The sequence below is a fragment of the Ixodes scapularis genome, unplaced genomic scaffold (assembly GCF_016920785.2).
Source record: "Ixodes scapularis isolate PalLabHiFi unplaced genomic scaffold, ASM1692078v2 PGA_scaffold2__306_contigs__length_199485367, whole genome shotgun sequence".
NCBI lineage: Eukaryota > Metazoa > Arthropoda > Arachnida > Ixodida > Ixodidae > Ixodes > Ixodes scapularis.
The window spans coordinates 99,512,169-99,584,257 of NW_024609857.1; the positions used below are offsets into that span (position 1 = coordinate 99,512,169).

Below are 72,089 nucleotides of genomic sequence, written 5' to 3' on the forward strand. Positions count from 1 at the left end.
CTCAATGTGCTAAACAAACAGCAAGGTTTGCAAAAAGAATTACACAAATATGTATACATAAAAAATTAAAGGTACCTCTGGATGAACTCGAGCGTAGATGAGACTTCTTGGGCGTAGCAAATGTGGAATGAAAAGTAGCTGGCAAACAGCATGCAGAAAGCGACCTCGATCTCTGGTGCAGTTGCCAAAACGTGCCCATCAAGGAGCAGCATATATTCTTCTGGAGCCCAGATGTCATCTTCTGGATGTATTAAAGATGAAAAAAAAGACTTCTTCAGACTTACTAGTACATATTTTTCTATGTGCATCTAGACTGATAAACTTTATATTTATGAGCTTACTTGGAACACACAAATGAACAATAAATGGGAAACTGACTGCATAAGTAGCCTTTGGTAAAATATTAATAAGAAAACACAATTAAACAAAAATGGGGAAATGCCTCAATAAGCAGCCTTTAACAAATTGATATTAAAATCAGGAGTAACTTGCCAACAAAATTTGAGAGTTCTGAACGATTTTTCAATAAGTACATCACTGCATGTATGCATGTGATTAGATCTGCAAAATGTGACATAACATACATTAAGTATCAAAGCACAGTTACCTTGTAGTAACTGTTAGTGCAATGTCTGTAAGGATCACTATATGTGTAAACCTTTTTCGTTCAGCCTCGTACCCAGCCACGTTGTCCCCATATCCGGCATGCGTTCCGAAAAAAGCAAAAAATTTTAACCCCGAGAAAGAAAAAAATATAGAAAGAACATAATAAGAAGGAATGACGGTTGCACTTAAAACGTTGACATGTTCTACCGGCGAGGTGAGAGGAAAGCGATGTTTTCACGCACACCGGAAGTTCCAGAATTGGAGATGGCGGCGCCCACGTAGAAAAGGTGTATAGCACACTGAATGACGGTTGTACATCAAGCATTGCCAGGTGCACAAGCACATAAAGCAATACATAATGCATGCACATAAATACTATTAGTTCAAACTTTTTCAGGGTCAAATCACTGTCAATTACATCAACTACTGAATATATTCCTCCATGGTAATGACTGTTGGTCTTCTTCAATGAAACGAGACAGGCCAAAATACCTTCATTAACCATTGACTTCCTAAAATAAGTCTTAAGTTGGGTTGGGTGGTTTGTTTCATTAAAGATATTGATGCAATCTTTCTGGCGAAGGGTCATTTTGTAAGAAAATTGTTTTTTCATACATAGATATTTACACACCGTGAGAAGTTTACTGTGAGTAACCGATAATTTGGGAAATAATTTGTTGCGATTGACTTAGGGATTAAAATATATATTCAGCTCCACGCTAAGTACCTGACTGGTACAGGTAATTATGTAATTAAAATACTTATAAAAATTAAATGAGCGAAATGTCACACGTCTGACCAGATCCTTCGCCACCAGCATCTCCTATGACAAAGTAATTCACGTTTTTCTGTGATGAGTACTAGTGAACAATTTTGAATTAATAAAGGAAAACTTTAACATTGTAATGATTCAATACAGTGGCTAATCCTGCCTCACAATCATGGGCTGTACCAACCGGGGGGGCAAGGGGGGCACTTGCCCCCCCCAGTTCTCAGAGTGGGGGGGCAAGGCATGCGTTTTGCCCCCCCTGAAACGGCCGCCACTGGGCAGAGCAGACACAGGCCGGCGGCGCCCAAGGAATACCAAGGGCACTGCCCCCCGACCCGCGCGGGCATATTTTTAACGCGCAGGCGATACAAACCCTAGCAACGGTGCTCACGCACGCCGGATTGGCTGGTTCGTAAAGCCTTGCTCCACGAACAAGGCTACACGATAACCTTACGGAATCCATCCGCGAGACATGGGCCGGACGGGCCGTCCAGACCAGGACGTAGGCCCTTACGCAAAATAAAGTTTTGCTTGCTTGCTTGGAGATAGGCGCTGCCGCCGTCAACATAGCCAGCGGATGCAATGCGAGTTTCCGAAGAGGTAGCGTAACTTAGTGGTGAGATGCCTGCCTCATACGTGTCAGACCCGGGTTCTATTTATGGTGTGGGCCGGCTTACTTCTTTTTATTTTTTTCTCGAACATTTTGTTTTGTCGAGGCATTTGGCGATATTTACATTTCTTTTTTACCATTAACACTAAAAAAACGAATGTTGTTGACGAAACATCGCTAAACTAAATCGTATCGACTCTATTTACGGAAGTGCATGGGGGGCAGCGGGGCTTGGGTTGCCGACCGGACGCCGCAAAGCGGCGTGTACGGGGGGTGGGGGGGGGGGGGGGCTAGGTGGGTTAATAGATTTGTAATTAGCAGCCGCACACCGTCACCGCGAAGCGGCGTGAACGCAGGCGCGGGGGTGGGTTAACGCGCTTCGAGTGATACACGAGCAGCCCATCCGGCGTGAGCGTCGTTGTTAGGGGTTCTATCGCCTGCACCGTAAAAGGAGCAGTGTGTGCACCTCCTGTAGTGGGAAAGAATTCCTACATTGGAGAGAAGCGGGGACAAGCCCTTTCTTCAAATGCGTCAAGTCTCCTTGAGCTTCGGAATACAAAGAAACGCCACTATTCGGAGCTAATCCCACAGTTACTCGACCTCTCTTGCGTCGTGTCTGTTCGCTCCCCGCGCCTCGTAGCAGTGTTGTTGCAGTGGGGGGGCTCGTTAAAATTTTGGGGTTTTTTGGACTATCTAAATCACTTTCTTCCTTCCCATCCCCCCCTTTTCTACTCCGCATGCTTCCCCCTCTGCAAATATCAGCTGACCTTCCGACCTCTGTTCTCTGTTGATAGGCAAAACAGCCACTAAAATTAGAAAGTAATTTGTAATTTGAGTGGAAGTCACTCGGAAAAGTAGGTAAAGTAAACTACTGATTACTAGAATAGAGATGTAATTAAAAGTTACTAAACTTCCCAGAAAAGTAGTTAAACTACAGTAACTTGAGTAAAGTAGTTGAACTACTTGCAAGTCTGGCCTGGCAAGCGCTCTGCGTAAGTGTTTTCACTGATCTGCTTAGCCCCGCACACCATCACATGGGCCAAGAAAGGTGTAGTTTTACTGCAGAGGAGAAATCAGCAGGGTCCAAGATGGTGACAATGGAGGATGGGGGACTGTTCCAGTGGCTGATGGCTTGAGAAAGGAATGACCAATTGAAAGCGTTCGTAGAGCCAGAAGTGTGTTTGATGGTGCAGACGTTGTTGAGGCGAGAAGATGTTCGGTCGAGGGGTAATAACAAAGTGGTTTTGAGGTCGGGAATGTGGTAGTAGATTTTGTGAATAAGGCACAGCTGAGAGACTTTCCTGCGAAGCTGCAAAGGGGACATGGTTAGTTCAGTTTTTAGCGCCGAGACACTGAAAGAAAAGTCATAAGTGGATGAAATGAAGCGAGCAGCTCTGTTCTGAACTGCCTCTACAGCGTATTGATGAGGTACAGTCGATGGGTATTGCAGATGGTTGAAGCATATTCTATTTTTGGTCTGACGTACGTGTTAAAGGTTAGCTTAGGGACAAAGGGTGGAGCGATTTTTTAAGTTACGTCTGCTTAGTTCAAGAGTTCCAGATGAATTGGCGGTAATGACTTCAATGTGGTTATTCCAGGGAAGGTTAGATGTTAGTCTTACACCAAGGTATTTATACACAGTAGCGGTCTCAATCAGATCGGAGTCCAAGAAGTAATTAAATTACAGAGTGTTTTTTTTCTTGGTGAAGTGGATTAGTTTGCGTTTATACTTGTTTGGTGACATAATCCACTCTTTGCACCAATTGTTAATTTTATCTAGATCTTCCTGAAGCTGGTTATTATTTTGCACACAAGTTACTTTGTTATGGATGACGCAGTCGTCGGCGAAAAAGCGTTTTTTTTGAAGAAATCCCAATGGGAATGTCATTAATAAATATTAAAAAGAGTAAGGGCCCAAGTACGAACCCCAGGGGAACACCAGGAGATACATTTATTAAGGAAGATTCATGATCATCATGGACGTGACCTGTACACGGGAAAAAAGAAAGTCACGAATCCATGCAAACGGTTATTGGTCGAGGCAAAAAGATGATACCTTGGAAAGGAGGCGTTAATGGAGGACACGGCCAAACGCTTTGGAAAAAAAAAAAAAAACTGCGTCAGTTTGGACGTGACATTTAAGGTTAGTGTGCAAGTCATGGATGAAGTCGCAGAGTTGCGTTTCGCAGGAAAGTACCTTTTGAAAACCGTGCTGCTGTTTAAAGAAAAGAAATGGGATGATAGGTGCCTCATGATATTGGAGTAGAGGATATGCTCAAGTAGTTTGCAAGAAATTGAAGTCAATGAATTAGGGCGATAATTAGATGCGGAAAAGCGGCTGCCCTGTTTAAAGACTGGGAATTACCCTTCCCACCTTTTGGTCAGATGGAAGGCAGCTTTGAGATGAGGACTGAATGAAGATGAGTTTCAAATACTCACTAGAAATAACACGGGTGTTTCTTTTAAATTTTAGGGTTGATGTTATCGGTTCCAGCGGACGAAGTAAGTTTTAGTTTATCAATCAATGTTTTAATACCAGCGGAGTTAACGTTAATAGGATGCATGCGCTCGTAAAGCTCTTCAGGGAGAGTGGGGACGAAGTCCAAGCACTCGTTAGTAAACACTGATGAAAAGTATTCGTTAAACACAGAACTGTCATGCTCGACGTTGCACATCCGACATTCCTAACTCTCCCCATCTTCCTAAACGTCCGTGTGTGTCCTAACACCAGAAACCGGAATTTTAAAGGTTAAAAACGGCACGTTGCGAATATGGAACGCGCACTTTCATGCAAAGCTGACGTCAAGTGACTCAAATCGAAAAACATGCATATTTACAGTATTGTTATCTCTTCTGGTGAAGGCTAAACAACCGTTGCATCCGTTTTTGCGCACGAAACGGTGACTCCCAGAGAAAGTAAGAACGCAGCGATTGTCTTTATTTTAACAATGTAAACACACTTGCAGGCGTGCGCTGATGAAGCCTCAAAATCAAAACTCTCGTAGTGTGATTCGTGACTGCTCCGGCTACTACCCAACCTCGTTGTCACGCCACTTTCTGCAAGCAAACACTATAATTGCCAGTAAACACACAAAAGCGACATCGATACAATTATCTTGTAGAATATCACCTTATTTAATCATAACTGTTTCAATAGGCACTACAAGTTGTATTTATTTTAAGAAGAAGCAAAATTTTTTTCGTGAGAAAAAACAAAATATTAATGTAAGTCTGGCAACGTTGTAATTTTGCCGAATCATTGCCACATCTTTAGAAAAGTTCGACAAAAGTTGCGCCGAATTTTCGATTAAGGGGGGGGGGGGAAGAGGGTCGGGTTTGCCCCCCCACTCAAAAACAAGTTGCTACGCCACTGCTCACAATACTTAAGGCGTAAAAAATCTGCAATAACAAGTGTTTCTTACAAGATATTGCTTTAAAAAAGAGGCACATAATGCAGTACATGTGTATAAACAATTTCACCAAACTTGCCAGCCGCAACGATGCAAGGGGAGAGTGGAGCATCTGGCCGTCTTTCTATCTCGCCTGACGTTAGGCAGGCCTAGAAAAAGGGGGGAGAACACTGCTCAGTTGCAGGACATTTTATTGTTCACTATGAATTACCTCTCTTGTATGAAGTAGTCCATGTGGGTGCTCTCCAAACCAGGCTGCGACCGGCAGGACAATTTCAAGCAGCTCAGAATGTGGAGATGCTGCATTTTTCATTGCTTTCCAAGCCGTCATGACATTTTCCTTGTCAAATCTTTCCTTTTCAAAAAACTGCAGAATTGCTCTTTTGTTGTCCTTGAGTGAGCTTTGCAGCGTTTCAGCTAGATCTATTCCAAGGAGAATCTTGAAGTGACCTTAAAGGCCATCAGCTGTGAACAAGAAGGGCCAATCATCCTTCAGCTCCAGAATGGACGAGCCTACCTTTATTTCTTTTTGTTGCAGTGTGTGCGTCGAGGACATGAGCAGATGCACATCTTCTTCGTACGTGGTACCAACTTTGAACATCGCCTGCAGGGATGCTTTCTCCCTTTCCTTTGTTGATTCATCATTTACTGGAGTACTCTATGTTGCGTATGCGATACAGCTTGATCTCTTTTTAGCACATTGGGCCGCAGGCTCCTGTGGCATTCGTGAGTCATCCCTTTTTATGTTGTCGAGTCGACAAATCAACTGGTTCAATAGAGAGTCGTACCCACTACCGATTAAGGTGTCATCAAAAACGTCTTTGAAAGATGGGTGTGCTTCGATTACTTTTTTAGCAGTGACGGCAAGATGCTTCCGAAGAGGCCTTGCGCACACCTTCTGCACACACTCGATAAGTATTCTGACCATCTTTCGGCGGTCTTTAGGCAGTGGGCGCCTGCCTTCCTCGATAGCTGTGAGAAGGGTCCTTGGCATCATACTCCACGGAACCATAAAAAAATCGGCCCAATTCAGGTTTACCAAAGAGCTTGACTGGCTATGTTGCTGATCAACTTTTCCTTTTTGTGCCTCTTGCAATGTTGAAGGTGCGGTTACTGAAGCAGTTTTGTTAGAATCTGTAAGAAAGAAAAAAAACAGACTGAGAGTTCATCATGCGAATAAATGAATCACCAATGTGGTTAGAAAATTCTCGATTCAGAGAAAACAAATTTGGCACAAAATGTTCTTTATCTATTTCTGTTACCCTACAAAAAAATATTATCGAAGTAGGTGGCGCCACGAGGACGCAGCGACTGGAGCGCGCATGTCATTGGCACGTTCGTCACAAGGGCGCCGCCATTTGAGCGCACGAAGCGAGAGCGCTAGTGAAACTGTGGGTTTCACGCTATTTTCAAATATCCAAGGTTTCGTTAAGCGCCTTTAATATTTCTAAACGATAAATGATTCGTTTGACAATGGTTTGGAACTGTTTCCTCAATTTCCTGTTCGGTTTTCGCAGATGTGTTCCTTAAACACAATATGTTACAAATAATATGTTAAGTTTCACTCTTTCTATGCTTAGAAGAAAAACAGCCATGTTATCGAAAATTATATCTTGTTAGAATAATCAAGGTTTCACTCCTGACTGCGTCCTCGGCCATACAAATGGCATCAAGTGAAGCTGTCCAAGCAGATTCTCACTCAAAAAGACCCTTCGCAAAATAACCCCAAAAAACAAACGAGCGTGCTCAAGTGCCCTAGTTGCACATGCTGCACGCAAACGCCTTGTCTGTGAGATCTAAATTTCTTAAATAAAGCGAAAACAAACGCGTGCGCGACGTTTCATTTAATATAGATTTAAACAAAAAAGTATACAACTGTAGACGCCAGCAGATTGTGGGATGTGCCTAGAAAGTCATCACCGTCCTTGGTGCTTGGAAAAACATTTCATTGCCCACATGTGCTCTTGTGATGCGCGCTCGCCTGTCGTGCGCTCTAACGTCGGCGCTCTTGTATTATATAGTCAAAGATGTTAACCAAGCAGAATACAAATACTCGACACTCTTGCGCATACAATATTAGCTACTGCTGTATAAAAACCTGGTGACAAGTAGTAATCGGCCAAATCAGGGTGGTTTTTGTAACCAACCAAGACAGAGAAAAAAGATTCAACCATAATTTCAAAGGACTTTGCACTCACTTGATGCGATCGCTGAGTGCAAGATGAAATTACTCATCAAAATTTAGGTTCATGCTGTAGTGAATATCACTGTTCAGAACTTATTCAATGAATGAAAGAAAACTGCTGCCATGAAAAGGGCCATTTGCTAATATTATGTACTCTGTTCAATATACCTGATGGAAAGCTTGAAATCAAGATCACTAGCTTTGTCCTTCTTGCTATTCTAAAAAGCACGCTAAAGGGGTTCTTACTGTTCTCCTTGACGTATGTGAGTAGCTTCCGTGCTTGTACAATCCTGATGACGCCACACAAGTCTTGCTCAGTGAGGAAAACAAGGTCGGCACAAGATTTCACACCCACGTCCGAGAGTTTAGTCATGACCTTCATAAGTGTCTCAGGAGGCAGGTTGGGGAGCGCTTCCATCACTTGCAGCCGTACGTTTTCCATTCCGATACAGGAATTTTGTGCTTAAGCGCGATGATCTTCTCTGTGCGAACTTCATAAACAGGTAGTGGAACAAAGTCAATGAGGTCAATGGCGCTCAATGCACAGTAGTTATTTGTCTCCTGCACACTGTAGCAGTGCAGATGCGACAGAAAGCTGTCGCATCTGCGTCACAGCAAATATAACGGTGGCTTTGTTCTTGACAACAATTACAGCAATTTCCCCAAAGCCAAGTTTGCCTGCCGAGAACAGTGGTAAGAAGTCTCGGACAGCGTATTCAGTGCCCTTGTACAAGACTGACTCGGTTGCAACTGAATTAGTCGGCTGCAAATCAAGGTGTGCGAGGCAGATCTCGACACTTCCTTCGTAGTCCTGTGGACAATATGGAATGAAGTATTCGAAGGTGACATCCGGATCAAAATATAATTCAGCATGCAAGTATGCCTGCAGCAACTGATGCTTTCCGGCAAGTGTTTTCACAACAGCTTTAAAGTTCTGTACTGCCCGCAAACAGTTTTTGAAGTATGAGTGTTTACTCTCAAACCGCAGCGTCCACGCATTAATCAAAGGGCCAAAATGAAGCAACATGCTTGCATAGTGAATCACATAGTGGTGCTTCGGTTTTAGCGGCACTGTGAAAAAAAGCTCCTGCCTATCTGCCAAGTATTCTTCAACGAGTATTGCCAAATATGCCACATCTTCTTCGCTGATAAGTGGTGCACACACTATGTCTACAATTTTTCTCAGAATCAGATACAGCACCCACACAGCATCTTCGTAATGAACCTTGAGGCCAACCATCACAGGAAGGAGACGCAGTAAAACCCAAGTTTTCACGGCTTCACAAACCAACTTCTTGGCGTGGGGGTTCAAATCACATGGCTTGCTCTGGGCATCGGCTCCTTTGAACCGAAAGTTAATTATGGCGTAGTTAAGCTACTGAAAGCTGAACCAGCATCTTTCCTCAGTGAAATATATAAGGAACAACATCAAATCGTATGACACCACGCCCTCAAAAAGATCGTGGGCGATGCACGGTGGCAGCCCTGGGTTGCAGACGTGGAAGCTTTTAAGCTTGTTGAAAATGCTGCTAAACTTTATACCTTCAAGGGGAATTCCGCTCTGTTCAGCCTGGCAGGCAGCATTATCATACCTCGCAGGACTTCTTTTTAGAGCGCAGCTCTTAGGGGCCCGTTCCCGGCTTGAGCGGCGTCGGCGTCGACGTAACCAAGGTCATTCCAAGGTCACGCGACCCTCAAGGTCATCCCAAGGTCACGTGACCCCCAAGGCCACCCCAAGGTCACCTGACCCCAGAGGTCACGTGACCCCTCCCCCAGGGTCACGTAACACCCAAAGTCACGTGACCCCCGAGGTCACGTGACCCCCCCCCCCGAAGTCACGTGACACCCCCCCGAAGTCACGTGACCACCCCCCAGGGTCATGTGACCCCCCGCCGAGGTCACGTGACCTCCCCGATGACGTCATCGTCACTGATGACGTCACCGGCATCCGCATCATCATCATCACTGAGGACGTCATCAGTGACGTCACTGATGACCTCACCGGCATCCGCATCGTCATCGTCATCATCACTGATGACGTCATCAGTGACGTCACTGATGACGTCACCGGCATCCGCACCGTCATCATCACGGATGACGTCATCAGTGACGTCACTGATGACGTCACCGACATCCGCATCGTCATCATCGCTGATGACGTCATCGGAGTCCGCATCGTCATCGTCACTGATGACGTCATCAGTGACGTCACTGATGACATAATCGGCATCGTCACGTGACCCCCCAAGGTCACGTGACCCCCCCCAGGTCACTTCACCCCCCCAGTACCCTTCCCTCCTCCTCCTCAAAAGCTGCGCTCTAATTCGGTGTTACAGGGAGTTGCAAACGGCTTCCACTTTTTCACCAGGTAAGTAGGGCTTATCCTGAAATTCAGGGCGAGTTATTAGGCAATACCGACAAAAGTAGATTGAGGAGCTGAAATTCTCAGTAAATCCACCGATAAAGTGTGATCCGAGGTTATCACCAGCTATTGCTAAAACTGTCCCTTTAACCTGGCTGCCACGGAAAGAAATGCCTTGCTGTTCCAGCAATAGTAGGTCGTTAAGCAATGGCTTAAATATTTTGTCCTGACCAAACGCTTTGAGATCCGATTCCAAGCATAATACTGCCAGCTGGATATGGTCCCTACTTGATCGGTGGTGCTTCCTTAAGTTCGCAAGTGTAAAGTACACTCCCGCAATCGTGTGCTTTTTACGAACCGAGCCAAGTGGGTGAGCCACCTCAAAGACGTCTTGATACAACAGAAGCTGAATGCTTGTCTCATGAGCAAAGAGTTTATTCTTTTTACATACAAAGCCATCTGTTATATCTGAGAGCTGTCCTGGTACGGATGGACACTGCATGTCATGCAGACAACCTGCTACATATACACATTTTAGTAGTGCTTTCAAGGTCTCCAATACGGGGATATACTAAAAATATCTCTCCTTCCGAAACCGATTACGACCAAGTCTTATGCTTCTTGGAGAAATGTATGCCAGTTTGCTCTTAAAGTAAGCTTTCCGCTTGAAATCGCTGCTGAAAAGGCGAGAATTTAGCGTGCTAAACACATCATCACTGCACACTTCAGTGACAACTTGTAATGCATCAGCTCCATCCATTTTGCCTTCCAGCTGTTCCTGTAACTTAGAAATAGTGCATTTCCTAGTTATTTCATGAATATCTTGCATGCCCATAACAATGGTTTGTACGGTGCTTGCTGGAACCATCAGCTTTGACTCGAGCTTGAGATAGCAAAGGGCGAGGGCATACTCAGCGCAACCTCTCAGTTCCTCGCGTGCCAAATCAGGTGCTGGCATCTCAATGTCCATTAAACTGCCCTCATGAACAGTTGCAGCATAACCGGCACATTCACCTTCAGGTGTAGAGGAAGGAGGCACCGGAGAAGTATTGCGTCCTGTTTCTAATGAGACCAGCCCAGTAGTTTCTGATTTGACGTCACGTTTTCTTGACAAACGGCTTAGAAGTGAGGACTTTGACCGTATTATGTGCCTGCAACTACAAATGGGACATTGGACTGGAACACTAGACCTCAAATGCAAATAGAGATGTTTGATAAGCATACTCCTGCTATGAGAAGTCTGCCGGCAATCCTCCACTCTACAAGTGAGAATAAAACTGATTTGCAACTCTTGATGGGGACTCCGTCCATCAGACACACCTCGATGCTTCCGAAGAATGTGGCACCTCAACGAAGCATATGTCACGAATTCAGAACAACGAAATGAATGAATGCAGGGTATAGTAATACCACAAGTGCGCTTGTCTCCAAAGTGGCGGGCCTAACCAACAAGAGTGTCTGACTGAAAAGCGCACCTTGTGCACGCGAACATGACGGCAGGCCCCTAGAAGATGTCACATGCATCGGCTAATCAACACATAAAAAATGGAAGGCTGCACAAGGTAAACGCACTCTTTCGCCGCTCGTGAAGAAATCGGTTACACGGTGCGCGAAACCATAGCCAATCATTGCGTAACATATTTCTAGTACCAGCGTACGATTAAAAGAGCGTCTCTCTCCCTCGCTTCAACAAGCAATATCACGCACCACTCTGATCGCACGTTCCACACATCGCAGATTTCAAAACACGCGAGCAACGTTTGGAGCGCGCTATACTTTCTTCATGCCGCAGGCAGACACCAAATGTGATCACGCGTTCTGCGGAAATCGGTTTGCTTTCCGTCTAACAAGCACAAGCTTTGGGGTATACATTGCTCTAAATCAAAACTGCAATGCCACAAAAATCAGGAGCACCGCGGTATGCGCAAGAACGCGCAAGAACAGCGCCCACGAGGGCGAGAACAGAAACCACGGCAGTTCGCTCTCCCGACAACGCACGCCAACCAGTACAGGAGCGATCATGAAAAAGTACTGTTCGTCTGTATTCCGCTCGCCTTGAATGCTACCGTTGTGCACCCAAACTTCACTGGCAGTTGTAACAAAACATCGCACGAGTTTTGAGCTCCAACGTACCTGCGCGCTCACAGTCGACAACTTGTCACTTGACGCTGAGATTGCAGCACTCCGAGTAAAACAAAGCAGAAAACAAAAGTTCGGCGCCAAAGCAATGGGAGACCACCTCGACCTCAGCACACGGGCAACCTCCGGACACAGAGAGAGTTGCGCGGCCCGAACACGGATGGCGCCACCATAGAGGTGTTCAGCAGCGCTCGCGTGGTCGGAGGCGCTCATTACTAAAAACTAAACAAAACAATAATGAATCAAACTTCATTCAACTGTAGTTATGACTGCATATTATTTTACTAAATACAAATTACGTATTTCTAAAAATATAACTTTTTTTTTTAAAGTTCATGTTAGCATCACACTCTCGCAATTTTGCTTTTTTTTTTTGCGTTTCTAAAACGAAACCGCTGCCTGTACGCATGCGCGCTTGAACTCTGCGCGTTCTGAAACCGGTGGACCGTTGTGGAGGCGTGCGTGGGTCTGCTCGGTGCTTTCGCGCTTTCGCTCGCCTTCGGTGCGTCAAGCGTCGGCGCCTCGATCATCGCATTGCGCGAGCCTCGTACTTTCGGGCAAGTGGAAAGCTGTTCGTGTCTTTGAACCACCTCATTCGTGCGGTTACACCAAGTAGTGCCCAAGCAGCGTCGGGGACAAGAAGCACCCGCTCGTTCGGATCCCCACTGACGACGGTGAGTTTGGAAGTTTTCACCCCAATTGAAACTTTTCCTAAGCTGATCTTCCAGCCACAAATTGCACCATTTGAGGGTTTTGTACTCTTTTAGAAAATTTAATTTATCGTTTCTTATTTGAAATTTACAAAATGTCACCGTGATTTCAGTGCGACGCACACATTTCGACGAGCGTTCGCACGTGGTTTTGTGGATGAAGACCGTCCTGCAAATAGTTTATGATATGGAGACTACTGTTGGCAAAATATCACCTCCCCTACCTCTCGTCAATTTCGTGCACAGCAGAGTAGATCCCCGTCGAGTAAATTGTAGTCTATATACAAATATTCTCCCAGTTTTATAATATTTACAGTTCATCTTATAATGTCTGCCGTTTTTATTAATTTATCTCGTGTAGATTCTTTTACAACCCTGCGACTAGTTCTTTCTGAAATAAATAGAAAGATGAAGAGTAACATAATTTAATATTTAAAGACACTTTTAAAATCTTGAAAGATTTACGTATAGAAGGGCGGAATGCAGACAGCAGAGCTTGATCACGAGATGTGCTATCCGTCCTTCCATGTGTAAATCTTTCGAAAGTTGTTACACCTACCAACGCACTCCCCTCAAAACAATTAAAACTCGCGTTAGGCTTTTTTTTTGTTTGTTGCACATAAAATAGCATCATTTGCATTCTGTGTTCTTTTTTGTGTATCCATACAGATTCTCAAGGCATGAAAATCACGCCAACAAGCCTCAGGGACAGGGAACCCCAATAGACAAAAGGTAGTGTCCGTGGTAACTTTTTTGTGAAGTGCACTTGATTGCTGGCCAACCTATCGAGCTGAACATGTAACCATCAGCATGCTAGGTTCTGTTACAGTGATCTATGTAGTCTAATCTACGATCAACTGTAATGTAAAACGAGAGTGGCTGGGGCAAAGAGGATTATAACAAAAACAGAAGGATATTAGGAGCAGCACTAAGCAATGTTTCATAGCCCTGTTTATCTTCTGCAAGTGTATGAGTTGTGACGAGACAAACTAATATGTTCTTACATTGTCCTGTGCAGATACTGAGAGGATAGAGAACACACATACAGGAAAAATGAGAAAGAACAATGAAGTGGCTGCTCCATGCCATAGGCATCATAAACTCTCGGTGGCCACACCAAGTAAACCTGGTTCAAGTCGTGGTTCAACTTGACGGTGCAAGCAACAGGCATCGGAAGCTCATCAAGAGACCAAGAGAAATGAGAAATACCAAAGTGGTCTACAGAGAGCTAGGTCTACAGATTATTAAGTCTCTAAAGATTTTGGTTCAGGTCTGTACGGAAGCAACAAATAAGTTTGCCCGAATAACAATTCATTGTCTTAACTGTTTATTTGCATGGACCAGTCAGAATGACACGAGCTTTCAACTAGGCATGAAATCTTTTGGCTGTGCTTCTTGAGACCCTCTAGAGACATTGTTGTCCACAGGTTGCTCCTTGCACGATTTTGATGGAGCAAGATCATAGACTAACAGAAGCCTCTGAGCATCTACTTTTTTTAGACACATTGTTAGCCTGCTGGTGGCCAACAACCTCTAGGCAGTTTTTTTCGTAGGAGGGAGGGCGAGGGGGGAAATATCTCTTGCCTCGAACCAGTGATTTCAGGACCATTGGCAGCTAGAATTCAAACTACGTAGTTGGAGAGTTTCACTCTTTAAAGGGATACTTCAACGAAATTTGAAATATTCCCGTCGTGTTCAAAAATAGATTGAATATGATCCACAATATCCGTAAAAGACAATCGCACGTTTATATTTTGAGCCTGGTGGCTGTATTTTTCGTTATAAACGGCCAACTCTGGCAAGCGCTCGGAGAAGGCCCAGCGGAGACCACGTGACATCCAACGCAATCGTGACGTAGGTCGTCTCGGAGCAAGCAAAGCTACGGCAAGGCTGACGTCGAGAGGATTTCCTAGTCGTTCCAGCCACCGAAGCGGCTGCTTTTGTACGAATTTTGAGTGACGGGTTAAGCTTCTATATTCTTGTAGGGGGACAATAGCGACTTCTGCGACACACAAAAGGCATTCTCGGGAAGAGGGGAGTTCCTCCTTCCCCCCTTCTCTCGTCGTGGCCGGAGGCGGGACAACCTCCGTCACTTGCTCTCAAGGTTCCTAGACGAGCATTACAAACGAGGCGTTAGCGACATCCAACAAGTGCTCTTTGCTAATCGTTTAATTTGTTTTAAAATTCCTTTTCGAGACTTTTTGAGCAAGATATTGGCATGTTCGATGTGATACTGCTCCTTTGAACACATATAGACCAAACAATGAGCGCTGAAATTTCGCTGTAGTATCCCTTGAAGATCTCAAGTTTTGGTGGACAATATCTGACCCACTAAAATTTTGCATTATTGTCTTATTACACAGGCTGAAGAATTGATTTTTTATCGTAATATACGTTCAGATTGGTATTTGAGATTCCACAACCAATAACCATTTAAATACTTCCTAGACATACCTCACCGATAGGGCTGTTTGCATACAATTCTCCGGCAAGGCTGCAAATTTACTTCACACTGGGTTTGCTTCTATGTAACGTATATCACAAATTATGGTTATTGTGTTTTCATGCCACGGAAACAGACATTTCTGTTTGCTGTTACAGTATTTTTCTCTTAGAGAAAAATACTGTAACAGGAAGAGGTAAATATAAACACCTCCAGTTTCCAAAACAATTGTCCATAGTGTTGGTCATCCATAATCTTGAATCACTGCCAAGATCACAAGGAATAAACAATGAAGGTGGTATGTTGGTCATTTTCGTCATCTGCAACTGGGAAAGGGAAAGAACTGTAAGTGATTCAGGCTGGAAACCCCTGAAAATTGTAACCATCGAGTCACCATTGTCATATCTGACAATGGTGCAGCTCTGGGTAAATTCCGTAACCGAAGAGCTTTACTATTCTTTTTTGCCTCCTAATATATTTCCCCCTTTTTTGCGTTTGTCTTTACAGAGACCACAATAAGAAGATAAAAAACATGTATTTATCCGTTTCGCTCCCAAGCTAGCTGTCCATTGTACGTACTTCGGGTTTCGGGTTTCTTTATGTAACGTGACGAGTTAGAATTGTATGAGGACACATATATCAGTCCCCGAAAATATGACATATATAGCGGCGTGACCGAAACGATCGAAAGTGTTAGCGAGACATATGACTATTGTTTTTCAATCGCGAAGGCAGATATTCTCGCGCCATAGTTGCATCTGAGGTTTAGGAAACTTTAAACAGTCACTTGGTGAACTAAGGCAATAATAGTTGGTGCGCGCCGATAGCCTTTCAAAGTGAAAAGGCTATGTCATGTTCGCGCTAACAGTGTCGCACATTGTATCTTCACTGTAGCACCTCTTGCTAACGTAGATACTGCGCGCATTATTAATCTTTTTCCGCGTGGCAACGTTTGTTTAAAGTGACAATGTAAATTGTTTTTTCGTGTCATGCAAATGACTGAATTATTGCGTCCACGAGTGCGAAAAATGCTGCATCTGTTTCGAATCCCTGGAAGACGCCGACGACAAGTAACGGACTGTCAACTGCTGGACACAAGGTAGGCAAGAAGAACTTACAATTATTTGCCATAATAAGTGGCATGGCACGTGCGAACCGTAAATTTCCAAACAAACTCTACCGCGGTACCGCCGGTACCGCGGTAGGGAGCAGCGGCAGGGCACGGCGAAGGGGCTGCGCCATGTTGGATTTTGAGCGGCTTCGTCTTCGCAAACAGCTAGGAAGCCGCTCAAGCTAGCTTGACGGCGTCAAAAGTAATTATTAAGACGTTAGCGCTTCATTTTATAAACATAATCCTCGCTGCTTATTTTAGTTTCGCAATCTATTAATAGAGCAATGAGGCTTCGATTCGTTACAGTAATGAGCGGCTCCGACCACGGCAGCGCTGCTGAGCGCCCAGTTTGCCCAGAAATCAACTTTATTGGGTCTATGGTAGTGACCGGGCACTGACTCAGGCCCGTCCAGACCACTGATCTCTATGACAATTGCTGGATCGCGCTTCCCCGCTTGTTCGCTGCAGCGCAAGTGAAGACACCGGGCTTCACTCGCTTGGGATACGATTTGCCGTTTTTGCTAGCCTTTGCTGCGGTTTTCCAGCGTGCTGTGGACACGTTTTCTACTCGTTCGTCGTCATTCGCCGAAGAAGTTTTTTGAAGACTCTGTGTATTGTTGAGACTTGCCGTTGTGAACACGTGGAAAATTTTACGAAAGTGCAGTGTCGCAGGAAAAGGCACAACGCGTCGAAAGGAAGGGCTGGCGGCGTGTTCAAAGCTTCCTTGGCACGCCGAAGTGCCGTGTCTCTGTGCCTTCGCACGCTTGGATACCGACCAAGAACCGACGCCGTGTGTATGTGTCTAGCGAGTGCAATGTGCGTGAAGCTGTTCGTGCCTCTGGATCAGCGTCTTTTCCCCTCGCGGTTTAGGAACGAGCTTAATCCAGCGTCCACTAGCGACGGAAGATGGGGGGAAGGTACGTCTTTTTTTCGTCCTTAGACGATTTACACAATACCGTGCACAACAGCTCCTCATCACTGATCAGTGCTGGCTTATTATCAACCTACTTAATTGCACTTGACGTTTGAGCGCGGCTCGTCTAATTGTAATTGGTCAGCAGATTGCACACGACCATATCGGCCGCGCTTCAAATATTTTCATTCTCGCCGTCTTGTACTTTTGCTTTCGAAAACCCCCCTGGCTCCACAACGTTGCCCTATTCGTGCTCCCACGGAATCTATTAGAGTAGATTTGGGACATAGCCATGGTTAATATAGTACATAAGAACACGTACAGATCTCTCCCTTTTATTGATAGCAACTCACCGGAACAGCTGGACGATCCAGAACTCCGTGGCCGATATATATAAATGATCTAAAGGCTTCTACGCGCGACACACGTTCAGAACTTTGACGCGGCGTCAATTCTTGACCGGTAACCAAGCGTGCGAAGGCACAAAGATGCATCACTCGGCGTGCCAAGGAAGCTTTGATCACGCCGCGACACCGGCGACACTTGTTTTCGACGAGTTGTACCTTTTGATACGGCTTCACGCACATTGCACTCGCAAAACACATCCACACGGCGTCGATTCTTGGTCGGTATCCAAGCGTGCGAAGGCACACAGACACGGCACTTCGGCGTGCCAAGGAAGCTTTGAACACGCCGCCAGTCCTTCCTTTCGACGCGTTGTGCCTTTTTCCTGCGACACTGCACTTTCGTAAAATTTTCCACTTGTTCATGACGGCAAGTCTCAACAATACACAGAGTCTTCAAAAAACTTCTTCGGCGAATGACGACGAACGAGTAGAAAACGTGTCCACAGCACGCTGGAAAACCGCAGCAAAGGCTAGCAAAAACGGCAAATCGTATCCCAAGCGAGTGAAGTCCGGTGGCTTCACTTGCGGGAGCGGCAAGCGCGATCCAGCAATTGTCATTGAGATCAGTGGTCCAGACCCGTCGAACCGATGCCCACGTGACTTTCCCACGTGACCGCCCCGCTCCGGTGGCGACCGTGGCGACCACATTTGTGGCGACCACCGACGCTGCCCCTCCTTCTCTGTTTTCCGCTTCTCCTTTCGCCTCCGCGCGTCACTTACAGGCATAGGACTGTGTTTCCGGACAACGATCGAATTTCTGCGATTTTTACGTTCACCGGAATGTAAAAATCACAGCACTTCTTACAGTGTGGGAAGGAAATGGCTGTTCTTTCCCAGATCCAGTGACTTTATAACATCCTACATCGAATAGAGTAGTGGAGAGATTTAATCGCAGCTAAAGGCATCTCTAAAGGCTGGCGGGTTGGCTTCAGATTGGACTAAAATTTTCCCTCTTGTCCTGCGGAGATTTAGGGCCGGTTGCACCAACGTCGCTTAGCGCAAAGCGGAGCTTAGCCGGGAATTTAAGCTTAGTTTCGGTTTCGTTCGGTTGCACCAAACTCGCTTATCGCTAAACCTAGCACTAAACTACGCTTAACTTAAGCGCTCAACATTGGGCGCTTTGCTTTTGGTTGCTTTAGAGTCCCTGGAATACTGGCTAGTCTGCTGTCCGCGGGCCGCGGCGCGTCTTTTCCGGGATGAAAGATGCGGTGGCGCTGCAAGCAGTCGGCGTGCTACCGACGGGTTCGACGGGCGCAGCTGAGGAGCAGCGAGTTTTTAGTTTTGCGCGCGTTTTAAAAGTGGCCTGCGTTGCCGCCGCTCTAGTGGAAAACTTTTTGCCATTATGATGAGATCAATTATAGTTGTACAGTGCACTTAACAGCACTGGCATTACTGTTATCTGTGCAACATAACAGGTTCTCGTAAAAATATCCCAGTAAAAATACACCATAGTTTCTAACGGTTTATTAAAGACACACAGTGGCTGTTTTTTTTTTCCAGACTACATACCACAACGAACACAGAGTCACCATTAAAGCAGCTTATTTGTAGCTTCAGGAAAAAAAAACAACAACAAACAAAACACTTGCTTATAATTAGGGTTTTGCCTTTTCGGAGTTAATTTTTTTTTATCTCAAAATATCTTTTTCTTTTTTGGGAGGGGGGTTATTATTTTTTTTTGTAGATTCGGTGTTTTTTGTGTAAATTGGTTATGACTTAACCAATTTACACAAAAAACACCAAATCGGGAAAAGAAAATTAAGCCCCGAAAAATAAAACAAAAACACTCCCACTATCGAGGAAAAAAAATGAATAAACTCCGAAAACGCAGAACCCTACTTATAATACACGCTTTCATCTTACTTCAGCCTCCTTTCTTTCAGTAGCTTCATACGCTCCTGTTTCGCCATCCTGTCATTGTTGAGCGCCTTCGTGTAAAATCGAAAACGCAGAAGTACATAATACTTTATTACACCTGTTGTTATGGTGTGTTCATGTGCTAGACAACCTAATGTGGGAAACTCTACTTTCACCAAGAAGGAAAAGAAGTCCTTAATGCTCCTGGAGTGGAGCTTGTGTAAGCTGAAATAAGTTGTGAAACTATCTTCAAGGAGAGTTATAAGGTTCCTAAGGGGGCCAGATGGGTACATCAAACCTCCATTGTCGAAGTGGGCTGTAAATGACGAAGCCTTATTCTCTTCCATGGCGGTGTACTGGTCAGTTTGCAGGAAGGATACACAAACCTCACATGAAGTCTTGTTCACTGTCTTTCTGACTACATATCCAGCAATGTAGTAAATAACCAAGTCATTGCTTTTTTCTGTTACGTAAGCACTGTGGTCTGACGGCGTGCAAGAGCTGAGTGCTTCTTCTGCGTCATTAAGCTTTCCTTTGTCGATCAGCCCGTCCAAAATGTCTATCGCTCGCTCCTTGTGCAGCTCTAATCCAACGTTTGAAATGAGAGAGCTGATCAATTCTGGAGAGCAGTTGCCTGACTTGGGTGGCCTGGCTAGATTGTAAAATGCGAGTGCATTGACTGTGATTAAGAACTGGGCAGCAGTAGGGTGATCGTTTGCACCAGATGACTGTCGAACGACGCCAAACAGGTTCTCAAGCCTGTCCTGGCTCAAATTCGCTGTCATTATATATTTAAACCCGATTGTGTTGATGTAGTCAAGCAGATGCAGCGTGCTTTCAATTGTCACATGTAGCCCTTCTGCTGTGCTAGAACTCAGAAAGCTACCCACAGTAGATTTCGCGTGGCTTTCCCACTTTCTCAGGTACTCCAGGAACTTTTTAAGAAACTGGTAGTTTGGCGAGCTAGCTTACAAGGCTGCCTTTGGGAATCGCGAGGACATTACCCTGATAACTTTGTTTATCCTCTTGACAAAACTTTCTGTTGGTTCTATTGAGCCACATGCAGCTTCCAGCTTCGCGCGGTAAAGAAAAAGTCCTTTGACGACTGCGTCACCAAATAACTGAAAAGCTGGCGCAACCCTCATTTTTTCGAAAGAGTTGGGGCTCACATGAACCCGAGTAATGGAAGGCATTACTTTCAAAGAAACAGTCTTGCTGTCAATTTTCCAAGCTTCTTGGATAGGGCGAATATGTGCGCGACCCTCTGGAGTGTTGAAGCCCTTTGCTATGAAGGCGTTCCTCACATCTTTTAGCAAGTGGGGAAAATCGGACAGGAAGTGCAGATGGTGCGCTTGTCTCACAGGGTGTGGGGTCTTGCACCTTGTTCCTTTCGCTGTACCTAAATTAATAGAAACCAACTTTAGCTGCACTGTAGTGACTGGTAAAGGCAGAAAATAGTGCATTTGATCCCTAGAGTTACCTCGTATGCCAAAGATCCTCCACATTGACCTGTTCCAGCTCGCTCCATCGCAGGTGACAAAGTCTACAAAAAGACCGGCTTTTTCACATAGGATTGTTGCCTCGACAATGATTTTGGCCAAGGTGTCAGCTTTAACATTTCCACGTGAAGCAAACACACCAAGGACCTGTGTCCACTGACCCAAGGAAAGAAGCCAAAAGACAATAAATAAAAGTTTTGTTTCACGCCTGCAATGCAGCACAATAAATGCAATAGCAGAATGGAATCGCTTACCTTGGAAAGGTTGGAACAGAACCACCATCCCATGATCGCAAACTTGCCCCTTCTGTGATTCTGGAGTAAACTGTGCGAGGTCAACGAATCCCTCTAAGTCGCCTAGAAATGCAAAACAAATGTGCATATAAAGTACACAGCAGAGACAAACACTATAGCAGTGAAGAGCCACAACTTAAGAACAGGTTCTCACCAGTTGACTTGACATCTAAGTGCTCTGAAATCTTCATCTCATCAAACACAATGCCTCCATGGCATGCAAACTTGTCCATACATTTCGTCTTCTCAGAAAGGGCTTCAAATATTTTTTGGTTAAAACCGAAGCCGCCTTTGAAACCAAGAATCCGCTTTTGCAGGCACGTCCGTCCAGGCAGGGCAAGTATCTTGTGTCGTCTAATGTGTTCATAGAGTCTCGGACTCTTCATGCGCATTAATATGCATTCAAGAAGCCACTCGTTCGTGTACTGCATGCCCTTTGCCGACTTACGTCTGGCAGCTTCAAAGCAAGCTGTAACAGCAAGCTGCTGTTTCGAAGGCAGAGCACTCATCCTTTGTTGAAAGTCTGTTTTCGACAGCTGCTCGTTCTCGTTTTTCATGCTCTCAACAGCACTCTGTGCTTTTGCCAATTTCCTCTTCAGTACCCGTAAAGCACGGCTCTTCGAAGCTGATTTTTTTGCTTTGATGATTCTTTTCTTCCTGGAGGCTGCATTTTGGCTCAGTTTACGCATATACTTGCACGCCAAGCAGGGCGATTCAGAAATCAGAGAGCATTTTGCTGAAAAGTAGCACCCATTGAAACAAACAAAAGTTTTTGTCATAGGTTTCAGACCATAGCCAGGGCACAGCTTCATGCTTCCGATCTCGTGCAACAAGACTTTGACGTCATTTGCGCTGCTTATACTTTGATTTTTGATTTCCTTTCCACGAAGATAGACTGTTGCTTTTGGAGTTGAGCCCTGTGGCGCAGCAAAATCAAGCACAATGCGACGGCTCACGTGCAAAACACCTAGAGCACCTTCCTCACTCAAATGGCATTGAGCAAAGGTTATTTGATCTGTAATGCCGTCGAGGTTGATCTTAGTCCACGGAGGTGCAGGCAGCAGATCAAGGCACTCACGAATGAGAGCAGTGTCCCGAGAAGCATCACTAATGGGCAGGTCAGCATCAGGTTGCATTTCTACATCCACGCAGTGCCTCTTGACAAGTGGCAGTGGCACCTGATCACACAGGTTACGTTCCTTTCTTTTTTTAGGCACTGGCTTCGAGAAGTACTTGGGCGCGTCCGGAAACACGCTCGGCACAGCGTCCTTCGTCAGCTGCGGCACACTACGTGGTAGCTCAATGACTTGCCCTTGGACGACGTTCTTGAAGGTTCGTTCGATGAACTGGGGCTCAAAGTGTCTCTCACACACGACGCTGGCTTCGCCGAGGGTTCTGTCATCCCGCTTGATTTTGCACGCCCACTCTTGCAGCCTCGCGGAGTCTTGTGGAGTTCTAAACAGCGAAAACTTTTCTTTGCACGAGCGGTATCCACTCCTGCAGCCAGGCACGAAGCAAGTGCTGTCGCGGGACTGTCGCTTTCTCCCCGACATCATGCGTTGAGATCTACGAAGTGACCAAAAACGCCAGCCATATCAGCCATTCTACCTGCAAAACTACGCGTGGAGCATGGCCGGCGTGGCTGGCGCGACCGGTTTGACAGCACGCCGATTCTCCGCACCGCCCTCTACGCTGTCATCATCGGCGCGACACCTCGCCCCATAGGGAGAGGAGCGCGGACGGCAGACTAGCCAGTATTCCAGGGACTCTAGTTGTTTCTTAATCCTGGATTAAAAACATGGCGGCTGGTTTGTCACGGTCGACGCGGTGGACAAAATTGGTTATGCAAAGTGTTTTAGGCTACATCAGCGTGAAAGTTTCGACAAAATGACTTTCGATTGTGACAAGGATGCAAAATATTGTCGCGTGAAGTGTTGATCGACCCCTGTTTTCAAGTTGGCTCTCCACTCTCAGGGCGTGTTAGCCCTAACCGAGAAACGTACGGAGCTGTGGGGCTCACGTCTGCATTCCCGCTGGTTCTTCTGTCAACGAGCTTGTTCGTATGTACTTACTAATTTTCGCATAGCTGTAGCGTATTGTTATTTACCACCTTGTTTATCTACACTTGCAGCGCGTATCCTTCAACCTGATCAGCGCGTTGAATAGTGGCAGTACATGATCTCGGCGATCAGCTGATTGTCGACACCTCTGCCGTTTGCAATATATTGCGGCGCTTTTAAGTAATAAAACAGCGAAAATTTCTTTCGTTTTCTGAGTTTTGAGACAATCTTCAGTGAATTTTCCTTATCTCGCGAGTAGAATCTTGGTTTCAGAAACCTGTATCGTTCCATAACTGTAACTTTTTTGGCGATCGCATTTTTTTTATATACTTTGCTTTATATCTTTCATTCGTTTCCCGAGAACGAGATACTGTTGTTTCCGAGTTGAGCTCTGTGATGGTGTTTTCCCTTTACTTTTGTCGTTTGTTGTCATTGTGACGATGGTTGAGACTATATACCGGAACACGTTTTCAATAAAATTCAGTTGAAAGTTGCGCCTTGTTGTGTCCTCCGTAACGTTTTTGGTGATCGCGATTTTTTAGGAATATTTTGCTTTATATCTTTCATTCGTGGCGACGACAAATCGTAACGACTACTATGTTAGATTCGTGCATTGCTGTATCGGGGCAGGCTGGGACAGGTGATGCGAAGAGACGACCGTTCTTATCGGCACAATGTAATGTACTAATGAGAGTTTTTTTTTTTTTTTTTCTGAACTCGACAGTGTGAAACTGAAGTCCGTTTGAGGCTGCAGGGGATGTTCAACGACGGTACAGTGCAGTTCTGTCACCTTGCTGATAGCAACGAGTACCGTCGATGCAAGGTCTCGTGACCTGACCTCTCGACGACTTCTATTCGACGATTTCCGGGCATTTTCGCAGCTGCCGTGGCGAGTTCGTCACTGTTTTGAACTTCATCGGTCTCAGGCTTGACTTGGTTTTAGTAGTCATCTTACCTGCCTACTTATATCCATGATGTTTTGTGTTCAGTGATGTAGCGAGTAGAGTGTCCTTCTCGCGTTCGGTGAGATTTGGGGCCCCCGATGGCTCCTTCGCCTCAAAATGTGAGCACGAAAACTACTACCACTGTCAAAATATCCTGTTATCAACCGATATTAAACACACAATAACGATGTAAAGAGCATTCGTGTTTATTTGAAGCTTTGACTTCTGTTATTGAAAGTTAAACGAAAAAATGATTGAATTTGGAGACCTTTAATTTGTTACTCACCGAAGAAATACAGCGAAAAGCAGACGCCGACGACAACTACTACGGCAGTTTTTTTTTTTTTTTTTTACATCACGTGATTTCTCTTCGCCAATCGTATTCGTCACTCTGAGCGTTCCCTAGTTTGCTCTGTTTGTCCCTAGATTCCCTACGCAAATCCAGCGTTTAGCTAGGGGCGCGTCTGTAAAGCCGGCTTAACGTTGGTGCAACCGGAATTTAAACCCGTGCTTACCTAAGCTCGGTTTAGGGCGCTAAGCCGGCTTAGGACAGTGCCGCTTTGGGTTAAGGTAAGCGGCGTTGGTGCAACCGGCCCTTAGAGCCGCTTTCAAAGCCGATATCGAATGCAGTGCAGCTGAGCTCGTATACGGCATGCCTCATCGACTGCCAGGTGAGTTCATTCACCCTTCCGAACAGCTTGAAATACCCGACAATATAGATCACGCATCTCGCCTTCGTGCAACAATGCAACAACTCAGACCTTCGGCAGGCGGCAAGCAAGCCACCGATAGTGTTTATATGCCCAGGATCGCTAGGTTGGACATTTGGGAAAAGGTACATGGAAGTGACGTAATGGAAAGGAGGAACGTATCCTAGCAACACTCACGTGGCGGCTCTGCCCACTTTGACGCCGCTACGTCATCGCAAACTTGACACCTGTCACCCGTTTGAGCGACGTCCGGAGCCAACCACCGACGAGCGGAAGTAGCTACGCATTCCCTGAGGCGTCCCTACGCGCGGGATACGGGGTAGGATTTACTACGACGCGGGGAGCAGTTCCTGCGTTTAGCGAAGGAACGGCAACCAATCCTGTGCGTCGCTGGCCGTCGCATCTGTTCTAGTACAGGTAAAAGTATTGAAAAACAATCAAAACCTTTTGGGCGTTGTTAAAACAAACCGCTTTTTTGGATCCATTCAAGAATTAATTGGAGAGAAAGTTGTTCCAATGTTATGCAGGATGTGCGCCACGCGCCTTCTTCAAACCAAAATGTCGGACCGGTCGGACAACGAGGAGCCGGGGGTGCCGGGGGCAGCGTAGGGGTCGGCGGGACCAACGAGGAGCGCGCGAGTGACGGCTGCTCAGAAGGAGGAGCAACTCTCCTTCACGTGTGAGCACCCGTCGCTCGCGCGCAACGCCACTGACCTCTCCGCCGCCCTTACGCGGGACGACAAGCGGCGGCTTTGGGAGCAGCTCGCTCTGCGCCTGAACGCGCTGGGGCCTCCGACCAAGAGCTACAAGCAATGGAAAGAGCATTGCTCCCGGCGCGTGATGAAGGTGCGGAAGCGAGCTGCACAGCTCAACGAGACCGCAAGGTAATCTAATCTTTGTAGTCTGCTGATAGTGCAATGAAATTTATTCAGTCGTTTTCGTTATCAACAGAAGGACCGGGGGCGGGAGCTCCACCGTGCGCCCACTAGCGCAGTCCCTGGCCAGGATCCTGACGCTAGTGGGCACAGATTCGGCACTCGGGGCTTCTGGGGTGCGGGTTCCCGGTGAAACGGGCGACCAGCAGGTACGTACTTCAACAATTACCATCATGTTAACAAAGAGTGCAGGGCAGCGGTCACCAATGCGCTGCACCGCGGAATATCAATGAGGGTGCATTTAAGAAACACGTTGACCTTTTGCAAATATTAGGAGCTCTAGCGGAAGACATTGCATCTGTCCATGTAGTGGCGAAATCTAATGTTTGACACCCAAACAGGGACAAGCGTCATTTTTGCCACCTCGCCCCTGGCTGTTGCAATAAATCCCTATGGTGTCTGGCTTGTAATTTTTGGGAAGATGATGTGCTAGCACTAGACATATATCCCGGTAATCAATGGAAACGTTGTCAAAAAAAGAAAGTGAGAGTGCCTCTGAGGTGGCATTCTCAAAATGTTCTCCTCCGAGTAGGATGCATGCTCGTCAAAATGTTTTTTCAACACATGGGAAGCACAGACAAGGCTGTGTGTTCTCACGAGTTGTTATAAATTCCCCTTCCAGGAGAGGCCAAGCAGCAGCAGGCGCCAGATGGCAGCCGAGCCGGTGCCCTCCACCTCACGTGGTAAGCTCTCTTGCTAGGGCATCTGGGACCTATCATCAGTGGTGCAGGTATGAGCACCATCATCACCCATACTCGGTTTCCTGGCAGACACAACGACAAGCCGGGGGCTGTGGGTGCGGCCCACCGTGCCTCGCGCCCTCCCCCCCCCCGGCAGTCGAGGCAGGAGCGGCACGACGCGGCTGCCATCCAGGCCGTGGAGCAACAAGCCCTGCTGCTGCAGCAGAACGTGGACCAGGCTGCAGAGGAGAGGGGGTTCCGAGGCCGGGTACAGGCTCAAACTTAACCTTACACGCACTTACAACTAACAAGGTTAAGACCAAGGTGCTGCCACGAGGCCACAGAAAGCAGTGCATGTCCACAATGGTGCAGAATGACACAGCTGTGGCATGAGCAAGGTCTTGGCAGACTGTGGGTGTATGGAAATATGCTGCCCAATGCTAATGAAACTCCTTTGCCATTTCAGCTCCTGGAGGTCCTGGAGCGGATCTCTGCAAACCTTGACAGGGCGGCCTCGGGACAAGAAAACACCCACAGCACCCTGGTCCAACTGCTCCTCCCTGGCCAGCAGGGCGCTGGAGCAGCCCGCAGCCCCGGCCCCCCCTGCAGCCCCGGCCCCCCCCGCAGCCCCGGCCCCTCCCGCAGCCCCCCCCCCCCCCCCCCCGCAGCCCCGGCTCGCCCCGCTGTTCCGGCCGCTGCTCCGGCCGCAGCCCTGGCCGAAGCCCTGGCCGCAGCCCTGGCCGCAGCCCTGGCCACAGTCACAACCCCCGCCCCCCCTGAAAGTGAACATTAGATTTATTTATTTATTTATTTATTTTATTTAATCCACATGGCCAAGCCGGCCATTTAATTTTGCAGCCTGAGATTGGCGCAATAGTCAGATTACAGCAATTGCCAAGAGCTCGCTTAGTCCTTTTTCCTTGGCTATGACCCGTGAAGGAAGTAGAAAACATTGGCTGGGCAACAACGAATTTATGCCAAAGCAAGCCATGTCTCGTGTTTGACGAACAGCGGCAGCTATACTCGGCAACAGGTTAACAGTGAAGTGTAAGCTCCTCCCACCTCTTTGCACTTTAGCAGAGCGAACAGTAGAGAGGAAGCAAGCTCCTCTCCAGCCTTTGCTCTGCTGAAGTGGGAAGAGGTGGGAGAAGCCTCCGTTAAATTCTTAACCCGTCGCTAACTATAGGAAGTGTTCTTCCATTCCTGTCAGGTGTCGAGAAATTTTTCATTGAGAGCTTAAGAGGCCTGCAGTCTAGTCATGGGTTGCAATAGCAGCTACATTCATTTTGTCTTACCTCAGCATTGAACTTGGTCTTTATGCTTTTTATATGTAGCATTGTCATATGTCTGACAATATGCAATCTAGAGACTATGTGCTTCATAGTGTCCTTAAAACATGTGATATATTTCTTCAGAATGACCCAGTGTTTATATGGTGCATCTCTAGTCAGAAATAATTTTTGTATTTTTCGAGAACTTTCTATTGCAAAGCTCAAATAAGAATGTTTGGAGCAACATCTGTGATAATTCTTTCAGAGTGGTCTAGTGTTTATATGGTAGTATGCTAGTCAGAGAATATATATATTGTTTTTCCTTTCGAGATTTAACTATTGTGCTCAAATAAGACCAGAGTGTTCAACAAGATATCTGTGATATATACTTCAGACTGCCCAATTTCAGTCAATGCTCAGTTTTACTTCCATGAATGAAATATTACATTCCATGTTGTCACACTTTTATTCATGAAGTCACAGGTGGTGGTGGTGGTGGTATAACTTTATTTTTCAAAAGGTTAGGAGACTGACGAGTCCCGGTCGGGGCCCTTAGTCCAGGGCTCCGTTGGTTTTTCTTTAAGAAATAAAGCAATTTTCAAAAGAAACTACCTGTGCACTGTCTTAAGATAACACAATCACCTAACTTTGATGAAGTGCCATAAAAGAGATAATGAAATGAAGCAGAAGGCAGGACGCTTTGAAGCATTTGTAATATGAAACAATGTCCACGACAACAATATCCCTGCTAAAGCAAGCATTTCTTTCTAGAGGTAATCTAAATGAATTCTCAGTTCTTTGCAGGGGCAATCCAGATGACCTGTTGGTCTGGCAACTAAACCTGCGAACCTTTTCTGTCACTGTCGACTGCGTCTCGTGCCTTCTGCTCATAAAAATAAGAAAAGGCTGTATCGATATCACCGCGATGCACTCGACACGTATCCGGAGGCAGCACGCTGGCTGTGCGACGAACTTCACAAGGTGTAGGAGCTGAAGAGAGTATGTAGCTTGTGGACGGCCATGACTGTGGAGCAGGAAGCAAAGTGTGCACTTTACGGCTTCCACGGGGAGGGCTTCACTGAGGGCAAGGATGTGACGGAGTCCTTGGTGGTCAGGACCTCAGTCGTGGTGGCAAGAGGTCCCCTGTCGCTGGCGGCGTCCATGCTGGGCACCACCGCGGCGAGGGCGCTGAGGGGCTTCCCGACGGTGTCCCTGGTGGTCGGGACTACCGTCGTGGCGGCGGACCCCTTGCGTGTGGCGCTCCGCACGGGCACGTCCGCGGCGGGTTCCGAACCGGGCGACAAGGCGCTGCCTCAGAGCCTTCCCCCTGTCCGAGAGGCCGACCGGAAGGCCGACCGGAGGGCCGGCAGGAGCCAGCCTCTCGGGAGCCGAAGCTGACCTCTCCGAGCTCGGCTCAGAACCGTCCGAGCTCGGCTCAGACTCCAACTCTGACTCTTCAGGGTCGGAGTCTGACTCCGGTTCTGGCTCGCTCGATGCAAGGCAGATGTTGTGGAGCACTGCACATGCCGAAATAATGGCGGTGGCTGTTGAAGGGTGGTAATACAGAGCCCGGTGCCTTTGCAGACACCAGAATCTGTTTTTCAACAGCCCGATGCAGCGCTCCACAACAGACGTGATCGAGGAATGCGCCTTATTAAACCGGCCGCAAATGGTGGAGGTCACGTGTTTCCCGGGGACAGGGGTGATGAGCCAAGGCTCCAAGGGGTAGCCGCTGTCACCTGCACATGTAGAGGATGAAACATATTACATTCTTTACTTTTTAAAATGAAAGGCAAGAAAACAGCAAAAACAGCTGTGTGCAACTATGTCAATTATAATGTAACTTAAGTGTGACTTAAAAGTGTGTTAATATTTCTGCACTACAGTATCAGTTTACATTATGATTAATTAGCACCAGCTTGCCTGCAAACTCCCTGATATTTCATGTGACTATGTGTTTTCCTGGTGGGTTGTATGGGATGTGTGCACGATTCCTTAGGGGTGCTGTGTTGTATGCAAGTGCATTATTAGGCCCTTGCATCCGACAGATAAAAGCTCTGTTGCCTTTGGGAGTGCGGCCGTGACCTTAGGCACGGGCAGAGCAGAACACGCTGGCCTTGTCTTTGGCAAGCAAGGGGATAAGGCGCCAGTTCGACGAACCTCTTTTCTAATCCTCGGTGGAGTTGGAGATGGGGAAAAGAGAGGGGGTGGTTAGATTGGAAAGGAGTCAGGCCCTGTTGGGACACGGTAGGGTCTAATAGGAGGAGCTAGATAGGCAGACCGAAGAAGAAGGGTCAGGGAAAAGGATCCAGTGTGTGGGACAGAGACGACCCGAGGACAGATTTGGCGAGCCCCAAGTGGCCAAGGAGGAATTGATCCCATTCCGTACAAACTGACGACCGTCAAAGCGACCAGGCGAGCCCCCAGGGATCAGTGAAAGAGCTCCAACTTCATGCGAAAACCAACCAGCAAGAGGGTACAGGCAGACAGTAACAGTGAGTGGGCCGAAACGGACAGCGACTCGCACTGCGGTCGCATGCCTTGCGCAGTCTATCACTGTCGTGAGATTGGTGTAGTGTGGCTTTCGTAGCCTGCAGAGTGTGAGAGTTATGTGGACATAAACAGAGATTAATGGCCAAACTTTGGGTGTTGTCTCACTTCAAGGATTTCCAGCAACTGTGTCTGTGTGCCTCACAACAAGTACAGTACGTGTGGTACTGTGGCTTTCAAGCAGTGGGAGCCACCATGTGCGTAAGGAATGAATTTAGTATGCTCACCAAGCAGGAACCGGCCGCCGCGTGGCAGCTGCCCTTGCTCGAGTTGGTTTCGGAGCCAGGAAAATTGCCACACGAAGGAGTCGTGCACCGACCCGGGATACCGTGGGTCGATGCACATTATCCGGCAGTCGGCGTCACACACCTGAAAGTGAGAGAGATATTGACATGTAATTACCTGAATCCACAAGTAGTAGATTGTACTTATGGTTCACAAAGCAGTCGCAATATCAGAACCTTTTAAGTTATTTTGTCTGACACATGCATGTCAACACACCTTCCTGGATGCAAGGCACAACTAACTACCTTGAAACAAAAATAATATGTTTTTTTTTTTTTTACGGAAGCTTGCACGTTTTAGCAGACAAGAATTATTTTTGGGAGAAGCGTCTCACGGCTCACATGCTACGTAGAGCACACGCTCGCGCAGTCGTGAGACCCCACAGCCCGCAGTCATAAAACGGCATACTTAAACCGTATCGGCAATACGTTGTTTTTTTTCTAGAGATTTGGGGCGTGTTTTGACAACGTAACATGAGTGTACTTACCACCATCACGTTGAGGGCGTAGAAGTACTTACGGCACCAGTACGCCGCCTTCGTGGCGGTGGGGTCGTTCTTGGACGGGCCGACGATGGAGACCATGGTCCCGTCCACGCAACCGATGACGCCGGGTATCCTGCCGAGCAGCTTGAAGCCCTTCTCCGCGTCGAACCTCTCGCTCGGCGTCTCGGGGAAGTGGATCCAGCCACGCTGGACCCCGAGACGACGCACGATAGCGACGGACACGGCGCAGACCGCAACGCTGACTGTCTTTTGGTCCCGCGCTACGTGTTCGTCGCTCGCCACCATGCCTTGGAAGCTCCCCGTGCCGTAGAAGCGCAGTGCACACAACACTTGAAGCTCCACAGTCATGACCGTCCACGAGGTACGCACTCTCCTCACCTCCGGTTCCTAGCGAAGTTCGTCGCACAACCACCGCACCACGATCTTGGGCAGGCGGTATTGCTTCCGAAAGATCTCCTCCGGGAGCTCGAATGCATCGCGGTGTTCCCGATACAGCCTTTCCGGCGAAAAAAAAGCTCTATTAAAGAAAAAGTCGAATTGACGAGACGGCGACGCCTCGCCGCCGAAAACATGCTGCCAATGACACCTAGTTCCGAGCAAGTACCTTTTGAAACGTACTCGGTACAAAACGAAACGTCATTTTGTTGTCACGTCCGGTAGCCGACTCCGCCCAGTTTTGCCGGCTCCGCCCACATCTTTCTAGGGAAATTACGTCACTTTTGCTTCCAACCAATCAGACGTGATGACGTCACTTCCGTGTGCTAAAAAAAGGAACATGTACAATGTCGAACCTAGCTATCCAGACCTCCATATCTATTCGCATGTTCTGATACGACATGAGGCGGTGCGAAAACCGTTACAACCGCCTTATGACAGCCCCTCCAAGGTACTCTAGCGACATCGTAAGTACTTCACACTGTAAATTAGCAATCGAGAAGAAAATGTCTCATTGGATTGACTTAAAGGGACCATGAAGGCAGTTGCGAAGTTTTATTCGACGATTGAAATGGATGGCAGGCACGTCTCAGATACTGTTGACCAAGTTCTAGCCCGAACAGAAGTTTGGGTGCCGCACCAATCGAGCAAACAGGCGCGGTAATAATAGCGCCGGGAACGATGCCTGAGACCCCACCGAGGCGGCGGCAGAAAGGTGAACTAAAGTGCGCCGAAGCGTGACGACAAAGGGCACCTCGTCTGGCGATTGGTTCAAACGATAGACGCGCTCTTGGTTTCGATTTCGGTGGTGAGATGTGATGAAAAATTTTTATTTGAACGTTGGATAATCTTTTGAAGTTGTGGTTAGGAATTAATAGGTTTCATACCGTGTATAAAAGCATAATCTGAAGCGATCCCTCCGTTTGTCACTGGTTGAACGCATCCCGAACTGCTACCTCGGGTGCGTAAAAAGCATCGAGCAACCATGGACAAAAAAAAAAAAAAGGAAAAGGTACAAGCGGCCGGGGGCGGCGGACTTTTGGTTTTGGTTTCGTGCGTCGTCTCGTGTTCGCTTTGCGAACTGGTGTCTCACGAATCATGCCGCGTTTATGTGCACTAGTAGGTTGCGCGAAAGGTCGGCTAAAGACGTGCGGTCGATCGGGCGACGTTAGTTTGCATAAACTGCCGACTGATGCAGCAATGCGCAGCATTTGGTTGCGCGCCGTCGTCTTGCGTAGAGCTGTGGACAGCGGTGTCAGGATTTGTTCATTGCATTTCCGACCAGAAGACTTTGAGCAGCACCTTCACCTTAGCCGGAGTCTGGGTAAAAGTAGGGCGGGGAGTCGCTCTGGAGGCGGTGACCGAGGAGTTGGTGGTAGGTCTAGGGCGCCCTCGTAAAGCGCCAATCCAGAGTTCTGCGTCCTTAGCAGCATCTCCCGTTCAGTCGGCGTGAGGTCGCTGAACGGGAGCTCAAGCTCGTTTGCGAGCTTGGTGTTGTCGTCCATTTCTTCCAGGTTTTCTTCACAGACCACCGTGCACTAGAGCGAACCACGGGAACCACACTGAGTGTGCACTAAATCCTACCGATGCCGACAGTGCTCCCTGACGTCACTTCTCTTTCCAGAGGCGAAAAAGGGAAGAAAGCTGAATGTTTGTTTCGGTTTCGCAAATTTATTTGCAGGTACAGAAATAAGGGTCACAACGTTCTAGAAAATATTCTGTGGCATGCCAGGACCCCAATGCTTCCGAAAACACCTTCTTTAAAAAAAAAATTTAATTGCCTTCATGGTCCCTTTAAAGCTGCCTATCTCGATACCAACACGGCCTACAAACAATGCAAACCAAAACCAGTCATCATGTCCGGGTCAACAATTTGTAGAATACGCGGTACGTAACTCTTTACTGCTCTAGCTACAATACTTTACAACATTTACATTACATGTGCGGAATCCATGAACGGTAGCGGCGATCACTGAGACAGGTTATTATCCGCCGGTCGTTCCGTGTCTTTCGAGCTCTCTTGGCTCGTTCCACCTTACGCGCTTATCTTTCTTCTCTTCTATGGGCGCAGTGCAAATGGGTCACGACACGTTAACACTGTAACACGTTCTTTGATTTATTGTCCGCCTTCGCCACCGTCGTCGTAGATCGTCCGTCAACACCCCGTTCAAGCACGTGAGCACCCCTCTCGGTCCCATCGCGATTTTTGTCTGTGAGCTGTTTTGTTACGGCGAGAACCGAACTCTACCCCCGGCGTGGCAAACAGCGCTTGTAAAGGAACGGCCATGTCTCGTAAGAAAGCGGCTCTTAGCTAGAAGAGGAAAAAGAGAAGCCGGTACGACAAGCGAGAGATGCAAGACGGCATACCAAGTTCAAGAATACCAGCTCCTGCCAGCGCTGCTTCGGGAACAAATGATGTCTATGTTTTCTCTCGTGTTTGTGTTTCTAACAGAGATTGTGAGGGCTCAGTTTCATGCAAAAAGTGAGCAAGCATCCTAACAGAAAAAAAGAGACGTGTTTCACTTTGATCAAGACAATATATTGCCTGGTTCTGGTATGAGCGTTGGTTGCGTGAGAAGCACTAAAAGGACAGCAACGACGGAGGCACTGCGACAAGTATGGCCTACAGAACGCGACAAGCAATACGCAAATCAACTTTCTCAATCAATTCCGAAACACGGTTATCCCTGTAGTATATAGCTATCGTTTTGGCTGTTCGAGACGCTACCGACGCAAATGTACGAAACAGCCTTACATAGTTCATAGCGGGCAATGCATAGGCGGAATAAATAGAAGGGGGCATAGCCGCATACCAAGCTCCACACAAATTTCGAACGCGGCTGGTATAGTAAGCTGGATGTGCAATCTCACAGCGAAAACAGATTCTTAGGAGGCCTATGAAGCCACAGGTAATGATTTAGGTCGGGGTCAGTTTGCTATTTGCATTACACAAAAGGTACGTGGAAGACAGATTTCAATGCGATTCACGACGATATCTGTACTTCTTAAGCCACATGACGGCCGAATCATGCTTGGCTTAACACAGAGCATCTGAAGCTGTGATTTTGCGGTGGCTGGCCCTCCATTTAAATGGTGTACAAGCAGTGCAGCCCCAGCTTTAGAACAATACTCACTCGGTAGCGACCGAAAATTATATGTACTTTTTTTATATTTTTCTTTGGTATGTTTTTTTTTTTTTTTAAACTTGATAATATACTGAACATGCACGTACATAACGCGACGTTGTTATTCCGAACACGGCATCGGTGTCCTCGCGCATTTTGCTTATTAGCGGCGAGATGTTACGGTAGCGCCCTCGTTCGGTTATCTTTCGTGACGTCATTACCTTGTGAACAACAAGTTCGATGGTGTTGGTAATGGGCATGGTGGAAGCCTGAAATCATAGCGCTCTCAAAGCAACACTGCCAACACCATCAAAATTAAAGTTCTTATATTCCTCTTATTTCCGTCGATGAGATCCTTTGCTGACGTCGTAGTCAGCATTCGGCCAATTGTGGTGGGCCGACCACAGCGAAGCTTTCGATTGCTCACGTCGCCAATAGTTAAATTAGTTGCGGGAAGTTTTTCCAACTAGTTTGGTGCCCAACATAATCTCTTCTTACAATAATTGTTTTTGTTCAAATCGTTTCATTTGTTTTCTGAAGTAGAAAAACCGCCGGTATATCTTGTTCATATAAACAGCGCATATTTTCTGACATTACACATAAGTGCGACGTGAGCAATTCTATCGATTCTCAACTAGGTCTAAAGCCAATAAAAATGTTCAGGCAGGAGCATGTTCGACTGCACGAGCGTTATCTTACTTGATGGTGCAGCTTCTTTGAGGGCCTCTCCTCCATCTAGACAATAAAGGTCCATTTTCCGCGTACTACTGCCTGAACGCCAAATACCACCCGGGAGTGCCGGCGACACTAGAATTCACCCAAAGTTATCTTTCAGTTGTGCCTTAGTGAACGATAAATTGATTGCAAATAATCTTTTCGCGTTCTCCTTCAAAACGCAGAGGCTGAAACGAGATAGCATGTCTTATTAGTTTCGCTGATAGCGCCTCAATTTATCTCAGTTTTCTTTTTATCATAACGAGCGTTTATGTGTTCTGTTTCTTTTCATTCAGTCACTAGAACGAATATATCTTGAGATTTTATTAAAGTGGCGAATAGTGAGCGAAAACTAAGAAGTGCGTTAGCAGTTCAGTCTTTTTTAGGTTTCCAAGAACACAGACAAGGTTTTTCTAACAAAAACTACGCTTTTCACCGTCCTTTGAATGTCTATCCCCTAGCTGTTACCCACTCTTGATTACCAGCGACTCGTTCCTCTCAACAGACAGGTGTCTCTCTTCCGCGTAGTGCATGCTTAGCGTTTCCTTGGGGACGTTTCTGTTAGATATCTGTGACTGTCGTTAACTGCTTTCGATTCCAAGCCGCCCTGCTTAAACACCGAGCTCTGTGGCACCTGCCAAAGTTGTGCACTCTAATGCCCCTCTCAGACGGCAGCTAAAATGGCATTTACGCCAAATGACATTCGGTGTAAATGTCATTTATGTACTGCCACACGGCAACTCAAATGGCATTCAACCTAAATGCCATTTCGGGTAAACTGAGTTCCCCAAACTCATTTGCGGCTCGCAAACCGCACTCTCGTTGGCAGCTCTCGACACATATTACAGGATTGCTTTAAGAAAAAAAAGAAGGCATATATTGCGGAAACAATTTTTACATCGTTTTAATTACGAAAATAATTTGTTGAACGCATGTTTTGTACACACTTTACGTTTCTAATTCTTTAACCTACTCACGGCTCCAGTTATCCAGTAGGCCTAATGGCTCCAAACCGCTGAAACTGTCCTGCGCTCGCCTCGGTCGGCTGTTGGTTCGTTGGTTCCAGTTGCGCTTAACATTTACGCGTTTTTACAATGTCGGAAGGAGCGCCTGCCGGCAAGAAGAGGCCACCTGTCAATTATACCACCCACGAGAAGTCGGCACAACTATGTGAGACGAGCAGCTCGAATGTCTTCGGTAGCAGAAGCGGAACGGCGGGTTCTCCACCGGCATTCGGGCGTTTTTAGAAGCCCTCGGTTTCCTCAAGACAGATGTCGCAGTCATTCACAACACCGAAAACTCAAGGAACATGTTTGGGTAAGACATAACTTTGACGGTGGGCGTAACCAACGTGAGCACGCAAAACAATTAGCGGAGCGGACGGCCGCCTTGTGTTTGTTTTGCGTGTGTGGGTCGTCGCAGCACTGCGTACCTCGAACGAGTTCATTGCACGTCCGGTTTGGTCGTTGTTCATACTATTATAGCTGCCTTCGTATTGCAGCGCTTTAAATTTCGTGTTTGTTGCTCAGGCAACAGCTCCCGAGGTTGGCTGACATGCCTGGTCAAATGTACTACCGCCGGGTAGAGATTCTGGAAAGAATGCAAGACGACAAAAAGACGTTACTTTTCTTTAAGTGGTACAAATCTTGTAATAGGTATGTTGTTCTAATAAGCGTAGTGCAGGTATTCGCAACCGTGAACTTCTACCGGTTTTACATTCCCATTGACATGCTCCAAAAAGAAATAAAAAGAAATGCTGCATAAAGTCAGTCTCTGAATGTGTCTATTTCTAGCTTTCTTTGATGTTGGATAATCCCATACTGTTTCAAGGCTAAATATGATACATGTGTATACATGATATGTGCACAATTTTATTCCAAAACATCCTAAAAATCGTTTGATAAGGTATTGCACATATACATTGAATACAGTTGCTGCACAGTTGGCACTTAAGATATCTACATGTTACAGGAAACATCTGCTGCCGGAGGCCACCATACAAGTAGGCAAAGTGATCTGGCTACATTACAGAAAAATGTACAAGTTCCTGGGATAACTGCCTCTAAATAACAAGTCGCAGTTCCTTTCAGTCATGGCCACTTGTGTGACATTCTCCTCACTTGTTTTCAGACGTGCAGTGCAAAAGCACCGCAGAAAGAGCAACCTGTGTGAGATACCTTTTGAAAAAGCAGCAATAAAAGAATTGTGTGGGGCTGACGAGGACGTGCAATAGCCAGCATCAGGGCTGCCACTGGTATTGACCCAAGATACCAGTGGCACTGTCAGTGATGATGTCAGACGTTCCAGAACAGGCCGACGAAGCAGGCCTTTTCATGCCATCTTCTCCCCCTTGGCTCAGTACAGCTCCTAGCCCGGACGGAGAGGCATCGCAGACCAGCACTATGGGACGTGACACATCGTAGTGTGCTAGAACATCTGAGGATTCTAGCAGACCCTTGGCGCGCTTGTACGCCTTTGCTTCCGTCTTCGTCGAGGCCCACACATTATCCTTATCCAGAAGGCGATAAAGGGTTCCAACATATAGGCGGCCCCCTTCAAAAAATGACCATAGAGGTTCAGAGCTCCCAAGAATGACTTTAGTTATGTTGTGTTCCTCGGTTCCGGAGCTTTCTTGATGGTCTCCACCTTTTCGGCCGAGGGACTGACGTCGTGCTTGTTGGTACGGTACCGCAGGTACGATACTTCCTTGACTCAGAAAGTGCACTTGTTAGCGTTCAGGCGCAGGCCGTTGTCCTGGATGCGCTGCAGCACCCTCTGCAGTCAATCGTCGTGTTCAGCTACCGTTTGTCCGCCAATGAGAATGCCATCCGAAATACCCTACACTCCTTCAAGGCCGTTCAAGAGTTCTTCCATATAAAGATGCGGGGTTCTGCCGGGCACTGTTGGTATATTAGTACAAGTATAAAGGGAAAAAGAAGTGCCTAAGGGAAGGAGTGGAACGACGTTTCAACCAAACGGTCTTCGTCAGGTATACTAAAACGGGAGACGACAGATCAAAGTATATATACAATGTATATACAAAAGGCGAAGGTAACACTTGACAGGTATGACGTCATGGAGTCAGAGAGGGAGGAAAAGTTGCCGAGTAAGGTGCAAGAGGCCTGCAAGTCAACAAGTGGAGGAATGCGGGCCGGGGGGGGGGGGGGGGGGGGGAGCGTAGGGCACCCCTCGTCACCACCCAGGTTAAATATATATATATATAAAGAAAAAAAAGGGACAGAGAGCGGAGCGGGTGAAAGGGGAATGTCCAATAGCTGAAAGAAAGTTCCTTGTGACAGGAAGGGAATTCCGTCTTTAGGTTAAAAATTAATCTGTTTCTTCCTTTTTGCGTGAGGTGGGTGTGTTGAAACCTGATTTGCCGACGCATACTCGCATGTTGTGTTCGGAATGATTTGTAGAGGGGAAGTGTTTAGATACGTGTGTGGAGAGGTCGTGTTACAGTTGGCCAACTCTATCTAGTGTGACTAGTCTATCTCGGAAGCATCGTTCAGGGCAACATGCTCATGCTCATAGCTTCAGCTTCACTCGCGCATGAAGTAAATGAAACCATAGCCAATGCGTCCACTCTAATTCTCTAAGCCAGTAGTAGGCTGAACTACAAGAAGTTGGAAGTGATGCCGAGAATCTGGGAAGGTCGTCACATGTACGGAATTTACTGATCGACGTGCAGTTCCCTGCAAAATGATGTCCTGAGTTGGGTAAGGTACGAGGATGTTTGATGCTATCAGGAACACGTGGTTACACAGGATCCGTGGGGACACGGCGGTCCCATGGACTGTGGCCACATGTGCCTGGATCGTCACTGCTTCCCGAGTGGCAGCCAGTGCCAACCCCTGGAACATGGTCACGACAGTGCCTCAGCGTCCCAACGTTGAGATACTGGAACTGGTAGCAGTGGTCTAGGAGAGCCAGAAAAATCACTGTAGTTGGATAGAAACATTGCAACAGATGCATCAGTCCTCTAGGCATAAAATATCTTGCACCTTAGACATATAATTCTCAAAATTGGAGATTCAATGGGGAAGCAGAACAGTCCAAATTTCACCACGCATCTACCTTGGAACATTTTTTTAGGAACTATACAGAATGGAGAACGTTCTATAGTTTCTAAACATAGTATTTAAAGTGCTAGAAGCTGGCACTCTCGTCTCGTATTTAAAAACAGTTATTTAGCCATTTTCACCTCATCAAGCAGGCACACAAATTCCCGTTTTATTACAATTGCGAACATGATCAATCTAGTTGTTTTATTCACATTTAAGCGAATTAACGAATAACTTCACAATGTTTGCAGAAGCTATATCAGTTAGCTTTGATTGACACTCAGTAATAAAAAAAAAATATATATATATATATTTCCTTTTTTTAAGTTGTGAGTTTTAAGCAAGATTGCCTGAATTTTCTAAAAGCCAGAAAAACCATGTAGTGATATTATTTCTACTAGTTCAGACAACATTTTGTTTAATAAATCGTATATCGCTATACGAAACTTATTTCTTTTTTTTTTATTACTTTTTTGAAAAAAGGGTATGCGGCCACTGGCGGTGGAACTTGATGTCACAGGTGGCAATCGTACAGCGACTCTCTAAGACGTGCGCGAATCCTGGGGCAGTTCCGTTATCCCGTGTGTTTAACCGTTCAGCGGTCTCGGCGGCGCTCACGATCTTCGGCCAGTCGCGTCGGAGGGATGCGGTCACTTGGCAGTGGAGTGCCCCACGACGAGAAGTTGGCGATGGTTCTGTCCTCCGCTGTGGAGTATGGCTTTGCAGCGCCGACTCGCTTCCTCACTGGGGTGGTTAGGTGCACACAAGTCACCTGGCCAACCAAGCACTCTATGTAACGCCGACACACATTCACAAGGTATACCTGATCACGTCGACGGCATCACCCAAACGGCTGCTTGAAGACGTAGTACGTTAGTAGGTACGGTAGCCTGTCTTCGAACCGAAGCTCGCGGAACGCGTCTACGACGATGAAAAGGGACGGCCTTCTCAACAGCCGGAGACGCTCGAACCAAGATCAACTCACACCGCCACACTCTAAGAAAAAGTGAGCACCCCCCCTCGCCATCGTGCGTTTTGACGGCTTTAACCACCCCACAGGCTTACTTAACAACCCACTGGGCTCGAGCCATTGAGAGTTAGCACCCTGTTGGCAGGTGACAAGCATGGGGTAGTCACGTTTTATAAACTCTTGAATTGAACATTCAAGTGCATGCAGTCGTTCAATAGTAAAAGTCACTTCAAAAATCTCAAAAAGTACTTGAAACTTGTTTTCTTTGTGCGTTGGTTATCATTTATTCATATTTGAACCGGTCGAAACAAGCGTGTGGCTCAGTTCGCCTAAACTGGCAGAAAACAAACAAGTACAGGCAACCTTGGTAGGCACATGCTAGAACCCGAGGCAGATAAAAAGTACCGCGGTTGTCCTTTCTGGTTCCGTCGCAGGTTTTACCAATGACCATGTACAGCAGTAAACAGCTGGCAGCTAGCTGGCGTCGTGCTCGAAAAATTTAACCAAATCTCTAGAAAAGCACAGGAAGCTACGCACAGGCGTGAGTTCACTTGAACATAGAGTTATTACAATAAACGCTAGAGGCTCAGCTGTCGCTAGTGTGCTGTTGCAAATTGAAGCAGACAGCATGCAGTCAGAAATTGACTTCCGGTAATGCATTTCTATGGGAAAAAGCGAGTGCATTTTCTCTCTGCGCTCGATTATAAGAGCAAATATTACGAATAATTTGTACGTACTAGGCACATTGGAACATTTCCCAGTCACGCAGACGAAATAATTGGTCAGTTACAGCATTTTTATTTGAAATTCGCGGCATTAAAAACGGTGTTAAAACCGCTTCGTACGTGTATTTATGTGCACTGTCGGACACTGTTAGCGCGAACACGGCGTCGACGCTTTCCAGCATGGGGGATATACGTGCCAAACGAACGAACGACATGTGGGAAATCGAGAGAGACGGCAAGAACTACGCAGTAACACTAGATAAGTAACTTCTTGTGCTTGCAGACGATCAAAATAAGTTGAAAGTCAAGTAATATAGTCCGATTTGCAATAAATAAGTACAGCTTTATTCTTTCTGCTCATGAATATGTGCGAAGATGCTTGTTCTGTGTTCAAATCATCACCCGCACGCTCCAAATCTTTGCAAATAGGGGGAAGCCAGAGGACAGGTGCGCGATAAAAAGTGCCCAACATAGGAAATAATAAGAAAACACACCTTTCGTAGCCCACGCACTTCATTCTTTACGTTTCGAACGTTTTTTTTAACCGCTCGTAGAGATGCACGACGGGGTCATTTTCATATAGTGAGAGGACAGGCATATTAGCAATATATAAGCACCGACGGAATGCTGGCGAACTTTGAACACACTCTACAATCCTTTCGATCGTTATTTTGCTTAGAATCGTCGCTCGTTTCTACATACCTGCCATGGAACAGAGGTTTGGGCCTGAAATATAGCGAAGTCTAGCATCGTTCAGTGGTAAAGGAAAAATGCTGTAACTAGAGCAATTACACTTTGTGGTAGGGTTGCCTTGCTGCATGCCCATCGGGGAGGAACAACACGAAGCCGGGGTTTCTTAAACGAGAAACTACATTTATTAAAGTAACAGGAATGGATTGTTAGTATCAACGCAAAACATTGCCGGAGCTTTCGAACTGCACGCCTCCGTGGCCACGGTCCGTCTCCCCTCCTCTGTGGGCGTGTGCCTTCTTTTATAGGCTGCTGTGCCTGTCCTATACGTGCCCTATTGCGCGCCTCGGCCGTTGTCCAGTTTGGGCATTCGGCAGCGGCCTCTGGCCGTGGTGGGAGACTTGCTCCCACAACTTTCACAATATTAATAAAGGTACATACTACCCGGTACAAGCGAAATAACAAAAGTTATTCATGTTATTTTCCGGCGACGAGACAAAATTCACGCGCGTTTTCCCATAGGAATACACAGGGAGGCTGGAAATCTAGACTGCATGCTGTCTGCTTCAATTTGCAACCGGAAGTCCCATAGACACTAGCGCCAGCTGAGCCTCTAGCGTTTATTGTAATAACTCTATGGACTTGAATGTTCGCCGGACGAGATACTCTCGTCGTCTTTTATTGTGCGGTTCAGTAAAGAGCGTGCTCTCAATAAAGGTGTGATCGGTCAGTTCTGCGTGCAGATCAGTTGCAACTGGCCTCCTCGGTTCCGCCGAACTTGCGCGCCTGTCGTACCCAATTTTTTCGCTTTCAAGTGCAGTGAAGTATGAAGCATCAAACACCACGACTGAGGCCGGACAGGACGAACGTACACAGATATCTGGGATCATTATCCGTGTATTTCACTATTTCTCTGTCTCGAGGTACATGATTCGCCTTCTCTGGTTCATTTGGCACATTTCATCGAGCATACTCGATAAAAAAATGCTTTAAACAAGGCCGGTTCAGACACTCGCGTTTGACAGCGTTGCGTCGAGAACCGAAAGCCACTCACCGGCACGTCTGTGCTTCGTATCAAGCGTGGAATCCAATTCAAGGAATCACCTTGGCACGCGATATAAGCAGCAGTGATGTCCTGATTTCTTGCTGCCGCAACGCAGTCAGACGCACGAAGTCAAACACTACTGTCTCAACCAGGCTTTAGATAATTTAGCATACGTATTTCGCGTTCGTTGCAACGAGCGCGAGCGCATAGAACGGATATTTAGCGAAAAGAAGAAAACTGAAATAACGCTTCGGGGAGGACCCGCGGACGGGCTTCGCTAAAATCACCTGCGCGTGCTCAGTGTACTCAACGTGTACCCAACCGCCGCTAAAGTCAGTCTGGATATGTAAAAAGAGAAAAGAAAATGCATCAGTGTGTTCAGAAAGTTGTGATTGCAGAAATTGGTTTCGATAATTAATACAATTAATTAAACAGGCTTCTGTACTTGAAGTGTAGGCAAGCGAGAAAACGAAACTGTTCAAAATGTGACGTGTAGCAACTATTCAAATTTATTTATAACTTGCAGTTCACTTTTGCAACGGCCCTATATTAGAGATACGAGCGCTTTCCTAAGGGCAGTAGAGGAAAAGAATATATATGGCTATATCTTGCACAGTCTTTTCGTATTTATGCAAAATATGACAGTGGTCACCGTCCTAATCGGTCACATAAAATACAGCAGTATATAAGCTGGTGGTGTCAACTAAGCTGGCGGTGTCAAGGATTGCGAAGTGTCAATATGTGATGTTGTATCATGTGCTGTTTCTGAATGCGTTGATGTATAAAATGCTGCTGTGATGTCTGTATGTCGCGTATGGGTGAAGTGTGGGATTGTATATACGGCATTGTCTGGCGAGGCGCTCAAAGTAACAATTGGTGGTTTTTTTTTTTTCTTTAGTTTGAGCGTTGTTCGTTAGGTGGCGCGTGTCGCCGCCCAATTCAAGGAGTCGCGCGTTTATGTGTCTACTTATTTGAGTGAAAAACATGGAGGCGGTCCATGGCTTTACGTAGCAGCCACAAAGGGTTCGGTCTGGTTCGGTTCTCGGCCTCTCGTTCAAATGGGATCAGTCCCGTAGCCAGTTGAATGGGTGTTCCGTGCGGTGAATAGCGCCAAGTGCGTGCACAGACGCGGTGAGGATTACCAGGGACTTGAAAGTGGATAACGAATGCGAACAGGTGAGCAGGAACGTTGAACGATCGGAACCGACGCCGCTTAAATCGGTGATGCTTCGCCTCGCCGCTGTCAACCGAAAACGCCGGATCACTTGCGGCAAGCACAGCAAGCAGATGCTCTGTTCAATAAAGACATCATTCCATTTGTCGCTATTTTGTTTCCTTCTTTGAATGTTTTCTTGCCGCGAAGTAAATGCAGCCGGCCTCGCGAAAGCAATCGCGGACAAACCCCCTCGAATGCGCCCCCCCCCCCCCCCCCTTCACATCGTCGCCCCTACTCGTATTAGGTGCGGTGCCGGTGTTTCGAGGCGCGTTTCGGAGTGCTTTGTGCGCACGGAAGGCAGCGAACGGGCGTACGCACTTGAGAATCGTATTTTAGCAAAAAGCAGTCCAGCTCGCTAGGCCTTACTCGTATTGATCCACTGTCGCTTGCCAGCCGCCATGTTGCTTTTGGGGGTGCTCACTGTGATTACCTGCTGATTGCGTGCCGTGTGACTGCCCATGGGGTTGTTAGTATAACGAAGAGGGGGTAGCGATATCTGTGACGGCTTCTGACTACCCCAAGTGTAGTACCCTACGACAACCCTTTTGTTGAGAGTGCATGATAGCAACGGCCGAAACATAATACGGCGTCCAGGATCCCTCTCAGACGTAGAAGTGAACACGGCAGACGAAGATCGAGCGCGAGGGACAACCAGAGCAAGCAATCACTACCGAAATTACCGAAAGAACTGATAGCTGAGAGCGAGCAAACTGTCAGCTGTAGTGGCGGAGCGCGGAAGGCTTGACTTACGGATTGGCTTTGACGACGTTACGTTGGCTAATAGTTTCACCTCACACTTCGGTTGTTTTTTTTCGTCAGAAACCGAACACATTTAAATCTAGTGAGCGCAAATGTCTATCCCGGTTTTTTGTTATATTTTGTTGTCCCACCAGACAACACACACAAAAAAATGTTTCGCTGTGTTAAAATTGTTTATTGACGCAAACGTGATTTATGTGCATGGGACGACTTTGACACTGCAATCGTAATAAACATAACCTAAATGTCATTTTAGTTGTCGCCTGGCAGGTCGGGCAGGTCCCATCTTGAACGCCATTTGAAAACGTGAATGTCATTTGGCGTAAATGCCATTTTAGCTGCCGTGTGACAGGGGGATAAGAATGTTTAACTCCCGTCTTCCGCTATGATCTTCCGCTACTGAACTACTGTGGGACGCAATTGTGTGTTTTTGTCGATAATTATTACTGTGATCGCTGCGTAGCTAGTGGAGAGCTAGCTGGATATCGTGCTCCCACGTTAAGCAAGAATCAAGCACGCGCCCGCGATGCTAGCCACTACTTGCGTGCCCTGCGGAAGCGCTATGCAAGAAGTTCCTATTGTCAAAGTTTCGTCGATGAGGTTGCTCGTAAAAAATACTATTTAATTTTTTATAAAAAAGCTGCTCTTGATACAACTCCTATTGCTGGAAGTCAATGAATTAAGATAGAAGATCATAGCAAAAGCAACAATATTGAACGAAATTGCTATCTATGAAAAGAATAACCACCAGGTGTCTGTCAATAAGTTTCGGATTTCCTTTGTCGCCAATCGCCTCCTTGGTAATGCCACATAAACTTTACCATATATTGAAATAATAGTCTTCAGGTACAATATTCATTTAAAGAGTAAATTTGTAGGTAAATTAGAGGGGTTTAAAATAAGTAGCTATGTTTACTTTCTTCACCTGATGACGATGAAGAGGTGAGTATTACGATCGCAGGATCACAGTTGGGAAATCAGCCGCATATGTACGACCACTCGATATGCATGGCTTGGAATATACAGTTGAATTATGCAGGTATTTCAAATGTAGATAAAATAATGAGTGCACTTTACTCATAGGCTGTGGTTCATGCGCTTCTTCAGGCTGGTTTAGCGGGCGTGGTTTACCTTAGAATGTTTGCAAGTTACGGTATTGTAAAGTCTTGAAGATTTCACTCTTAAGGATGCAGAGAGATTTCTAGGAGGGAATAGCATATTTAAGAATACGAGGATATGCTTGACATGATAGAACGTTTTCGCAGATAGGAGTAGTAACGGGAGACTTAAATGTGAAATAGAGCGCAAAGAACTCCTAACTCCTTTCCTAAGTTGATTTCACCTAGTTAAAGCCCATCTAACTTTTTTTCATAACATTTATTTCAGACAACTGGTGTATATGAATCTGGAGGAGGGTTCAAGGCAGTCGTCGAGAAAGGTGGCGTTGATACATCCGAAGGTGAAGGGAGGCTTTCAAGAACTGACGAAGTTCAAGCAAAAGTGGCTGCTTGAGCGCTGAAGTTTTCGTCCTGAATTTGTTTTTATTCAGTCTTTTATTTTGCAACAAACCGACATTTTTAATATATAGCTGGATCATTAGTTTGCAACCTTTCATTTATCGTAAGTTCATTTTTTATTCTGTTATTTTTTCTGCGCTTTTGAAAATAAAACTTTAACATCGAAGTAGTAACTCCTCAGTTTTATTCCATATAAGACCATTGTTATGGTTATATAGCAGAAACTTTTAACATGCGTATTTAAAATCTGTTGAAATATTTACTAATAATGACGTGCTTTTTTGCGGTTGCTACATGCAAATATGGCAGGCCTCGAGCGAAGTCACACCAAAGGTGTGACTTCGCTCGAGGCCTTACGGCTTTCCGAGTGCATTTGTGCGTACGCCCGCACAGCATACAGATGCAAACACCTGAAAATGTAAGATATTGTATTATACGGTCGGAAAAGAACCTGTTTTGTCATTCACTCCATAGAAAGTCGTCAGCCTATATTCCCGCTGAATACTAAGGGAGCCGATTGTCACCTTTTACTTGGCAACCCAGCAAATGTCGAGGCGAAGCACAATGTTTTGTTACCGAAAAACGAAATCTGCGCTGAGACCTTCAAGGGATACTGAACCGAAATTAGTATTTCACAAAGGCCATAAAAGCGATGAACGGAATGCTACAAACTCCAAAAATCCCTCATACATCGATATCTCAGACAGGTGGCTGTATTTTTGGAAGGAAAGGGAGCGATGAAGCGAGGACTACGGCGCCACGATCGTCCTGGAACAGTTAAAAATGAGGGGAAGTGTTCTGGCTTCACTCCTCCTGGCGTCGATTCACCAGCTCGAGAGGACGAAGCGAAGAGAAGAGGGAATGAGAGTCGGCGGCGTCACATGTCTCGTCGGCCTCGTCGGCCATGTTCAATCGCGCACTTCTTTACCAAAATTACGGCCATCCGTTAGAGATGTCGCTGTATGAGGGATGTTCTTAGGTTCTGCAGCGTCCCGTCTATCGCTCCAGCCCTGTCTTGTGATCTCGACATTTTGGTTTAATATTATTTTACGCAATGTAAGCGTGAAGTTTTGCATTGCTTGATACCACAGCGCGGATCTCGTTTTTGGATGCTCTGCCTCGTAATTTGCTGAGATGCCTCAAAAGTTGCGATGATATACTCTCCATGAGCCCCGCGGGAAAGTAGACGGACGGGCTTTTTTTTATAGCATTGCATGATACTGGATGTGGGCCATCGCAAACGAGACTGACGCGTTTTCCATTTGACCATAAAACGCAACCTGTACTGTTTTCGGGCACATCGGAATATGTGTTGTCCAATGTAGAGACGGATCATGTTCGTCCGTGGTTTTCCAGAGAACATGTGACGCTCTCTGTTATGATGATACAGTTCCCGTAGCTGCAGAAAATCGCACTTGCAACATCATGATGGTATATGTAGCTCACGGTGTCAATCTTTGAGGCAGTAATCTGTCCCATATTGCCACGCGCGTCGCGGAGCGAGTGCTTGCAGCGCCGAGAGGTTACGGTGCTTGGCTGTTGTGCGGGTGCTCCAGGCTCTATTCCAGGGAGCGGACATTTTGTTTATTTAATATTTTACTTGGCGGTCGCGTAAACTCAAGAAACTCGTTGTATTATCTAGTTACAAATGCTACGTGCCGAACGTTCTACGTCGAATGTTCCAGAAACTCACGCGGGCACATACGTTTCTCCGCGTGGCGAGCCGGGCGGAGTCAGTCTCGTCGCAGCGCTCGATCCTGCCGTTACGCCGCCATCGACGCCTGCAACGCTAGCCTTCTTCTATTTTGTTTTGTGCATAAGTTCACTCCATTAAAAGTTTAGTTTGCTTGAGTTTTCGCCGCCTCATCAATTGTCATTCGTGACAATACCACGTAGCTACAGACCCTGTTCTGTAGTAGAGCATACAGAACATGTTGTGGCAACAAGGTTAGCATGCATGTGTCCCGTACTTGACAGAACATTTTCTAACAGCACATTGATTATGTGGATAACTAAGACAGTACGAGAGTGGAAAGATCAATTATTTATTACAACTTCTGTTTGTTTACTAATACTGGTGGAGCATTCGTAATTAGAAGCGCGTATATATATATATTAACGCAAATTTAGGATTTGAGGTATCAAAAATAATCAGCCTAAGAACACCATGCGCGTTTCTTGAAAGCACCGTCCTCTGCATTTATAATTGATCAACAAGATTTTCTTTTGTTTATTCGAGGGAGCTGGTAGATGAGATTGGGCTACGAACGTTCCACTTGTATTTTATTTGATGCGAGCAATACGTCAACATCAGGCGATTTGTTTGTTCATAATATCGCACCTGCGTGTGTTTAATGTTACCAATCGTTTTTGCAAACATAACATTTGGTTGGTTGGTTGGCCTACGCATTTTAAGAAACTATAGCGTGCTCGGTTCCATTTCGGCAGTCTTTGAAGCGATTTATTATCTTTAGATAACCAGTTCATTCACTTAATATATTTTAACACAAAGGTTGAGATTTTGCGCGTAACAAGCTGTCACAGACAATTTAAAGGTCTGACTAGTGCCACTAAATAAGCTACGCTTGAGAGTAACAACACTTGCCCATATTGTGGCTTCAACTCATGGTTGGCAGTTATCTGAAGCTATATCTGAAATCAGAAGAGACGGTTTTCCGTCCTCCCGAAATGTTGAAACAGTTCGTGACAGAGCAAAGCAATTTTACTACAGGAGCATCCTAACACCTAATCATGACGATTGGTATTGCGACCGCTCTGCACAAGCACCAAAATGACGGAGCCCACAACAATGTCGGGGAACAGAGTGCCGATAATCTAAGCGCATAAACGCAGCTCATTTAGTGGCTCTAGGTCTGACCACAACGCGAGAAGGTCACATTGGCCTCCGTTTTGCGAGCGTTATATTCACGTGGCAGCACAGGCTCTCGCGTTCTCGAGATCGCACGTGTGCCTCCACTAGACTTCCGCCCTTTCGTCGTCTGCTCTTCGTTAGGTTCTTCCGTTTCGGCTCTCATCTTTCGCATATATCAGCATCGAAACCGCACTCGCTACCTACTTGGTAGGTGTCCATGATGACCTGGTGATCAGCCTGAATGTGATCATCCTTGCCTGCTCGTTGATCTTACGACGTCGCTGCGCTCTGCAGGAAAGGAAGCGCAAGTTTTAAGTCCGGCCGATATGATTCTACCGAAAGACCGAGGGACAGGTCAGTGCTTCGCTGCCCGGCTGCGCGCCAGAGATGAAGGCAACTTTCGAGAGTGCCTATAGATCAACACGACATCCGTAACAACGCAAACGACATGCAACAGGTGCCTCGGAAAAACTCACTTGTTACTGCAAATTAATGTCCAATATTTTCCCAGCGGTTTCTCTAAGCGTCCTTATCTATAAGTAGTCTGGGTGCATCCTGTCATACAGAAAGGTGAAAACTAGCACATTTTCGAGAAACGCGCCGTCGATAAAGCATTGGGGGAAATAGGAATTGCAGACGAAACGAAATTACTCTGCCCTCCTTTGCAACGTTAAACACGGGCGTAAAAGTGACTTTCTGCGTCACCTCCTATTGGCTTTTTTCTTCTGCAGAAGAAACGGTGATTCATTAACCACGCGCGGGGCGGTTGCCTGTAAGGCGCCGGGCATCGAGCTGCTGAAGGCAAAAACTGCTTTCTGCCGGCTGCCCGCGGCGGCCAGCAGCGCGCGGCAAGCCTTCGCAACGCTAGTGTGGTCGAGCTTTAAGGGAAACGAGTTTTAGAATAGCGTACGCAAAATGTTTTAACACGCTATGAAATAGCCTCGTCTCTATGCGCCAATGAAAAACGCGGTTTTGGCTCGGCACGTACGCAGTAATTACCTGTTTTTTTTTTTCTTTTCTTGCATACACACACCCACACACAAACACAGAAAAAAAATTGCTTACTCTGTTTTAGCTTTTGCCAGTGCCTAGAGTCCGCAATATTCGACGTTGTAAAAAAGTCGTCTGCATAAAGATCACCCGAGTCCAGTGTTGTCGATGGCGAATATAAGTTTACTTTCAGTGGCTGGCGACGCCGAAATTTCTAAAGTGCATCTGTTTAAGCAAAAAAAGATATGTATACACGTGTTAATTAAGTGGCGCCTAGCGTTAGACTTCGGCCATACCTTCGAGGTGTTTCTCCTGTGCTCGTGAATTTTATTCTGCAATTCTACGGTAGAGAGATGCCAGACTTCATTTGACGGGCCTGTCACATGTATCATATCTTGTGTACACCGCAAGCAAATATCCATATAAAAAAATAGTATTTCCTAGGGCCAATATTGTGAAATGTTGCTTATGACTATGAGTACTTTAGCAGGGCTGATATTTAAACAAATCTCCAACGCGCTGCAGAACCCAGGAATCCTGGGTTCAATCCCCACCCCTGCCCGTCTCGATCTGGAAGAGCATCGCACCGGCGTGCGGTCGTGTATCCTTACTGCGTGGTGCACGTTAAAGAACCCAGGCTAGCGGTTGTACTGCACCCGCTATATTGCTCATCTACAGCGAGTGACTCGTCGCAACCTTGAAATGGCTGACCAACTACACGCTGTATAAATATCCACACAACCCCAATTAATATTATTTAAAATCTCCTACTCGACCTAAGTCGCACTGTCGAAATATTTCTCGAGTATTCTTAATTTTTTTTTCTTGTATAAAGCAAGCCGAGACGATTTTACTTTTTTTTTTATAAATTCTCTGCGTCATTGTACGAAATGCTCTAGTCCGCGAAATTCGCTAAAAGTTGGTTGCCCACGAAAACCAGACAATCAGTAGTAAACACGCGAGTTCATCTGTTTTTCCCGAATCCGCACTTTGCTAATGCACCTGTCGACCTGCCTCTTCGCATTCAAGTACTAAGCGCGAGACACATGGACGGCAGAAAAGTCCTATCCGACGTCCGATCGGACAGTCCGAACGCCGCTCCAAATTGCCGCGCGGGACGGTTTGGGACACACGCTTCCGACCTTGCATGCGACACGACGATCCGTTCGGCTTCGCCCAAGAGATCCAAGCGCTTCAGCGGAGGTCCGCGTTCTCTGGTCCCAGATTGACGGTTCAGCCAACACCACCTAGACAGAAGGCCTCCGCATGGTTTCCTCTTCCTCTATGAAACGTCTTCACAGTCGGATCGCGCTCGGTCGGCTATTGGACCCGAGCCCGACCTTCAACGCGCTGATTGGCCACGAGCCGCAGCCGAACACTGACGCAGCACTCGTGCCCAATCTCTCGCCTCGATCGATCTGACTATGATGACGCGTGTGGAGGCCTTCTGTCTAGGTGGTGTTGGTTTAGCTCGCACCAGCGAAATTAGGAGCTCGTTCTCGCTAGCGCGTGCATTCTTTGCTGAGGCCATATTTCTCGAATGGGTCAGCGGGGATTCACACGTCCGGCTTCCCGTCACCCAGGTCAGTCCCCTTTTCTTGTTCGTCCAGCCATACCCAGTACGTCATCATGACGTTCGCGCTAGCTGTGCTGTCATTGGCTGGACGCTTCCGACAGTCCGTCCGCCGTGCGAAACTATCTGGCACGTCAGACGCCCGCCGGATCGCCGATCCGACGTCTGAAGCGACCAATATTTTCGGAACAGGCAGTCGCATTGCCGAATCGGACGTCGGATCGGATTGATTTTTCGCGCATGTGTCTCGCGCTTTAGTCTCTTGATTGGTTTACTTTTATGGAAATTAGTGTCATCGGGTATGGTCGGAGACGATGGTAATCTTCCTTGTGCATCAGTTCAGTCGTTTCGCCCGACAGTATTCTGATGGGTGAAATATGTTCGTAAAAGAGCCCGCAATTTAGGCTCGAAACCACTTCGTAGTCGTTAGGGTGGCTGAGTACCACTCTTTCATTCGCTGTGTCCTACAATGAAAACATCTGTATCACAAAATTAAGTAAACAGTACTAAAACAGCAGCACAGCCTCGTGATGTGCTGCTGTATACACACAGACACACACACACACACACACACACACACACACACATATCTATATATATATATATATATATATATATATATATATATATATATATATATATATATATATATATATATATATATATATATATATATATATATATATATAGCCTCTTGAAATTAATTTTTTTTAAATTTCGATCCTTAATGAAACAATATGCCCTTTACATATTTTCTGCTTATTCGTGTGAGTTCCTTTAAGAATGCCTGAAGCGACAAGAACATCAGGACGCCGCGTGGACTTGGTTGCCCAAATACTGAGAAAAACATACAGGTCAGGGCACCTGGAATCACACTAGGGTCTTCCACATCATCGAAAGGCGGTCTTGGATTCACTTCTCGCTTACTTGCGGAAGGCGGGCCTCCAGGGGCTCTTGGCGAGAAAGTTGACGAGATCACACACCGACAAAATTGGCCTGCGCCGCACATGCCCTTGGCGCTGGCCTATCACGACACTCGCCAATCTCGCCGATTATCTCGCCGAGTGTCTAATATAGAGCCCCATGACTGTGTACAACACGCTTCCCGTTCAACCCGATTCCGCTAAGCAAGGGAGGAATGGCACCTTTTAAGTGCATGCTTTTTATCACTCGTTTAAGAAATTAAATTGCTTCTTCTGATGATGATCTCAATCCCTCTAGAATGACGCCACGTCTCGGTGCGATCACCTGGGAGGTTCCAGGGATGTTTCCGTCGAGAAGCTAGCCCAAACGTTGGCATCTATCTCTAAACCACGTCCTTCATTACCTCTTTCTCATGAAAAAAAAAACAAAGGCCTTCGCTTTGCATCTTTCTGCTCAACGCTGATTAAGCGCTAGAGAGAGCACACACGCTGCGCTGACGGAGTGACGATTTTCCAGTGGTTTAGAACGGCGTAGGAAGGAAGCTTCGGCCAACACCTTCTAGAATCTAGTAGGTGTTAGCCCAGCTACCCTCCGGTAGATGGCGCAGAAAATACAGCGGCCTCAATATCTCGAATATAGATAATGAGGCCGCTGTAGTTCATGCTTTACCTACCGGTGGGTAGCCCGGTTAAATGTATTGGAACGAGCGCTGTGCCGGTGTTCGGCTCAGCACATCTCCGAAGAACGCTGTAGACTTTGCAGTTGCTCCATAGGAAGTGACATCCACCGCCTAAACCAGACGATATATCACGCTCGAATGGCATCAAGCAGAGACGGGCCAAGCGATGTTTGACTAGCAGCATGGCTTATCGACAGACTATCTTGTTACTAAAAATTTTTTAGTCGTTCTACATCAAAAAAGCTTCGCGTTGAAGGATGGAAATGCAGATCTGACATAGCGCTAAGTATGCGTCGATAGTGCTACCCGGGATCTTAAAGTTATATATTGTCAAACTAATATGATGGATATTATATTGACGGCCACATGATTGTAACAAAAACCTTTGTGAGGCTGTCGTTTCTAAGAAGCATCAAATTTTAAAATTTCCCGCTCAGCGCAATGAGAAAGTACGCGTCATAAAAATCGGCACAAAAGACGTACGCTCGACGAGCGTTCTACAAGTGCCAGGACATCCTGCCGACGTCGGTAACATCGGAAAAGGCGCAGGCCTCTTCACTGTCAGACGTCTTTACATTTAAGCTTCTTTTCCGTAAGGACTAAAACGCCAGTGCTGCATCCAAAACAAATTACCGTACAAAAAAAAAAAAAAGAAAAAAAAAGAGCGGCTGTATTTTTGCAGTCTCGCACGGGGAACGCCGGGAGCGATTTTTAAAAAGGGGGCCCTCAACCTGCTTACCCCGGAAGCAGGCTGAGCGATTCGGCGAAACTCTAAACGAAATAGGATCCTGCTCACGAAAACTAAGTGGAGCTAGGAAGATAGGATAAAAGCAGCTATGCCGAGCAAGCCCCAAAGACCGCGTCTTTTTAGATAGAATCGAGAAGCATAACAAGAAAAAACAAAATGAAAAGTAATCCAAAGAGAAAAATTGCCCGAGGCTGTATTCCTCTTTTACTTTCCCAGCATTTGGTGAGCAGGCGGGTTCGCTTTATCGAAGTTGTTCTTCCCACGAATTCCTCTCGAGTATTCAAAAATCGAACACACCGAGAAATGCTCCTGAGATAGGAGAGCACTACCATACAACGCTTTATTTTTTGCTGTTTAGGTTATTTCAGAAGTAAAGCGCAATCTTTTTATTTAGTTGACTTACACTCTAAAAAAAGAGGTTTGTCGGTTCATTTCTTTGCAGAGAACGAACCAACGAATCACGGCGAACCGTACGACGAACCCAGCGAATAATGAATCTCACAGAACAATTATATAAACAATCAAAAAGCGATGTGCGCAAGGACAGAGAGCCCGTCTTTTCACCTGTTCCGTTCACCTGCTCATCTGATATCGCATTTTTTCTAGCTATTCTTATTCTTCAGCTGATGGATTGACTAATTCAGTGATTGACTGCATACATGTCTGCAGGAAGGCGAACTCATCTACTTTTCTTTAGAGTGGTGGTCGTTACGATGCGGTTTGAACATTTGCCTACTTCATTAAACGCTGTACGCTTGCTGGGCACTACAATTGGTTGAATTGGCTGGTTAGAAATACTTCGTTACCATCGCGATTTCTAAACATATGCCTGCTTTGTTTCTGACCCATATAAAACAAACACCAGTAAGAGTAGAACCTGCTTTTTTTTTTTTTAATGGGGAATAACGATTCCAGGTCGAAGATATGCACGATTTCAAATGAATGACAGTTACTTCAGGGAAGACACCTCAGAACTAGAACCACCAATTAAAGTGCGCTTCACAATAACGAATGTTCAGCCTTCCTGCTGCTTCCGGTTCTATTTGGCACTTCTCTAAAGCTGTATCCGGAATCGGATTTCCGTCCTCCAGAAATGTCATTAAAACACCACGTGACAGGGCAAAAACGATATTGCCTGAGCTTGGTGACACGGTAACCTAGAGCCACTAAATGAGCTACGCTTCGAGTATCGGCACTCCGTTCCACAATCTGCTAGGGGGCGCTGCCATCTTGGCGATTAGTGCAGAGCAGACGCAACTGTCGATCGTCACAGTTCAAAAATGCGACTTCCTCAGCTTTAGATATGGTGTTGGGCAGCTCAGGTGATAATGCTTTGCTCTGTCGCAAACTGTTCTAACATCTCTGGAGGACGGAAAGTGTATTCCTGAGATTTCGGGAAAAAATATTCAGTTAACTGGCAAACATGATTTTAAGCACCAAGATGGCTGAAGTGGCGTCACTCTGAAGCGTAGCGTATGTAGTCGCTCTGCAATAACCAAAGCTCGGAACGTAGCATTGGCGATACCCACAAGTAAATCGGGGGATGGAATTCCGATACTGCGCCTAGCTTCTTGAGAGACTCTATGCACAACCCCGTATTGGCCAAAATATTTTTCCTCGAGGTTACAAACACGCACGTGTGAGAATGTGCCACGTGTAAGTTTCCACAGCTGCCGGGTTAATTCTGCCCCAGGAACTAATTAAACATCGGTAGTATATAATGTTTCATCGTTAATTCTACATATTCTCAACAATATTATAACTTTACGAGTAATTAAACACTGCGGGGAAGACTATTGGTGGTTTCTACGAGACCATAAAATTTAGGAGATAAAAATGGCTGTTCATCTCCGTTTGGTGGCTCTTCGTGGTCCAGACGTTCCGCATTACCGAAGATGCTTGCTTGGTCTGTAATATATCAAGCCAAAAAAGTTAGCGTGCTAATAATAAAGACAGGCAAAAACGGAGTCATCATATCATCTCCAAGAAGTTAAAGAGGATAATTGCTCATCACACTCTCCATATCTTTGGACACCTGACCTTGTCTTTGTGCCTTAAGAACATTTAATATCTGCATCCCTGTCTTTGACCGTGATCGATCAGTTTGCAATCTATTCGCACGTAGAACCTACGAAAAAGTATCCGAAACCACTGAAAAAAAACAAGTACTAGTAATTGCACTATTGGACTTCATCAGATAATCAGATTGGGACCGAAATGTCAAACCTCCTCGCCCATTTTATATTCCTCCCCCACATTCTCGCCAGTTTATACGAGTTTGATCCTATCCTCAAGAACGGGTGTGGGCAATACCTGTCCCAAATCTTCAGGCTTCGCAGTGACATTTTACCGACGAGCAAATCACCGAGCGAGAGGTGTCAACTTAATGATCTATGGCTTCCTGCGACTATAACTCATCGAGTGGAGGAGAGGGGATTTACGTCGACATTAAATGTCGCTACAATATCGTTACGGCTCTTTTCCTTCATTTCTTCGCAACGCGCTTCCTTCGTGCCGGTAATTCAAACTTTATGAACGCATTCCGTATAAATTGCGGAGGTATTTCTTTATAGCACAATACTACGGTCTGTAATTCTTCCGCGAGGAACATGTTTTGTTACAGCGTTTTGTTGAGAACATCCGAGGAAGGTCGAAAGGGGCAAATATTTCAGAATATTGGGGAAGCTTTCCGTTTTGGTTTGCCATGTTCATAAACTGAACTCCACGGCAGTCGCTCATTTACTGCGCAAAAAACGACACCACAGAACTCGCAGGCTCATCCCATAAAATTTACCCTCCCTCCTACTGTACCATTATATATACACACACCTAACTAAACTAACCGTCAGATAAGACTCCCTGTAGAATATCTCGCCAAATTAGGCTTCACGACTCGTGCGCTGAACCCCAAATAAACTTTTTGTTCATTGACGGGGGAGGCCAGAGAAAGTGTTACGCACTACTTGCGTACAACGAAGCCTAATATTTGTTTAAAGGAGCCGCGAAATGAGTTTAAGGCCGGGATAAATCGGGATTTTACTAATCACATATCGTCTAGTGACTAAAATAAAACTAGTACATGAGGCTAGAAAGCCAGAAGCCTGCATATTGGTATGAAATTCTGGAAAATCTAGTGGGCTATTTCTTATCTCCCATTCTTCGACAGTTCTCTGCTTTCTCACTGTGATGCATCTGTGGTGCTTAATAACGTCAGCCAAACGGAATTCGTGCATTAGACACGAGCATTGTGTTTCTCCAACGTCTGTGCTCGTCAACAAGCAATCTCTCGACGAATTTTCGCATTCGCATTCGTAGCCAACGAGTGTCATGAAGGCACTTATCATCATTTGCGAATGACAACTTTCATGGTGTGCTTAAAAAGCAGGGTGGAAGCTTGGAGTCATCGCACCGGTCCCCAAGTACGTCACGACAACGTGATTTCTCATTTCGTTTTTGATTTGAGGATTAAAGCTAAAGAGAAAGAAGTTGAACGATTCATACAGGGGAGGACTTCCTCCCTTTGCTCCCCCGGATGCCCATCACGTGATAACAACGTGACGCTTTTGTGCGAAGCCGCGCTGACGTAGACATTCTAGGAGGATGAGGGAACGTTTAGTCGGGCAGCAAAAAGCTCTCCACGTTGGCGTTGGATTTCTTTGCAATTAGCGTTCTTTTTTTTTTTTCTTGTTTCTGGCCACTTTACTGATTTTGATCAGCGAGATGCCGGTTGTGGCATCGGGATGGCTTGCGCTGCTCTACTTGCCGTCCGAGGCACACGAAGGAGTCTTCAATATTCATCAATGCCGTCCTCAAGCGGCTCCTCATTCAACTGGTTTTTGATTCCACGTTCTGCATCCACCCATCTAACAATCATATTTTTTTGTCAGGAAGTATTTTATTGTTTTTTGCATCTAACAGTGCTCCTGCCATAATCGCATATCGCCGTTTCATCTGCTCCTCCACTTTTCTACCGTATTCACGCTCACCGAGCCCTGTTGTCGAGAGCGCGGGCTGCTAAATGTGTCTATACTCCGTTTCACCTTATGTTGTACCGCAGCGAAGGCTAGAAGCACGAGCTCATAGCGTTGGCAGCTGCCCTTCATACACGAGAGCTCGTGCCGCCGAGATGTGTCCCAGAGCAAGGAGCTCGCGCTTGTAGCCATTTTCTGCGATACAACACAAGGTGGAACAGAGTATAATAACACTGACATCCCACCTGGCTCCCCGCCGTTCGTGGGAATGCTTCAGTCGGGGAGGGAGTCCCGCTGGTTCCGCCGATCACTGACATGTAACGCACATCCCTCCTTTTCGCGACATACGGTGAGTCTAGTCTGGCGAATGAAACCGCCTGCTAGTTGTGCGAGCAGACGCGTGGCAGCCACTGGCATCGTCTCCCTCTTTCACGACTGTCTATCGTAGTCTGCTGTGCCCGAGAGACACGGACACGAAAGATGCGCATCGGCGTCCATTTTAGCCTCCGTCCTTCTTCTATTCCGTCCCCGTCTAAAAACTTCAGCAACGCTCATTAGACGCGACCATGAAACCGGTGTTCTAGCGTTCCATCATGCACGAGCCACGGTGCAATACAAGCATCTCTCAGCGTCTTTCGATGTGCAGTAGGAAGCGGTATCTATTGGCGACTTGCGCGATCGAAAGGTTCGCTGTGATCGGCCCACCACGATTGGCCGAATTCGGACTATGACGTCAGCAAAGGATTTTTCATCGACGGAAATTAGAGGAATGTAACAAATTAAATTTAGACATTGTTCGCAGTGTTGGTTTCAGAGATAAATGATTCTAAATATTCACTTGTTCCCAAGGTAAAAACGTCAGGAGAATAAACCATAGGGCCATAGCTGCGCGCGCAACTGCTGAACGCGTGCTGGCGGCGAGCTTCATACTTGTTTTTTGCAAAGTGCATTCCGCACCATCATGATTGCTGGTCTTAGCAGCCCATTAATACAAGCTCGTTCAGAACATGCGCTCTAAATATCGCCTTCCACTATGGCGTCCAGTGAATACCCGCTATTAGCGGCGAGACGCTTTGGTGGCGCCCTCGTACGGTTTCCTCTCGTGACGTCATGACCTCGCAAACAACAAGTTCGATGGTATTTCTAATGAACATGGTGGAAGCTCGAAATCATAGCGCTCTGAAACCAACACTGCCAACACCATCAAAATTGAAGTTCTTACATTCCTCTTATTTCTGTCGATAAGAAATCCTTTGCCGACGTCATGGTCAGCATTCGGCCAATCGTGGAAGGCCGACCGCAGCGACGCTTTCCATCGCGCACGTCGCCAATAGAGCGGTGGTAACGCCTTTGCTTCCCACGCAGCGAACCCACACTCTAAAAAAAAGGGGTGTAGTGGGTACACCCACAGGGGGTGTAAGTGCTGCCACATATTCTACACCCATAAAGGTGTACAAGTACACCTCAAGACGAGGTGCATATATACACCCTCCTTAGGGGTGCATATGTGCACCCTTTTATACACCTTCATCATTCGGGGGTGCACAAATACACCCCATACTGGGGTGTGTCACTACTCCTTTCTTACACCCTCACTGTCGTTTCGGTGTGCAGGTACACCCCAATTTAAGGTGTATAAGTATTCTCTTCTCTACACCCACCAACAGGGTTTGCTATTACACCGTTGTTTACACCCACGCTGCTCATAGGGAACAGAGATACACCCGCCAACAGGGTTTACTATTACACTGTTTTTTACACTCACCCACTCATATGGAACATATATACACCTCATTCAATGATGTACCATTACACGTCTTTGTGCACCCACCTCAAGGAAACCTGTAAAAAATGTACGCGCCCAGGTGGTTGCAAAAAGGCAGGTAAACAGACACAACGGATTGTTTTCAAATCTCCTATAAGTTTATTAGAGTCTATTCCGTAAACAAGTACAAACGTGCAAGCAAACTGTTATAAGTGAAGATGTACAACGAAGCTGTTATACAACTGAGGAGATCACTGAGCGAACAAGAACCGGGATGATTCTTAGGTAGTGTCTAGTCCCTCAGCAGCCGGCAAATTTATTTGCCCGAAATTGTGCCGACAGTCGTCACTCATTGGCGATATAATCACTTCATCGAACGACGATTCATCGACAGCTCAGGTTAGCTTTCCTCTATAAGCATCTCTTCTCTTTTTTTTTTTTGTAATGAGCCGCCCCAGACTATATGCGCGAGGTGATATATACGGGTATCACAGGTAGGGCAAACATTCTTTTAATGAGCCGCCGCATACTGTCGTCACCAAGCGACGTGAACAGGTGGGCTGGGTCGGTGAGCACGCGCCTCAGAGACACACGCACGACGAAATGCCCCTACAGCGTGTATTTCGCGTAACGAGTGACGGTGAAACGTTAATGTCGACGAAACGTGTCTAGAAAACCTGTATCAACGAAAAGGTGTCCATGAAACGCGTGTTCACAAAACGCCGGGGGAATAAGACAGTCACCTGCAGTTATCACATGATTGTAGACAGCTAATGGCAGGCGACTGCCGATAGAATTTCGGAGAAATTATTCTCCCGGCTGCTAGGAAATAGACACTGCCTAAGTTTAGACGTAATCCGGAGCGGAACGGTCAATTGCTGCAAAGGAGTAGGTTGCAGCGCACTTACGATGAAAATACCGGACTTGAAATATGTAATCCGAGATAGATGTTGACACCGGCACTGCAGAACTACACAAACACAAACACGGAAAGAAAGGGGTCTGTGAAGATTCAACACGATGTGGCAGAAGAAGTAATTTGCCAAACCGAACACTAAACGGATCACGTGAATTCCTTGGGCTTTTTTGAAGAAATCGCTTGTTGCCGATGTACGTTGGACTTTTCAAACACTGGAAGCCTTGGTACACTCCAATACGTTGTCACGGACGAAATCTCTGGCAGCCCCGCTGGTCGCAGCACAGCACACAAGAAACTAGGCCCGGAATCAGACATTCCCGGATCGGAAAGAGCTACTACGTCACCCGTGAAACCTTTGCCACATGATCACGCTCCTGCCATTACCCGCGCCCAGACAGCGGACTCAAGGGATAAAAAAGGCCCCCGGTCCATTGGTCCGACGACTGCGTAGCCTCTTCCACGCTTTCAACTTAGGAGAGAAAGAAAGGAGAAGAGTATACGAAAATAGCAGCTCCTTCAAGGCTCAAAGTGGCTGCCCTCGCGAAGTCTTATCTTCAGGGTTATCCCAACAATGAACGCAGCTAGAGGATTTGTCCCCTATATTTTCTTGAAAGTTCGACCCAAAGTTAATAGTGCAGTGGATGCTACCCGTGGCCTTGGCCTTCAGGCAGGTGCCGTGCTCTGCCGTATCTCTAGCTTGGAGCCTGTAGGCACGTGATCCTACCCGGAGCCCCGATTGGCCTAAAACAAGCATAGGGTATACTCTACTGTCGATACCGAGTGAACAAAACAGTTCGATACTTCCTAAGAAACTGCCCAACCAAAAAGTGACCCCCAAGAAGGCATCCAAGCACACGCTGGTCGGGGCGCGTGGCTAGCGTGGCGGTGCACTGATACACCTAGAGGTTTTTAAGGGAGAGGAGGATGCTCATTGTCGGTGCACAAATACACTGGCTGGGCAACGGAGGGTGCATCTTTCAGGAAAGGGGTGCATGTGCTGCGGATACACCCGACTACACCCGTTTTTTCTTAGAGTGCAGGTTCAATTCCCTCGGGCGGTGGGCCATCTTATTCAAGGATTTGGCTACAGCGACAATAGACAGCCTACATCGCAAACTACAACATCAACAACGACAACTACTACTACGACTACAACATCAACAACGAGTGGCATTTATAGTGGTGGGAAGAGCCAACACCTCCTAGATAACAAAGCCGTAGTGCTGAGAGCGATATGTTGTCATCAGCGAAGGCCAAGGCTGGTCATAGATTGGACACGACGATTGCGTCAACGTTCTGCTGGAACTCGAATCAAAGCCGAGCGCTGACGCACTACTCGCTTCCAATCTGTGTCCAGTGTGTGCCTTCGCTGGCGACGCAAAAATGTCAGCACTACGGCCTTGTCTTCTAGGCGGAGCTAGAACAGCCCGTAACAGCTATCGCTGCAAAGCAAGTCTAAAATCGAAAGAAAAAATTTCCCAAAGTTATCTTTTACGATTGCGTGTCAAAGTTGGCTTTGTATACACCGCGCCGGTGGAAATATGTTGACAGCGCTTCGAAGTTAAGGGACCTATACTCCGTTTCCCCTAACGACGGACCGTCGAGGACGCTACGAGATAACCGAGCCAATCGAATGTCACGATAGTAGCACGAAACCGTAGGAAAGGGCGCAGCGACGCGAGGGGAGCGTTGTCACGTGACATATTTCTATTGCTGGATTGGCTGGTATGGTCCGTGGCGTCCGCGGCGGTCCATCATAAGGTGGAACGGAGAATAGCGGAGAGGGCCTCGCAATGCGCGAGTAATTTAACGTCGCCACGACGGCTTCATTAAAGCCACGAAGGCTGCGCGATGGCAGCGGCCGTTTTTTCCGGGACGGCCTCTTCATCTGCATGTCATGAGTGTATACACGGGATTTAATTATGTACAGGCTGTTCCTCGAAACGTGGACCAAATCGTTGATATACAAAAAAATTCGCATCGCATAGAGAAAAAAAAGTTGGCGTCGTATCGGTTTTTGCCAAAAGGCCTATTAGGAGAATAAAAAAAAAGCTTTCATATAATTAGGTTATTATATATATATATATATATATATATATATATATATAGTTACTTGTGAGCAACTGTAGGGTGATTCCACGTCAATTCATGCAATGATGGTCCGGGTCATATTTTAGATATTTTTGTTAAAAATATATATGAAAGCCATGTTTTGGGGAGGAACATTCAGCTAGATATGAACGCCGTAACAATTTTTTTCGCTGAGATATAAAATAGAGAAGCTTGAGGCGTGGAAATTGAGAATATTTCACAATGCTACTTTGCACAGTCGTCATTTCCTTATCGAACCTTTCACGGCACCATAACTTTTTTAATAGGTTTTACAAAGGTTATACAACAGATACATAAAAAATTAAAAATATCAATAAAATATTTCTATGCAAACAAAAATATCAAACATGGCATAAAAACGCGTTTTAGAGACATATTCACAATTTTTTTGCAAATAAACCATCTTTCGTAATACTTCACAAAACATATCAAAATACGGGTATTTAAATATTCTTTACGGATATGTAAACATGATATGCCCACCCTTAATTGTCTTCTTGTTATTAACGCGGAAATGCGGCTGATTTCTCAAAATGTGGCAAGATTAGGCGTCGATATTTAAAAAACTCCATCTTTTATTTTATTTTTAACTCCCCGTGGCACTTTACAGTGACTTGAACTAACCTGTGATGGCAAAAGATTGAGTAAAATATGACCTCCAAGCGGGAAAAGCTACGACAAACCTTCACTCGGAGCGAGCCGACGTCTTCGTCAAGGCGGCTTTGCCGCACAGCACCAAACGTTTTGAGCGTTAGTTATGGCATGTATTTTATATTATTAAAATTATTTTTTTCATAAGGGCTGAGTATTAGTGACGCGAAAATGGACTTTGAGCTGGAATACCATTAATTAGCTTACAATTCACAGGAACAAAACGGCCCCAATGTGCGAATTCGCTAACTATGCATAGATAAGCTTAAAACTCACAGTTATGCGAGTGGCCATGTATACATCCGGCCTCTCGGCATATGATGACTTCCACAGATGAGAAGCCTGGATTCCTCTCACAGGTTTTATGGTGGTCCACTTTGCTTGCTTTACCGCACGAAACTCTCGAACCCGTTCCACAGACAGGTGGAACATGCAGACATTTGATACTTTTTTACGTAGCACTTCCACAAAGTCTTTAGCGGTGGCAATCGTTGAGTTGAGCGAAGATCTCAACTTGGTGAGCGTTGGTTCTTCCACCTACTTCATCACAAGCGCTTTCTCCGTGTCCAGTGGCTGAAAAGATCCATCTTGCCGAAGAGTGCGACTTCCGAGACAATTCGTGGAATTGGAAGCGATTCTTGAAATGCGCCGCCGCTCCGTCTGATACAAAAATTATTTAAAAAAAGACTAAGAAATGAACATTAACATACTCTTTTATGGCCTATGTGGCTAGAAGAGCGTGAGCTGTGTCATGTGCCGTGTACCATCGGTGACAACGGCAAAGCTTTGCGTGCCTTGCGTGGACGTAACCACACTTGTGGAGAGAGACACTTGAGTTTTTTTCAATGAAAACTCTGCACTTCGGTTGGAAAGAGTACTGTCCATTTTTCGGCAAAATCGAAGTGGAACATCACTGCCTTGGGTGGTAGGGCGGTTCTTGTGTCATGTATCAGGCTTCGTTCAAGGTCAAGGATGTAAGAATGCCTCATATACTTTTCGCTCTCCTATTGCCGCAGGAAGGCAGAAGTGTCCATAACCTTTTTGACGAGTTCGCCAGCGTCCCATAACGCGAAACAGATCTCTTCGTCTTCGTCGAGATGAAGCGACTGCAGCGAGATGCTCTGCGTTTTTGGGCACTTTTCGCAACGGCGCAGAAAGCAATCGTTCTGTGGAGCGCAGAAGAGGTAGATGCGCTTGAGGTCGTCTTCAGTAAATGTCTTCTTTGGGGCATTTGTTATTGCCGTTAAAAGCAACTGAAAATTGACGCAATATATGCATGCGCACACCTCATGCTCGGGACTTTTTTTTTTTACCCATTTTGGTCGTAGGGAATAAAATTTGGAGATGCCTAGTTCGGGATGGGGATGGTCCTTCCTAAACAGCTGGTAAGCTGCCTTAATAAAGGGGGTCATAAACCTTTTTACGACTTTGAACATGTCGTTGATCATGGCTTTGACGACGTCCTTTTTGTTGGGGCTTTGAACAGAGCATGCGAGGTCGTCGCGTGTGTAGTACTCAATTGCAACCCCCACGTCTTCGGCATTCGCCTTTATCCCCATGTAGGGATCAGGGGTTGCCCAAACACCATCAATTATGTAGGCAGTCGCACCCGACACCAGACGCAATATTTTTTTCTTCAGAATGATTGGTGGCATAAGCACGTACAATCGCTTGCGTTCCTGGTGGGAACTACCCAGGCAGCACAAAACGTCGTGGAAACGTCGAGAAAAAGTCCCGGACGTCCGTGACGTCCCGCATGACTTCGATCACGTTTTTTCGATGTTGAGGTGACGTCCTTATATAACGTTCCATTAGAGTCCAATCAGTGCCGTTGTGACGACGTTGTATTTCAACTCAAACGTCGTCAACGTTCCCACGACGTCGATGCACGACGTTCTAACAACGTCCAACTCTCACGTTTCTTTGACGTTGAACTGAAGTTCATAAATGACGTCCCATTATCGTCCTGTCCAGGACGTGCTGGCGACGTCACGTTTCAACTTTAACGTCGTCATCGTCGCCACGACGTCAAGACAAGACGTTTTAGTAACGTCGAACACTCACGCGTCTTCAAAGTTAAAATAAAGTTCAGGTTGACGTTACATTATTGCCCCGTCAGTGACGTTTCAGCGACGTCGCGGTCACACCTAAATGTCGTAAACGTCATACAAGACGTGCTGGCAACGTCGACCACTCACGTTCTGTTCGACGTTTTTAGATTTTCCAGCTCGATTTCCAGCCGCAGAATCACTGTGGTCAAGGTGACAGTGCTCAAGAGCCGCAAACAAAACTTAATTTTTGAGAGGTTGAGAAGTTTAATTATTTATACATTAATTTGCGTATTTAAAAATGCTATTAATTGCACATCGATGACGCTAAAGAGGGCTCTTTTCAAAACTCAATGTACACGGAAGAAAAAAAATAATATGAAAGCATGTTGGGAATATCATTCCTTTTAGATGTGCTTGTTATAATTTTGGTTTGTTTAACATAATGTTACGGGTTTAATTTGCGAAGCCCATTGCGTCTAGAACGGATCGAATTGTACCATTCTTGCATTTTGCACGCGCGTTGTCGTCTTCCATGGGTCCTGGGCCCTGGGACCCGCCTCAGGGGCGCCGCTAGACTATCCCTTCTCTAGGTGATTTCAGGCCTGCATCCTTTCCTAGGAGCATCCATACTGCTCCGCGACCACCCGAGATTGTTTTAAGGTTCGTCAATTTCTCTTCGTATTTTGTAACCCATGCTCACCTGCGCACAACCAAAAGATTCTCATCAACATCACAGTTCATCCATAACACCAACTTCCAGCGCCTTAGCGCTTTCGGTAGATCGGGGCGCAAAGTCTTGTCACGTGACCGTCAGTACAGATCTGGCTTTCGTTGCCACTGGTGAATCACCCAAAGAAAAATCGCATGCCAGCACACAGTTTATCAGAGCACAACTTCACTGCACACTCGCGCATTTTCGGAGTTAACTAAAAAAAAAGAAATAAAATGCCCGGCATGACGAAATCCGGTAGATATTGTCAACGGTTTGTGGAAATTGACATCCATGATGCCAACCCCTGAATGGCCCAGATGACGGTCCAAAAAGCGTTCAAGCCCAGTCCGCACTTACGTACCAAAAAAAAAAAAATGCAAAAAGAGAAAAAAAAATGCAAAAAGAGGACGGCACGGCACGAGAGAGGGGGAAACGTGGGCAGAGGAGATGCCAGTGGCAACTCCATAGCGCCCCATGCGATGCGTCGGGAAACTCGGCAAGAAGAGGGCGAGAGAGAAAAGTGGGGGAAGATAGCGACGACGAACAATTGACAAGCCTAAGTTCCGGGTGCATGTATTTTCTCAGTCGTTCCCAAAATATTTCACTGAATGTTCTGTAAACAGCTCTTGGACCCGGTCCAGCTTTTTCCGAAAGCCAGTCACTAGCACTGGCCGTCACGTCCACGGGTCTACGAGGCAGGCTGCTATGTCGCCGTGATTTTTTTTTTCGAGCCTGCATACAGTATAAGTGCTGCGATTGAATGAGTCGTTCAAGTCGCCCCTATGAAGAAGTCGGTGATCGCCAAAAACGCCGTCGTATTTAGTCACGGCTCGAGGACCTCTTTCAAGGCCATAACGCTTCACACCTTGAATCGTACTACTGCTCGGATCAAGGTGCCTGTGAGGATATGCATGACGCCCCCCAGAAAACAAGTGGCAGTGGACATAACGGCGCGTCAAGTGCAGTCTCCGATCAAGACCTTTCAGACGCCTTCGACGATCCAAATCAAGAACGCCCAGCGGACGGGATCCCCCTTCTGAAACCATTCCCGTGCACTCGGCGAGAGTACCAGCTACGCGCAATGGGGCGGCTAAAGCACGCGCGTCAGTGCATTAATCAGAAGCAGAACGAGGTAAGCGGTGGAACATTCCGCGCTGCGTGACATCGTCTCTTGTTGATTTATTTACGTGAATTTGTCATTTTATGTCTTTGAGGCTGGCACATCCAGGGACGTCTTTTGGAGGCGCTCCGTATTGTATCTCGTGTCTGAACATGCTCAAATAAACAGTTCGTACCAAACCTGTGTGTTAGCAATTGCTTCCTTTGTACTTGCATGATAACAACTTGCCTGGGGGGGGGGGGGGACACAACGTTTTCCCACGACGGCTAGGGAACGTAATTTGGAAAGCTTTCTCGACGTTCTCTGAACGTCGTTGGTAGTCCGGATGTCGTAAACACACGTATTATAAACGTCGAGGGAGGACGCAACGGCCCACTGAGATGTGCTTGTGACGTGCAACAAACGTCATTTGGAACGTCCCCTCGACCTTCTGTGCACCTTTTCTCGCGGACATTTAAAGGTTTCATCGACGTTGAAGGAAGGTAACGTCCGGACCTTCGACGTTTTACGACGTCACGTTACAGACGTCTTCGACGTTCTTTCGACGTTTTCTTCACGTTTATGTGCTGCTTGGGTACATGCCTTCAGCACTTCGCAAAACGCGTCAAACCACTCTGCGCAGTGCTCATAAACTGTCTTCGAGTTCGAGAGTTTCGTGCGGTGAAGCAAGCAAAGTGGACCACCGTAAAACCTGTCAAAGGAATCCAGGAAACTCATCTGTGAAAGTCATCATATGCCGAGAGGCCAGATGTATACATGGCCATTCGCGAAACTGTTTTAAGCTTATGTATGATGCATAGGTAGCGAATTTGCAGAGTGGGGCTGTTTTATTCCTGTGAATTGTAAGCTAATTAATGGTATTCCAGCTCAAAGTTCCTTTTCACGTCACTAATACTCACCGCTTATAAAAAAAGAATTTTAATAATATAAAATACATGCCATAACTAACGCCCAAACGTTTGGTGCTGTGTGGCAAAGCCGCTATGACGAAGACGTCGGCTCGCTCCGAGTGAAGGTTTGTCGTAGCTTTTCACGCTTGGAGGTCATATGTTACTCAATCTTTTGCCATCACAGGTTAGTTCAGGTCACTGCAAAGTGCCAAGGGGAGATTAAAGGGACCATGAAATGATTTTAAAATCGAGTTTCATCCACCGCACGTCGTAAAAGGTGTGAAAAGAAACACAAAAACACAAAAATAGGGAGCCAAAAAAAATTATTTGCTATAGAACTTTTAAAAGAAAACTGGACTCTTTTGCGCCTTCCTTCCTTCGCCTGTTCACTACGATGCATCCGCGGAAATGGAGCACGTCAGCCAAATCCAGGTCGCCTATTGGGTAAGAGCCTACCTCACCAGCACCGCGATCGTAAACAATAAATAGCCGGCGAATGTTTCCTAAAAGTTTTGTTAAATAATATTCAGATCCACATTTTGTAGCATAATTAGAGATGTGTGGCGAAAATTGCCAAATTTGATAATGCTGAGAGCCAGGCGCCATCTATCGTGTGGTAAACGAAGCAACTACTGCGCGTGCGCAGTAGGGCAGGGCCGACAGTTACTTGGGTGGCGGCCAGCGACGAACGTTTATTTTCTTTGTTTTCCTTCCTCTCAAAACTCTACGTGTTCTTCCCGCGCGTGCCGACTTCAAGCAGCAAGAAAACAGTACTTAAAACAGACCACGACGAACAAGAACGCTGGATCCACCGACTCCGACGAAGCGTATAGGCCTAGCAGGCATTCCGACTCGGCGCTGCGTTGCTTCGTCGCAAGACCGTCTGCCTACGATCGGCTGGCGTGCTAAATGGAATATGCCCGCGCGACCCTTGTGGACCCTTCCCGAATTATAGTTTGATCACTGACCTCAATTCTAGATTAAGAGGTGAGGTCAATCTCTTCCCCTTGTTTTCCGAGGCAGTGTTGACGAACACTCGTCGAAAAGGGACTCTCGTCGATTCTATCTTCTTGTTTTGTGTGATATAGAGCTGAAATAAACGCTGTATGGATTACCTTCGTAACACGGTATGTACACTTTGTTATTGGTATGCCATTTTTATTCTGACAGACTGCACGTCACTGTCGAGCTATAAAAGTTCGTGGGAGGTATACGTACAACCCCGGTCCAACCTTTCTTTGCCGAGTGTCGCGTCAGTATCGAGTTGCAATCGTATAAGAACGGTCCCGAAGCGCTTACAAACAGCGCGAATATACAAGACTTCAATCAAGCGCGCGCGTCCGCTCCGAGTGTAAACAGGTATTTACGTGGCTCTTGCTGACACTCGTAGTTCAAACGTATCTTTTTTAACATCGGCTCGCTCCTGCATCTCCGAGGCCGCGAAAAACGCCATCTACGTCGCTTTGCAAACGACTGACACGGGCCGGCCCTTCTGCCAACAATGACGGGGTGGTTGACTTCTGCAGTCTTCACCGGAAGACTCGGTGCACTTCCCAACAGGCATACCGGCGTATGGGACTAGTCCCATGCTGTCGCTGTAGCGCAACATATCTCATTGAATTTCGCTCAGCTGCGATGCGGCGATGAGAGGCGCCGATTCAGGAAATACGTCGGTGACATCAGCGCAGTAAAACCTCCCGGCGCACCCCAACTCGTTGCCGCTAACACTCCTATTCTCCTACTGCCGAGAGAACTTCCGGTTCCGGAAACGGCCTACGTCACGGCTTCTTTTGCGGTAAGTTGGAGAGAATGAAAAAGTCGATATTTCAATAAATTTTTGTGTAGAAGTTAATAAACCGAAACGAAAACGGATGCCTGTTCGGCATTCAGTGAACATTGACGGTTTAATGTAAAAGTTATCTGGAAAAAGTAAAACGGTCATTTCATGGTCCCTTTAAAGAAAATAAAAGATGGAGTTTTTTAAATATCGACGCCCAATCTTGCCACATTTTGAGAAATCAGCCGCATTTCCGCGTTGATACCAAAAATATATTTAAGGGTGGGCATATTATCTTTATATATTCGTAAAGAATATTTAAATACGCGCATTTTGATATGTTTTGTGAAGTATTATGAAAGATGGTTTATTTGCAAAAAAATTGTGAATATGTCTCTAAAACGCGTTTTTGTGCCATGTTTGATATTTTTGTTTGCATTGAAATATTTTATGGATATTTTTAATTGCTTGTGTATGTGTTGTATAGCTTTTGTAAAACCTATTTAAAAAGTTATGGTGCCGTGAAAGGTTCGATAAGGAAATGACTACTGTGCAAAGTAGCATTGTGAAATTTTCTCAATTTCCACGCCTCAAGCTTCTCTATTTTATACCTCAGCGAAAAAAAATTGTTACGGCGTTCATATGTAGCTGAATGTTCCTCCCAAGAACATGGCTTTCATATATAATTTTAACAAAAATATCTAAATTATGACCCGGACCATCATTGCATGAACTGACGTGGAATCACCCTGTAATTAAAATAGTATGGTTTAAAAAAAAAAGCATTGTCTTGTCATTTTTGAAAACCACTAAAGCATGCAACTTATAAGAAAACGATAAGACACACGCAGCATTTTGCGACGACCGGAAAAAAAAAAAAAAAAAAAAAAAAAAAAAAAAACACTTCATTTTGACGCGTTTTTAGGTTTCGGTTACTTATCGGAGCGCAGCTGTGCAGCAAGGAAGCGGTCCCGCTATCCATGGCCATAGCGCGCAACTACCACCTACCCTCTCTCATAAGGAAGAGCCGACCGTGGCGCGAGTCGGTGAAAATGAAATGCTGCGCTGTTCGAATGGCAATTAGCGGCGAGATGTTTTGGTGGCGCCCTCCTATGGTTCCCCCTTGTGACGTCATTACCTTGCAAACAACAAATTCGATGGTGTTTGTAAATAGCATGGTGGAAGCTTGAAATCATTGAGCTCTTAAAGCAACACTGCCAACATCGTCAAAATTAAAGTTCTTCCATTCCTCTTATTTACGTCGATGATAAATCCCCTTTCCTACGTCATAGTCAGCGTTCGACCAATCGTGGAAGGCCGACCACAGCGACGCTTTCGGTCGCGCACGGGGCTAATAGCAGAGTGCGCATTCTTGATTGTTGGGTTCAGACGCAAGTATACTGGGCGGCGCTTGTGAGTTACGCGCTTTGGCCACGAAGCAGCCTGACCTATGGCGCCGAGACTCGTTTTGATAGGAAAGCGAAATTGAAAATCGCGTTCAAACTGGATGTTTTTTTTTTGTTTTTTGTAACGCTGTAATATTTTTCGCGTGAAATATATTTTATTAAATTTCGCGGATTTAGGTGTATTCTCTGACAGCTTAGGGAACTGAGAGCGAGGTGGGTCGCGAGCATCTCAGTATCGCTCCTCCGCCAATCAGAGTGCAGTATTAGCCAATACGAACGCCGAAGAACCAATTACAAAGCTTGAATCGGTGACATTATAAACCACACCCAGCGCTTTCTTTTAAGCTCTCAGTGACTCTGTTGGTTTTCGATTATGCCCGAAAAACTTGTAACGGCAAACAGACTTCTAAATTTA

The 72,089-nt window shown here is 46.3% G+C and overlaps 1 protein-coding gene and 1 pseudogene across 1 annotated transcript; both read right to left on the reverse strand.

The window, feature by feature from the left end:
- Positions 1-19,474: 19,474 nt before the first annotated feature.
- On the reverse strand, positions 19,475-20,807 carry LOC121045700 (annotated as a pseudogene).
- Positions 20,808-21,223: 416 nt separating this feature from the next.
- Positions 21,224-22,450, reverse strand: LOC120850735. Its single transcript, XM_042291484.1, has 3 exons — positions 21,469-22,450; positions 21,301-21,377; positions 21,224-21,229 (listed from the first exon to the last, which is right to left on the reverse strand). The coding sequence occupies exons 1-3, from the start codon at positions 22,448-22,450 to the stop codon at positions 21,224-21,226; spliced, it is 1,065 nt and encodes a 354-aa protein (XP_042147418.1).
- Positions 22,451-72,089: the final 49,639 nt, after the last annotated feature.

Bases quoted from the DNA above. Each gene is read 5' to 3' on its own strand.
- LOC120850735 (XM_042291484.1), bottom strand. From the start codon at position 22,450: ATGCAACCTGATGCTGACCTGCCCATTAGTGATGCTTCTCGGGACACT. The intron at 21,378-21,468 runs GTGAGAACCTGT...TTGCATTTCTAG, and splicing joins CTTAGATGTCAAGTCAACTG to GCGACTTAGAGGGATTCGTT.